Raw genomic sequence first — 63,423 nt, 5'->3', positions numbered from 1 at the left:
CCCGGCTCTGCTCAATCTCCTACCTAGATAACTCACCGCTTCCCCTCTCTGACCACAACATTCTCTCCTTTACACTCACAAATCATCGCTCACCCCAGCACCCTCCTACCTACCATTCAGTCAGAAATCTACAAACCATTAATCCTCATACACTTTCAGACTCCCTACACTCATCATTGTCCCCAATCTCTTCTTTTTCCTGTCCTGATTTGGCTGTACATCACTTCAATGACACTCTTAGAAGCACCCTTGACCAAGTAGCTCCCCTCACCCTCAGAACCTCCAAACACAGAGTGAAACAGCCCTGGCTCACATCGCAAACCCGATTTCTCCAGCGATGCTCTAGGTGTGCTGAACGCTTATGGAGGAAAACACACACACCAGAAGACTTCATACACTTCAAATTTATGTTAAGGACATATAACTCTGCCCTTCACCTCGCCAAACAGACCTACTTCACCACCCTGATCTCACTATCCAACAACCCCAATAAACTTTTTGACACCTTTCACTCCCTCCTCAGGCCAAAAGCACAAGCCCCTATCACAGACATTTGCGCTGATGACATGGCCTCCCACTTTATAGAGAAAATAGACAATATCCGTCAGGAAATCCGCTCCCAATCACCAAGTTCAGTGACTCCCATCCCTCCCTGCATTTCCCCTGACTCACTCTCCACATTCGATCCCATCACAGAAGAAGTCGTCTCCAGGCACCTCTCCTCTTCTGACTACATGCACAACCGACCCCATTCCCTCACATCTCCTCCAGTCGTCACAACTCACCTAACTACAATCTTTAATCTCTCCCTCTCCTCTGGCATTTTCCCCTCCTCCTTCAAACACTCTATCATTACTCCATTACTAAAGAAACCCACCCTCGACCCATCCTGCTAAACAACTACAGACCAGTCTCCCCTTCATCTCTAAACTCTTGGAGCGCCTGATATACTCCCGCCTTACCCGTTACCTCTCCACTCACTCCCTCCTAGACCCTTCACAGTCCAGTTTCCGCCCCCTACATTCGACAGAAACTGCACTCATCAAAGTGACCAATGACCTTCTGACAGCAAAACGTAATGGTGACCACTCTCTGCTCATTCTTCTCGACCTTTCTGCAGCTTTCAACACTGTTGACCACCCTCTCCTACTCTCTAGGCTCCAGTCACTAGGCATTAAGGACACTGCTCTTTCCTGGTTCTCCTCCTATCTTTCTGACCGCTCATTCAGTGTTCTGTTTTCTGGCTCCACTTCATCTCCTCTTCCTCTCACTGTCGGGGTACCTCAGGGCTCAGTCCTTGGCCCCCTTCTCTTCTCTCTCTACACGGCCCCAATTGGACAGACCATCAGCAGATTTGGCTTTCAGTACCATCTTTATGCTGATGACCCACAACTATACACATCATCCCCTGACCTTACTTCCGCTGTACTACAGAACGCCACTGACTGACTGTCTGCAGTCTCCAACATCATGTCTGCTCTCTATCTGAAACTCAGCCTCTCCAAAACTGAACTTCTTCTGCTCCCACCATCTACTAACCTCCCTAAATCTGACATTTCCCTCTCCGTGGGTGGTGGCATCATAATAATACCCCGACAGCAGGCGCGCTGTCTGGGTGTTATGTTTGACTCCGATCTCTCCTTCACCTCCCATATACAATCTCTAGCCCGCTCGTGCCGCTTACACCTAAAGAACATCTCTAGAATCCGCCCTTTTCTCACCATGGAAACAACAAAAACCCCTCACTGTCGCCCTGATCCACTCCCGCCTGGACTACTGTAACGCTCTATTAATTGGCCTCCCCCTCACTCGACTCTCCCCTCTCCAGTCCATCCTTAATGCAGCAGCCAGGGTTGTCCATCTGGCTAATCGTTACTCGGACGCGTCCCCTCTTCGTCAGTCATTACACTGGCTGCCCATTCATTACAGGATACAATTCAAAGTACTTGTTCTCACCCACAAAGCTCTCCACAGTGCGGCACCCCCTTACATCTCCTCCCTCATTTCTGTCTATCGGCCTAACCGACCGTTGCGCTCTGCAAATGACTTTCGACTAACCTCTGCCCTAATCCGTACCTCCCACTCCCGACTCCAAGACTTCACCCGTGCTGCGCCAATCCTCTGGAATGCTCTACCCCAAGATATTAGGACCATCCACAATTTGCATAGTATTAGGCGCTCGCTCAAAACACATTTGTTCAGAGCGGCCTATCACATTCAGTAATCAGTCATTTTATGTTTGTGTGTGTGTAGCCCATTCACTATCTCCATCTAACCCCCACCCCCTGAAGATGGCTGGACCATCATTGTAAATACAAACCTGTGCTTTGTATCTCCCCCACCTCATTGTAGATTGTAAGCTCCCACGAGCAGGGTCATCTTATGTCGCTTTAATTATTGTATTGTTAACGTTGTTACTTATCACTTGTGTTTGAAACTGTTCAACTGTAAAGCGCTGTGGAATATGTTGGCGCTATATAAAGATTATTATTATTAATAGTGGCACATGGAGGGCACTTACTTTCCGTAGTATGGGACTGGTGGTACTCAGAGTGCATGATGGCACATGGGGGGCACTTACTTTCCATAATATGGGGGAACACTGGTGGAGCTCAGTCAGGGTGTATGATGGTGGCACATGGGAGGCCCTTACTTTCTGTAGTATGGGGCACACTGGTAGAGCTCATGCTACATTATACGATGGTGTTACATGGGAGGCACTTTCTGTAGTATGGGACACACTGGTGGTGCTCACAGTGTACGATGGTAGCACATGGGAGGGTGCACTTACCTTCTGTAGTGTGATGCTCAGGGTGTACGATGGCACATGGGGCACTTTCTGTAGTGTGGTGCTTAGGGTGTACAATGGTGGTGCACAGAGTATACAATGGTAGCATATATGGGGGGGCACTTACTTTCTGTAGTATGGGACACAAGGGCGGTACGTTATGTGGCACACGGGCTTAGCTTTAAACAGTGTTTAATTTCACATTTAGTGCGAGGTGGGCCCGGAGCGTGGCTGAATACTGCTGCCCATACGCCGACCCTGGCAGTGCCCACATTCACTTTAGCCTGTAGATCTTTGGCGTGCAGAAACTGTCCAGTCTGGCAATAATCCCCACAGGCACATGGAGACGCTGTGCTCAGATAAGGCACTGACAAGTCTTTTCATTTATAACAGGAACTGGCTGCGTTGCAGAAATCACATGGGGGTCCCAGAAGCGGAGCGACAGGGGTCTGTGCCCAGGAAGCACCAGGAGGCCTCATCACAGTCTTCTCTCGATGTCTCTGTGCTGCCACCGGTTGAAGACGTACCCTTCATACAGAGCGCCACCTGCAAGGAGAAGAGCAACTTAGTCATGTCGTGAAGGCTGCAGGCGGCCGTGTGGGCCACTGACCCCACTACCACCCTGGCCTTACATCTACACTCGATGGAGAACTGATGCTAAGACTGTTATACAGGGAGGTCCTGTGCCCTGTGATGGCGAAGTGGCATCTTGGTGGGTCAGCCATGAGCCGGCCGTGTATCTGCACAATCCCTCAGCAGTAAAGCCAAAGAAACTACCACAAGTGTGTCCGCACATGGTTACAGGGCAGCACGTGTGTGTTTAAATGGTTACGGGGCGGCCAGTGTGTATGTGTGGTTAGGGGGCGACCATCTTTCCTGAGCCGCAGGGAGTTAGAGTATACAGTCATATGTTAAAGTTTGGGCACCCCTATTAATGTTAAAGAAAAAAGGTTATAACAATTTTGTTTTTTGCAACAGCTATTTCAGTTTCATATATCTTAATAACTGATGGACTCAGTTATATTTCTGGATTCAAATGAGGTTTATTGTACTAACAGAAAATGTGCAATATGCATTTAATCAAAATTTGACCGGTGCAAAAGTATGGGCACCTCAACATAAAAGTGACATTAATATTTCGTAGATCCTCCTTTTGCAAAAATAACAGCCTCTAGTCGCTTCCTGTAGCTATTAATGAGTTCCTGGATGAAGGTATTTGTGACCATTCCTGTTTACAAAACAATTCCAGTTAAGTTTGATGGTCGCCGAGCATGGACAGCCCGCTTCAAATCATCCCACAGATGTTCAATGATATTCAGGTCTGGGGACTGGGATGGCCATTCCAGAACATTGTAATTGTTCCTCTGCATGAATGCCTGAGTAGATTTGGAGCGGTGTTTTGGATCATTGTCTTGCTGAAATATCCATCCCCTGCGTAACTTCAACTTCGTCACTGATTCTTGCACATTATTGTCAAGAATCTGCTGATACTGAGTTGAATCCATGCGACCCTCAACTTTAACAAGATTCCCGGTGCCGGCATTGGCCACACAGCCCCAAAGCATGATGGAACCTCCACCAAATTTTACTGTGGGTAGCAAGTGTTTTTCTTGGAATGCTGTGTTTTTTAGCCTCCATGCATAACGCCTTTTTGTATGACCAAACAACTCAATCTTTGTTTCATCAGTCCACAGGACCTTCTTCCAAAATCTAACTGGCCTGTCCAAATGTGCTTTTGCATACCTCAGGCGACTCCGTTTGTGGCGTGCTTGCAGAAACGGCTTCTTTCGCATCACTTTCCCATACAGCTTCTCCTTGTGCAAAGTGCGCTGTGTTGTTGACCTGTGCATAGTGCGCTGTGTTGTTGACCGATGCACAGTGACACCATCTGCAGCAAGATGATGCTGCAGGTCTTTGGAGGTGGTCTGTGGATTGTCCTTGACTGTTCTCACCATTCTTCTTCTCTGCCTTTCTGATATTTTTCTTGGCCTGCCACTTCTTGGCTTAACAAGAACTGTACCTGTGTTCTTCCATTTCCTTACTATGTTCCTCACAGTGGAAACTGACAGGTTAAATCTCTGAGACAACTTTTTGTATCCTTCCCCTGAAAAGCTATGTTGAATAATCTTTGTTTTCAGATCATTTGAGAGTTGTTTTGAGGAGCCCATGATGCCACTCTTCATAGGAGAATCAAATAGGAGAACTACTTGCAAGTGGCCACCTTAAATACCTTTTCTCATGATTTGATACACCTGGCTATGAAGGTCAAAGCTCAATGAGGTTACAAAACCAATTTAGTGCTTCAGGAAGTCAGTAAAAAGTAGTTAGGAGTATTCAAATCAAGAAAATGATAAGGGTGCCCATACTTTTGCACCGATCAAATTTTGTTTAAATGCAGATTGCACATTTTCTGTTAGTACAATAAACCTCATTTGAATCCAGCGTCCATCAGTTATTAGATATATGAAACTGAAATAGCTGTTGCAAAAACCAAAATTGTTATAAAGAAAAAAGGTTAACATTAATAGGGGTGCCCAAATTTTAACATATGACTGTATAAAGAGGGTAGGGAGCATGCTCTGTAGAGGGGGATTGTTACCTGTCTCTGCAGCATCTGGATCATCTCTCCTTGTTTACTGACTGTCTGACCTTCCTAGAAGACAATCAGAATGTCACATTTTCAGGAGGAACAGTGGAGGATTAGTGTAATCACAGACTCACACCAACCTGAAATGTCACCTGCAGCCGCTCCTCCAGCGCCTGAACCTGCACCGCCAGCCGAGCATTGTCTCTGCGCAGACTCTCCTGCTCGCTCATAAAGGTGCTTACGAGTCCCTGCAGTCTCTTCACTTCTTCCTGCAGAGAGCTGCATACACATGTCTGGGCCTCCTGGAAAGAGGTGGTTTATAATGTAGCGACATCACAAAGCACGGCCCACCTCCTCTCATGCCCCACCACCACCATTCTCTCACCCCGCCACCCCACTGCCGTTCTCTCGGCCATGCCGCCTCCGATGCCCCACCGCCGTTCTCTAGACCCATCCTCAGCTGCCTCACCACCGTTTTCTCGACCCAGCCGCGTCCTCCCCTGCCCCACGGACATTCTGTCGGTCCAGCCGCCTCCCTCCCTGCCCCACGGACTTTCTCTCGGTCCAGCAGCGGATGGACGTTCTCTCGGTCCAGCCGCCTCCTCCGCTGCCCCGCGGACGTTCTCTCGGTCCAGCCGCCTCCTCCGCTGCCCCGCGGACGTTCTCTCGGTCCAGCCGCCTCCTCCGCTGCCCCGCGGACGTTCTCTCGGTCCAGCCGCCTCCTCCGCTGCCCCGCGGACGTTCTCTCGGTCCAGCCGCCTCCTCCGCTGCCCCGCGGACGTTCTCTCGGTCCAGCCGCCTCCTCCGCTGCCCAGCGGACGTTCTCTCGGTCCAGCCGCCTCCTCCGCTGCCCAGCGGACGTTCTCTCGGTCCAGCCGCCTCCTCCGCTGCCCAGCGGACGTTCTCTCGGTCCAGCCGCCTCCTCCGCTGCCCAGCGGACGTTCTCTCGGTCCAGCCGCCTCCTCCGCTGCCCAGCGGACGTTCTCTCGGTCCAGCCGCCTCCTCCGCTGCCCAGCGGACGTTCTCTCGGTCCAGCCGCCTCCTCCGCTGCCCAGCGGACGTTCTCTCGGTCCAGCCGCCTCCTCCGCTGCCCCGCGGACGTTCTCTCGGTCCAGCCGCCTCCTCCGCTGCCCCGCGGACGTTCTCTCGGTCCAGCCGCCTCCTCCGCTGCCCCATGGACGTCCTCGGTCCAGCCGTCTCCTCCGCTGCCCCACCGCCCTTCTCTCGGTCCAGCCACCTCCTCCGCTGCCCCACCGCCCTTCTCGCTGCCCAGCCTCCTCCGCCTCACCACCATTTTCTCGGCCCAACCTCCTCCTGGGAAGGAGAGAATGCTAAAGAATTCACTTATTAACCTTACATAAACTAGTTACAAGATGGCGGCTATATCCTGGAACAACACCCTGGAAGGAATCCTTAGAATGTGAAGGGGGATACACCAAGACACTATATATGGAGTGGACCTAACATGGACCAATCACCGACTGACACCATAGTTGTTCAGAAGATTGTGCGACGCCCACTTCCTGTCTGGTACATGATTCTTTGTTCTACTAATAAAATTCAGTTGTGTGCAAGCTCTGGCTGAGAGAGGAGTATATATATTACTGACTCCTTTGTCCGATGTAACTCTTTGGCTATTTATCAGGTCAGGAACAGGCAATCGCTTAGGTCTCATCTTAAGAGTTCACCCCCCACAATGTGCTCCACCAACAATTTCTTGGCCCAGCCTCCTCCGCCCCACCACCAGTCTCTTGGCCCAGCCTCCTCCGCCCCACCACCATTCTCTCGGCCCAGTCTCTAGTACCAGTGTAGCCGACACATCTTCCGGTTTCTTGTGTGGCTCTTCCAGCAGGGGCGCCTGTTCCTGGGATAACTCCATACTGAGAAATGCGGGAGATTCAGGCATGGGGATGAACTCTGCCTCCTCCAGTTCCTGCTCGGGGGAAGGGATAATGAAGACCCGGCCTGAACGTGTGCACTCTGTGAGTATGCAGAAAGTGCCCATGTCTTACCTGTCGCAGCCAGCTGGGGCACGCACTGCTCTCCATGTTTCCGGTGGTATTGAAAGGGCCAGTCTCTGGTTCTGCCTCCATCGTTCCACGGAAACCATCACTAGGTTCGGATGCTATGGACTCGCTGGCACTGTCCCCTTCACCTTCTGCTGAGCCCCGAGAAGAGCAGCTCTGTGCCACTGTGGGGGTAGGAATGAGTACCGGTTGCATCTGCACAGACCTCTCACTTCATTAACCCCTTCCCACACTCACGCGTTCCAATCGAAAGGCCACTGCTGTTCGAGCGAATCGTTTTTGAGTTCAGAACCTTTTCTGTAAAAAAATAATATGATAATAAAAAGAGAGCAAAACACAAACCCTCACAATTAGCACTGGCCCGGCCACCCCACTGCAAAGAGCGCCCCCATGAATAGCACAGGCCCGACCTCCCCACAGCAGAGAACGCCCCCCATGATCAGCACCGGCCAAACTGCCCCACGGCGAAGAGCGCCCTCATGAGCAACACCGGCCCACTGACCCCATCGCAGACAGCAGCCCCAAGACGGAGAGTGGCTGCATGAGCAGCATCGGCGCGACAACCCAGCCACAGAGCAGGACCAGCCCCACCACAGAGAGATCCACTACAAGTAGCAACAGCCCTACAATGGAAAGCATCCCCAAGTGAACCACAGGCCCCCACTGCATAACATCCCTACAAGCAGCACTGGCCAGACCTCCCCACAACTAAGAGCACCTCTACATGCAGCACTGCCTCAATGCAGAGAGCGCCCCCACAAGTGGCACCAGCCCGACCACCCCACAAAGGAGTGAGCCTCCACATTCAGCACTGCCCCACCACAGAGAGCGGCCCCCACAAGCAGCACCAGCCCGACAGCCCTACGATGGAGAACACCCCCACGTGAACCACCAGCCCCACTGCAGAGCACCCCTACAAGCAGCACTGGCCCGACCGCCCCACCACAGAGAGCACTCACCCACAATAAGGATAGTGTGCCAACCACAGCACGAAAGGTCAGTCACATGGTGCAAGGAGCCAAATATTGGACGTGGCCATGAGGTGCAAATGTCAGAGCCTTGAGGACGCTCGTTTGGTGTCATGGCGAGACGGCCATTCCCTCCATTACCCCAGGCAAAGATGTGGTTATCTGACGGAGAAGCAGACGGCTGCAGGTGAGGTCTATCACTTAGCCAGAAGCATACCCCAATCCCTCCTTGTACAGCTCCCCTCCCCCTTGTTCCTCTATTCTGGTGAAAAATGGAAGAGGGAAAGAACCTCCAGCGTGTAATCCAATAAAATCAATTATTTTACCATGACTAAGATCGCAAGAGGTTGAAACGCATTGGTTGTTATGGGGACCCCATCCTTCCTTTCCTTTGTTCATTTGTATTCTTGATACATACATTTTTAATATGTCTTGAATAAAAGAACTGATTTTATTGGACTACACGTTGGAGATTTTTTTTCCTCTTCCATTTTTCATTGTCAACCACACCTCTGATCATGACGGCTCCGTGCGTGCTCAATCAGAGAAACCTGCAGAAGACTGGTGAGCTGACTATTTTCCTTTTCCCCTTTACCTATGCTATTCTATACTGGTGACATCCACACATGTATTACCTCCTTCCCATACTCAGTCCACCCTGCCCTCCATGTACCACAACCCCCCACCTTCCCTCCACATAGTGCACCCCCCACCTATATACCAGATCACACCCCCTCCCAGGACTCTCTCCTTTTTTTCCCCCTTCCCCTTCCAGCTCCATCCCGCCACTTATTTCGATGCCATGTAAAGAAACCCCACCCTTTTCACATCTTTACACCATTTACCGCCCCCCTTACCCCTCCTATCTCAGCACTATCCCTTTATGTACCGCTGCTCCCATCCCTCCATGTACCACCTGAACCCCCCCCATGTCAGTGCCATCCCCACAGTACCATCCCTCCATGTACTACCCCACCCCATCCCTACAGTACCATCCACCATGCCCCCCATGTACTGCGCCCTCACCCCCAGTGCTATCCCTACAGTACCATTCTCCCATGTATTGCCCCCCCAGCGCCATCCCTACAGTACTACCCCCATGTACTGCCCCCACCCCCAGTTAGCCGTACAGTACCACCCACCATCCCCTCATGTACTGCCCCCTCCTACAGCGTCATCCCTACAGTACCACCCACCCCCCCCCCATGTATGCCCCCCCCAGTGTTACCCGAATAGTACCACCCACCATCCCTCCTATGTACTGCCACACGCTCCCAACGCTATCCCTACAGTACCACCAACCCACCCCCCCCATGTACTGACTCCGCTCCACAGCTCTATCCCTACAGTACCACCTCCCCTCATGTACTGCCTCCCCCCTCCCCATCCCTACAGTACCGCCCACCACTCCCCCATGTACCGCCCACCACCAAGCCAGCAGTACTATCCCTACAGTACCACCCATGTACAGCCCAGCACCCCAAGTGTTATCCATACAGTAAAACCCACCATCCTCCCTCCCCTGCGTGCTGTCACTCACCATCGGTGGCTGCAATGGTAAACTCATCCCCACAGGACACTCTTATCACCTGCTTTCCACCGAGAGGTCCACCCAGGAGATTGATGCCCAGATGCTTGCGGTAGTCTCCCACACCCAGCTGCCCACACTTATTAGAGCCAAAGGTCAAGAGACGGCCACGCTCTAAAAGAAAAAAAAAAAACACAGGGCACACATGAAAGCAGAGCTGGCGCAGGGCAGGCAGCTGGCACTGGACTCGCTACTTACCATCTATGGCAGCGGTGTGGGTCTTTCCCGGGGACACGCTGCGCACTTTATAGAAGGAGAGAGGCTTGGCGAGGGTCAGCGACGTGGTGTAAGGGACCTCACGATAAGCCTAAAGGCAAAGCAACTACATCACACAAAGCAGCAGAAAAGCAGCTGTGCACAGTCCCCCAGCGCTCACCCGCTCACCTCGTGATTAATGATGCCTGCCGTGCACTGGTTCAATCCCAGCTTGTTGTGTTCATTCAAGCCACAGGCGAGAACTTTACCAGACTGGGTGAGAAGGAAGCTGCCGTCCGCACCACAGCTGACGCTCACAATGCACAGACCGCGCTGCACCTCCACCTGACAACAGGAGAGGCGGTCACTGACCATCTAACAAAAGAAAGGCCGCACAGGCCGGGTACTCACCCTCTGAGGTGTGGAGACGTCGTCCTCAGAGTCCAGGCCCAGACGTCCTGCACAGAAGACGCACAATTCACAGCCGCATCCAGCACTGTGCAGCAGCGCCGCAGATTGTACCGCCACGTACCGTACTCTCCGCAGCCCCACGAGTACACACACTTGCTGCGAGTCAGAACCATCACGTGATTGTCACCACAAGACACCTGCTCAATGGGCTCATGCAGGAAGAAATCCACCAAGATCGGCTCCAGGACCTCCGAGCCCAAGCTCTGGTCCACTCCGAGGCAGCCATAGTAATCCGAACCAAAGGAGTAGAGCTGACCCTCATCTGCACGGCGGGAAGAAAGGGTTACTAGCTGCAGAGCATTACAGCCTCAACCCACTGGTGACAACTTCCACACTCCATTATACTCCCCAACCCAAAGGTGACACTGGTGGTAGCAAAGGGAGAGCAGAGAGCGGGAAAGTGGAGGAGGCAGAGAAGGAGGAGCAGATAGCGGGAAAGTGGAGGAGGCAGAAAAGGAGGAGCAGAGAGCGGGAAAGTGGAGGAGGCAGAAAAGGAGGAGCAGAGAGCGGGAAAGTGGAGGAGGCAGAAAAGGAGGAGCAGAGAGCAAGAAAGTGGAGGAGGCAGAAAAGGAGGAGCAGAGAGCAAGAAAGTGGAGGAGGCAGAAAAGGAGGAGCAGAGAGCAAGAAAGTGGAGGAGGCAGAAAAGGAGGAGCAGAGAGCAAGAAAGTGGAGGAGGCAGAAAAGGAGGAGCAGAGAGCAAGAAAGTGGAGGAGGCAGAAAAGGAGGAGCAGAGAGCAAGAAAGTGGAGGAGGCAGAAAAGGAGGAGCAGAGGGCAAGAAAGTGGAGGAGGCAGAAAAGGCGGAGCAGAGAGCAAGAAAGTGGAGGAGGCAGAAAAGGCGGAGCAGAGAGCAAGAAAGTGGAGGAGGCAGAAAAGGCGGAGCAGAGAGCAAGAAAGTGGAGGAAGCAGAAAAGGAGGAGCAGAGAGCAAGAAAGTGGAGGAGGCAGAAAAGGAGGAGCAGAGAGCAAGAAAGTGGAGGAGGCAGAGAAGGAGGAGCAGAGAGCAAGAAAGTGGAGGAGGCAGAAAAGGAGGAGCAGAGAGCAAGAAAGTGGAGGAGGCAGAAAAGGAGGAGCAGAGAGCAAGAAAGTGGAGGAGGCAGAAAAGGAGGAGCAGAGAGCAAGAAAGTGGAGGAGGCAGAAAAGGAGGAGCAGAGAGCAAGAAAGTGGAGGAGGCAGAAAAGGAGGAGCAGAGAGCAAGAAAGTGGAGGAGGCAGAAAAGGAGGAGCAGAGAGCAAGAAAGTGGAGGAGGCAGAAAAGGAGGAGCAGAGGGCAAGAAAGTGGAGGAGGCAGAAAAGGCGGAGCAGAGAGCAAGAAAGTGGAGGAGGCAGAAAAGGCGGAGCAGAGAGCAAGAAAGTGGAGGAAGCAGAAAAGGAGGAGCAGAGAGCAAGAAAGTGGAGGAGGCAGAAAAGGAGGAGCAGAGAGCAAGAAAGTGGAGGAGGCAGAGAAGGAGGAGCAGAGAGCAGGAAAGTGGAGGAGGCAGAGAAGGAGGAGCAGAGAGCAAAAAAGTGGAGGAGGCAGACAAAGAGAAGCAGAGAGCAAGAAAGTGGAGGAGGCAGACAAGAAGGAGCAACGAGCAACAAAGTGGAGGAGGCAGAAAAGGAGGAGCAAAGAGCAAGAAAGTGGAGGAGGCAGAGAAGGAGGAGCAGAGAGCAAAACAGTGGAGGAGGCAGAAAAGGAGGAGCAGAGAGCAAGAAAGTGGAGGAGGCAGAGAAGGAGGAGCAGAGAGCAAAAAAGTGGAGGAGGCAGAGAAGGAGGAGCAGAGAGCAAAAAAGTGGAGGAGGCAGACAAGGAGAAGCAGAGAGCAAGAAAGTGGAGGAGGCAGAGAAGGAGGAGCAGAGAGCAGGAAAGAGGAGGAAGCAGAGAAGGAGGAACAGAGAGCACAAAAGTGGAAGAAGGAGGAGCAGAAAGCAAGAAAGTGGAGGAGGCAGAGAAGGAGGAGCAGAGCGCAGGAAAGTGGAGGAAGCAGAGAAGGGGACAGAAAGCAGGAAAAAGGAGTAAGCAGAGAAAAAGACCAACAAAAGAGAAAGCAGAGAAGGGGGAGCAGAGAAGTGAGCAGAGAGCAAGAAAGAAGAGGAAGAAGATAAGGGGGAGCAGAAAGCGGGAAAGACAAAACACAGACTGGGGAGCAGGGAGCGGGGAAACAAGAGAAAGCAGAGAAGGGAGCAGAGAGCAGGAAAGAGGAGGAAGCAGAGGGGGGGGCAGAGAGGAGATATGAGAAGAGAGGAAGGAGTAGAAAGGAAGGCGGCTTCTGCACCCACCATCACCTGGGGTCGCCACAGCTGATTCATCCCATGTCGTCTCTGAAACCACCCACATTCAGTTATACTTCCCATCCAACTGGTGACACACCACCCACCCTCCGCTATACTCCCCAACCCACTGGTGACACTAGTGGTAGCGAAGGGGGAGCAGAGAGCGGGAAAGAGGAGGAAGCTGAAAAGGGGGAGCAAAGAGGAAGACAGAACAGGAAGCAGAGAATGGAGGATAGAGAGCAGGAAAGAGGAGGAAGCAGAGAAGGAGGAGTAGAGGGCAAGAAAGGGGGAAGCAGAGAGCGGAAAAGAGGAAGAAGCAGAGAGCAGAAAAGAGGAAGCAGAGAAGGGGGAGCAAAGAGTAAGAAAGAGGAGGAAGCAGAGAAGGGGGAGCAGAGAGCAGGAAAGAGGAGCAAGCAGAGAAGGGGGAGCAGAGAGGAAGACAGAACAGGAAGCAGAGAATGGAGGTTAGAGAGCAGGAAAGAGGAAGAGAAGGAGGGGTAGAGGGCAAGAAAAGAGGAAGCGGAAAAGAGGAAAAGCAGAGAGCAGGAAAGAGGAGGAAGCAGAGAAGGGGGAGCAGAGAGCAGGAAAGCGGAGGAAGCAGTGAAGGGGGAGCAGAGGAAGCAGAGAGCAGGAAAGCGGAGGACAGCAAAGAGGGAGTAGAGAGCAGGAAACAGTAGGAAGTAGAAAAGGGAAGCAGAGAGCAGTAAAGAGTTAAGATCAGAGGGGGGGGGGGGCAGAGAGGAGGAAAGACAAGAGAGGAAGAAGTAGAAAGGGAGGCGGCTTCTGCACCCACCATCACCTGGGGCTGCCACAGCGGATTCATCCCATGTCTTCTCTGAAACAGGGTTGTGCCTGGTGTTTGCACATCCCTCCAGGTTCAGCAGACCCCTGTTAAGTCAGCCCTCACAGTATCCACGTTACGTCTTTCTGCACTAGGGAGAGCCCGGTCTATTTTTTCTTCTCTCTATCCCACTCTCCTGTCTCCCATAGGCCGGCTCTTCCGAGGTCAAGATTTCTGGATTGGGAGCTGGCTGAAGCCCATCAGTCTAGTGTAGTGATCTGTCCATACAGAACATGCCCCATATACTAAAATTAAATGATAGTTCCTTCTACTCATTCTCCTCCTCCCCCAGCAGTGACTTAACCATCACTCACACACAGTGAGGATGATGTCTGAAGTGCTGTGGAAATTACTGGTTTTATATCAGCAAGTAAAATAAGTACATCCCACTCACCGGTGATGCACATGGTGAAATCCCCGCCGCAGCTGACTTGTTGCACAGATTTGCCCTGCAGCTTCTCAACATGCTTTGGCTGTCGGTACGAGGCGCGGTCTCCGTGCCCCAGTTGTCCGTGCAGTTTAGATCCTCCTTGCATATTCTGGAATGAGGAGATTGTGTGTCAGCTACGAGCAGATGAGGCGGCTTTTACTATTCATGGCTAGTGGCACTCACCACCCAGGTGTACAGCTCCTTCTCCACTGTCACCACTGCAAAGTGAGCATCTCCGGCACACACCTGCCGAGCACGGCACCCTCCCTTAAACACGTCCAGCTTCTGAGGAGTGGACTTTCCACCTCCCCACACGTAGACTTCACTACTTCGAGATGTGACCACTGCAACAGGGGCCTCAGTGACAGTGCCAGGCCTTCAAAGAGAGGGGAGACGATAAATTCCAGAAGTCAGATGTGAACGGCGCCGTGCACCATCCAAATCCTCACCTCGGTCTCTTGTTTGACTTGTTGAGGAGAGAAACTCGTTCTTCCATATCCCTGTATGGGGAAAAAAATAGAAATCTCATCACATCACCCATGCAACCCCTGCCCTAACCCACCCGTAAGTGCCCTGCTCCAAGTACCGACGACGACGACTCAGCAACGGCCGCTCCAAGATCTCATCCGCACTTGGCCTCAGCTCCGGGTCCTAAAACAGAAGTCCAGAAAACAGGAGGTAGACGATGACACTAAAACTCAGGGATATGCAGACACAGCTGCACTACATCTATCAGCTCATGAGTACATGCTCTCCTTCTGCAGACACAGCCGCAGTACATCTATCGGTTCCTGGGAGAACACACTCACCTGCTGCAGACACCGCCGCACTACATCTATCAGCTCCTGGGAGTACACGCTCACCTGCTGCAGACACAGCCGTGCTACATCTATCAGCTCTTGGAGGTACAAGCTCACCTGCAGTTCCTGGAAGTACATGCTCACTTGCTGCAGATACAGCCGCACTACAACTACCAGATCCTGTGAGTACACACTCACCTGCTGCAGACACAGCCGCATTACATTATCAGCTCCAGGGAGTACACACTCACCTGCTGCAGACACAGCTGCATTACATCCATCAGCTCCTGTGAGTACACACTCACCTACTGCAGACACAGCGGCATTACATCTATCAGCTCCGGGGAGTACACGCTCACCTGCTGCAAACACATCCGCACTACAACACTCACCTGCTGCAGAAACAGCCACACTACATCTATCAGCTCCAGAGTACACCCTCACTTTCTGCAGACACAACCGCACTACATCAGCTCCTGGGAGTATACACTGACCTGCTGCAGACACAGCCGCACTACATCTATCAGCTCCTGGGAGTACACGCTGTTATCCAGCTCCACGGCCCAGTTTCCCTGCACGATCTTCACACACAGGTTGAGTGGGTTCTGTGGGCAGAGAAGTGAGACAGCAGCTTTAACAGAGACAGGCCAGGATACGGGACAGGAGAGACAGACACTCACCGTGGCATCAAACGTGCGCGTCAGTGTCAGCAGCTCATACAGCACACAGCCCACTGCCCAGATGTCAGACTTGAAGCTGTACTTCACTCCTTGGCACAGCTCTGGAGACATGTAGTAGAGGGTGCCAACACACTGCAAGCAGAGCACAGACAGGAGGGTCACCGGGCGCAGAGTCCTCCACACCCATGCCTGGCATACAGCCGCCACTCACCGTCTCTGCCATCGAGAACTCTGAGTTCAGCTGCTTGGCCAGTCCATAGTCCCCTAACTTTATCAGATTAGCTTTAGTGAGGAAGATGTTCAATGTCTTAATGTCTCTGCAGGAGAAAGGGATGCCCATTAGCTCCGCCCTCTCCACAGGGAGGCCCAATAGCTCTGTCCTCCCCACAGGGAGGCCCAATAGCTCCGCCCTCCCCACAGGGAGGCCCATTAACTCCGCCCTCCCCACAGGGAGGCCCACTAGCTCCGCCCTCCCCACAGGGAGGCCCACTAGCTCCGCCCTCCCCACAGGGAGGCCCACTAGCTCCGCCCTCCCCACAGGGAGGCCCATTAGCCTCGTCCTCACCACAGGGAGGCCCAATAGCTTCACCCTCCCCACAGGGAGATTGCCCCATCAGCTTCATTCTCCCCACATGGGAACATACCTTATTAGCTCCCTCCCAACATCTCCATAGAAGATGCTTGCTCTGCTATTTCCCCAATATCTCCATAGCAACCAGGTCTCGGATACCCCCTCCCCTTCATAAGCTCCACTCAGCGAGTGCTCACCGATGCAGGATCCCGGCTCGATGGATGCAGCTGACTGCTGAGACGATTTGGAACAAATACCAGACAACCATCTGTGGAGAGGCGGAACGTCACAACACACCTATGGCACAAGTAATCCCTTCCGCACAGAGCTCCGCACACTTATTAATCCCCGCAGAGCCCCGCCCATTTTATTCCTCACCCCCGCAGAGCCCCACAAACTTACTAATTCACAACCCCTAGAGTCCCACACACTTAATAATCCTCACCCCTGCAAAGCTCCACACAATTACTAATCCCCACCCGCGCAGAACCCCACACACTTAATAATCCCCACCCCCCTACAATTACTAATCCCCACCTCCACAGAGCCTCACAAACTTACTAATTACCCAGAGCCCCACAAACTTACTAACTCACAACCCCTGCAGAGTCCCATACGCTTAATAATCTTCACCCCCGCAGAGCCCCGCACACTTTATTCCCCACCCCCCCGCAGAGCCCCACAAACTTACTAATTCACAACCCCTGCAGAGCTCCACACACTTAATAATCCCTACCCCCTTACAATTACTAATACCCCCCCCGCAGAGCCATGCACAGTTACTAATCCCCACCTCCACAGAGCCTCACAAACTTACTAACAACCCCTGCAGAGTCCCACACACTTAATAATCTTCACCCCCAGAGAGCCCCGCACACTTAATTCCTGCAGAGCCCCGCCCATTTTATTCCTCACCCCCTGCAGAGCCCCACAAACTTACTAATTTCCTCACTCCTGTACAATTACTAATACCCCACGCAGAGCCCCAAACACTTACTAATCCCCTCCACTCCCGTAGAGCCATGCACACTTACTAATCCCCACCTCCACAGAGCCTCACAAACTTACTAATTACACCCCCCCCCCTGCAGAGCCCTGGACACTTACTAATCCCCACCCCCCCGCAGAGCCCTGGACACTTACTAATCCCCACCCCATAGAGCCTGACACACTTTCTAATCTCCTCACTCCCGTAGAGCCATGTACATTTACTAAATCCCATCCCAGCAGAGCCCCAGACACTTATTAATCCCCAGTTCTGTAGAGCCCCGCACACTTACTAATCCCCACCCCTGCAGAGCCATGCACATTTACTAATCCCCACCCTCGCAGAAGCACGGACACTTACTAATCCCCACCCCCACAGAGCCTGGGACAACTACTAATCCCTACCCCCGTAGAGCCTGGGACAATTCCTAACCCCCACCCCCTGTAAAATCTTGGGTAACACACGCAGGTGGCGCACGTGGTTCGTGGTCCCACTGTGCCATAAACCAGACCTACTCTGGAACGGCGTAACTAAGCAGCTACCTTGGTGTTCACTGGAGCCTATAGTGGTGAGGTCAGGCTTGTGTGGCAGGTAGCTGCCAGGTAGCACTGCAGGGTGGTGTACAGCAATAGCAGTTGACCCCAAGAGTATAAGCCTTTAATCCAAACTCCTGGACAAGGTAGGACAGGACGGCCACAGGGACGGGTTCAGCCTGTGCCCAAGGACAGGTTTAGATCCACTGGTCTGAGGAAACAGTTCAGGTACCGCCACCGCAGTTTCAGGGTACGGAGACCACCAAACAAGGACTAACTGTACTAAACTAACAAGACACATGCTATGGGAACAAGATCAGCAGACTAAGGACGGATCACCTGTCAACAGTTTCACAACTCTAACAAACCAATAGTGGTTGCACAGACACCTTTCAATTGGGGAATATGCCTATCATACAAGATGCTACATTCGCTAAATGCCTCCCAGCTGTTAGCTGGGGGCAATTACCATGTGCTGCCCTTTTGAGAACAGGGGAGCATGCGGCATGCACAGCAGCAGGAAACGCCGGAGGCCGAACCATGGACCGGGACAGTGAGTAAGCCGGCGTCTATGCATGGAGGGAAACCAGGGCACCGAAAAGAGCGCTACATTCCGCACACTTATTAATTCCCACCCCTGCAAAGTCACGCACGCTTATTAATCCCCTGCAGAGTCCCGCAAACTTATCAATCCCCCCTCCCAAACCTATTAATCTCCACCACTGCAGAGCCTGGGCCACTTATTAATCCCATCCAATGTAGAGTCATGCACTCTTACCAATCCCCACCCCCTCAGAGCCGGGACTCTTACCAATCCCCACCCCCTCAGAGCCGGGACTCTTACCAATCCCCACCCCCGCAAAGCCGGGACTCTTACCAATCCCCACCCCCGCAAAGCCGGGACTCTTACCAATCCCCACCCCCGCAAAGCCGGGACTCTTACCAATCCCCACCCCCGCAAAGCCGGGACTCTTACCAATCCCCACCCCCGCAAAGCCGGGACTCTTACCAATCCCCACCCCCGCAAAGCCGGGACTCTTACCAATCCCCACCCCCGCAAAGCCGGGACTCTTACCAATCCCCACCCCCGCAAAGCCGGGACTCTTACCAATCCCCACCCCCGCAAAGCCGGGACTCTTACCAATCCCCACCCCCGCAAAGCCGGGACTCTTACCAATCCCCACCCCCGCAAAGCCGGGACTCTTACCAATCCCCACCCCCGCAAAGCCGGGACTCTTACCAATCCCCACCCCTGCAAAGCCGGGACTCTTACCAATCCCCACCCCCGCAAAGCCGGGACTCTTACCAATCCCCACCCCCGCAAAGCCGGGACTCTTACCAATCCCCACCCCCGCAAAGCCGGGACTCTTACCAATCCCCACCCCCGCAAAGCCGGGACTCTTACCAATCCCCACCCCCGCAAAGCCGGGACTCTTACCAATCCCCACCCCCGCAAAGCCGGGACTCTTACCAATCCCCACCCCCGCAAAGCCGGGACTCTTACCAATCCCCACCCCCGCAAAGCCGGGACTCTTACCAATCCCCACCCCCGCAAAGCCGGGACTCTTACCAATCCCCACCCCCGCAAAGCCGGGACTCTTACCAATCCCCACCCCCGCAAAGCCGGGACTCTTACCAATCCCCACCCCCGCAAAGCCGGGACTCTTACCAATCCCCACCCCCGCAAAGCCGGGACTCTTACCAATCCCCACCCCCGCAAAGCCGGGACTCTTACCAATCCCCACCCCCGCAAAGCCGGGACTCTTACCAATCCCCACCCCCGCAAAGCCGGGACTCTTACCAATCCCCACCCCCGCAAAGCCGGGACTCTTACCAATCCCCACCCCCGCAAAGCCGGGACTCTTACCAATCCCCACCCCCGCAAAGCCGGGACTCTTATCAATCCCCACTCCCGCAAAGCCTGACACAGGAGCCCCTCATTATAATCAATCATCACTCCCACCGAATGCAGCACAATTAACCCCAAATCGGCCCACGTAGTTATTTTACCACCACCATGGAGTTATCAGGCAGAATGGACAATTATTAAACACTCCCCTGCAGAGCCCTAGATGTTATTCCCTCCTCCACGGAGCACGGCAGCTATTAACCCCTGCCCTCTTAGGAGCCCCAGAGTTATTAATCCTTTGGTGCAGAGCATTCTCACCTCCTCCTGAAACAGCTCCTCCTTCTGTCGAACAATCTTGTCAAACAAATTGCCACCTGTGGAGATGAAGCCAATGTCAGAGCAGCGGTGTGGCCCTTGAGAGGGACAGGATGGCGGAAAGCACAGCTCACCGTTACAGTACTCCAGCTCGATCAGAAGCGTGTTACTGTCCAGGAAGTGGTTGTAATAAGCGATAATGTTATCGTGCTGCAGAAGCGACAGGATGACAATCTCATTCAGAGCATCGCGGCGCTCCTTCTCCGACAACCGCGTGAGACCAACCTCCTTCCACACCACCAGGGAGTCATCCTGAGAGAGGAAAGGAGGACCAGAGTCAGAGGACCAGGTAGGGGGAGAGATGGGGGGTTTCAGCCAGCGACTGGGGGAGGGATTATCAGCTTTAGACCTTTTAACACCCCACCTACCACAGTAATAAGCTCCTCTCCCTAGTTATCAGTTCCCCCTCCCCTATTATCAATTCCCCCTCTGTTATCAGTCCTCCCTCCACTATTATCAGTTTCCCCTTCTCCCCTCAATTATCAGTTCCCCCTCTGTTATCAGTAACCTCTCTTCTGTTTATCAGTCCCCCCCTCCTCTGGTTATCATTCCCCTCCCCCTCTGTTATCAGTCCCCCATCCCCCTCTATTATCAGTCCCCCCCTCCTCTATTATCAGTTCTCACTCCCATATTATCAGTTCTCCCTCCCATATTATCAGTCCCCCCCTCCTCTGGTTATCATTCCCCTCCCCCTCTATTATCAGTTCTCCCTCCTTTCCCTCCCATATTATCAGTCCCCCCCTCCTCCGGTTATCATTCCCCTCCTCGCGCTCTGGCTCCTCCTCTTCCGGTCACAGACCTCGGTTCTCCGGTACAAGGTGGCCTCGCCGTAGGCCCCGTGTCCCAGCACGCGGATGGGGATGTAGTGCAGCTCCTCCTGCTCCGCCCCGCAGCTCCGCACCGAGTCTCCATAGTCGGAGTTGATAGAGTCACAGTGACGGTCGTACCGGCTGAGGGCGGACATGGCGGAATCAGCGGCCTCCGCCAGCCGCCATAGTGCTGACCCCTGACCCGGAACTGTAGCGCAGGCTGCCGGAAACAGCAGGCACGTGACTGCACAGTCGGCGCCACGCCTGAGCAAGTGAGCCAGTCATTCGGAGTCGTGATGTAGTAATGGGAGGAGAGGAGCTGTAGTGATGAGGGGGGAAGGAGGAGCTGTATTGGCAGTGGCGATGAGGAGAGGAGTAATAGTGATAATGAGGGGAGGAGCAGGGTGCTGTAGTGATAGTGGGGGATGAGGAGAGGAGCTGTATTGGCAGTGGCGATGAGGAGAGGAGTAATAGTGATAATGAGGGGAGGAGCAGGGTGCTGTAGTGATGAGGGGGGAAGGAGGAGCTGTATTGGCAGTGGCGATGAGGAGAGGAGTAATAGTGATAATGAGGGGAGGAGCAGGGTGCTGTAGTGATAGTGGGGGATGAGGAGAGGAGCTGTATTGGCAGTGGCGATGAGGAGAGGAGTAATAGTGATAATGAGGGGAGGAGCAGGGTGCTGTAGTGATAGTGGGGGATGAGGAGAGGAGCTGTATTGGCAGTGGCGATGAGGAGAGGAGTAATAGTGATAATGAGGGGAGGAGCAGGGTGCTGTAGTGATAGTGGGGGATGAGGAGAGGAGCTGTATTGGCAGTGGGGATGAGGAGTAATAGTGATAATGAGGGGAGGAGCAGGGTGCTGTAGTGATAGTGGGGGATGAGGAGAGGAGCTGTAGTGGGGGTGGAATGGTTAGCTTTCTCCTTCGCAGCCGCACAGCTCAAGTCACGTGGCTGATCACACACTGACTGGCCAGTGACATTCCTTCTGCCTATCACCTTTTAATGTGTTCCGTGCCCATGGTAACACTTCCTGGCAGCGGGACCCCCCGTGCTGTGTATCCCGGATATCCACAGTGTGTCTAGGGTGCGGGATATCCGGGATACGCAGCACGGGGGTCCCGCTGCCAGGAAGTGTTACCATGGGCACGGAACACATTAAAAGGTGATAGGCAGAACTTACACACGGGCTGTTGGGCGTGGTTACAAGACACTGCACAGCCCCGCCTCCATCCCTCAAACCGTGTGCAATTACTGTAACAGGTCACGTATTACGTCAGGCGCACGGGCTCGTCCTTATATGGAGCCGGAAACGTGACGTTGCGCGCAGACTCTGTTATACATGTAACCATAGAAACAAGCCGATCAGTGACGTCAGCAAGGTGTCAACTCAGCGTTAAACGTAGACCGCGGCTATATATAGCGTGTGTATAGAGTAGATATAGAGAGAATGTATATTGAGAGAGTATAGAGTGTGTATATATAGAGATTGTATAGATAGTAAATATATAGGGAGTATATGGAAAGATAGAGTGTACAGAGAAAGTATATAGATAGTATATAAAAAGAGAGTGTATATAGAGATTATAGAGAGCTAGTATACAGTATATATAATGCATAGAGAGAGTATGTAGCGTGTAGCATGTGTATATATAGGGAGTGTGTGTATATGTAGGTAGTGTTAGTGTGTGTGAATATAAAGCGTATTTCTATGTCTCCATTGTGGTCTGGAGAGACTATATATATATACACACAGAGTGAATATATAGATTGTGCATGATAGTGCATCAGTATGGAAGAGATATACAGTGTATATATAATTATAGAGCATATATAGATTATGCGCACAAGCAATAGAGTGTATATACATAGATACACATACAGTTGAAATCAGACGTTTCCATCCACTCTATAAACACACATCTGCATGTTTTTCTCAATATCTGACAGAATAAACCTTTCCCGTTTTAGGAAAACCAAAATTAATATTTGCCAAATGCCAGAATAGTGAGAGGGAGAGAATGTTTTAAGGCATTTTTATTACTTACTGCAAAGTCAAACGTTTACATACACTAAGGCTGTGTGCACACGGTGCGGGTTCTGCTGACAAAGTACAGTACAATGAAACCCTATGGGGTTTCAAAAACGCTGTGCTGACGGTGCGGTTTTTTCCGCGCGGTTTACAAACCGCAGCATGTCAATTGTTTGTGCGGATTCATACCTCTACCATAGTAGAGGTGTGAAACCGCAGGGCAAAACCGCAGACCAAAACGCAGGTCACTTTACCTGCGTTTCCGCGCAGAAAAAAACGCAGCGGAATCCACAACGTGTGCACATAGCCTAATATTACTATGCCTCTAAACAACGCTGGACTGCCCATATGATGATGTTATGTGTTTTTGAAACTGCCGGTAGTTTTTTTTTGGCTACATCAAAGTTAGAGACACACCTGTGGATGTATTTTAAAGGACACCTGAAACACACTGCTTCTTTGTGTAGCAGAATGGGAACATTTCAAGAAATCAGCCAAGATATCAGGAAGAGAATTAAGTCTGGCTCATCCTTGGGTACAATTTCAAGATACCTGTAGGTGCCTCGTTCATCTGTACAAACAATTATACGCAAGTACTATCAAGATGGGAAGGTCCAGCCATCATACCGCTCAGGAAGGAGACAGGTTTTGTGTCCCAGAGATGAACGTGCTTTGGTCCAACATGTGCCTATCAACTTAAGGCCAAAAGCAAAAGACCTTGTGAAGATGATGGCAGAAGCTGGTAAGATTGTGTAATTATCCACAGTGAAACAAGTACTATATCAACATGGGCTTTATGGCCTCTCTGCTAGGAAGAAGCCAAAAGAAACTTAAAAAGCCAGATTCATTGCAAATGCACACAGGAAAAAAAAACACCTTAATTTTTGGAGACATGTCCTGTGGTTTGATGAAGCTAAAATTTAACTTTTTGGACATAATGACCTTTGTTACATTTGGAGGAAAAAGGGAGAAGCTTGGAAGCCTAAGAACACCATCCCAACTGTGAAACAGAGGTGACAGCATCATGTTGTGGGGTTTTGCTGCAGAAGGGACTGGTGTGCTTCACAAAATAGATGGCATCATGAGAAAAGAAGATTATGTGGTAGTACTGAAGCAACATCTCAAGATATCAGTCAGGAAGTTAAAGTTTGGGTGGAAACGGGTCTTCCAAATGGACAATGACCTGAAGCATACTGCCAAAATGGTAACAAAGTGGCTTCAAGATAACAAAGTCAATGTTTTGGAGCGGCCATCACAAAGCCCTGATCTCAATCCTATTGAAAATTTATGGGCAAAGCTGAAAAGGCCAGAGCGAGCAAGGCGACATACAAACATGGATCAATTACACCAGTTGTCAGGAGGAAGCTTGTGGAAAGAAATCCCAAACATCTGACCCAAGTCATTCAGTTTAAAGGGCCATGGTACCAAATACTAATTAAATGTATGGAAACTTCGACTTTAATAAAAATGCCCTAAAACACTCAAATTTGGCAAATATTAATAATTATGGTAATCCTCCTAACTGATCTAAAACAGGAAAGGTTTATTCTGATTTCAAATCAGATCTTGAGAAAAACATGCAGATGTGTCTTTATATAGTGGATGGAAACTTCTGGTTTCAATTGTAGTTATTGTGCTTCGTTAAAGAGGGTATATGTTAATATATAGAGTTATTAGAGGAAAGTGTGAATGTAGAGTATTTCCACATCATGGTCTGGACAGAGTATAATTATACACACCCCTCTGTCGGGGTAAATAATCACGCAAACAAATTCAGCAAATGCAGTTTAATGTTCTGGACAAAAAGCAAACGAATGCTTGAGGAGACAATCCTCTGTCCACAGGAGTAGAAAAGAAAAATATAAATATTCCCAAAAATAAATTAACTAAAAGTCTAAAGAAAATAATGTTTTCATGGAAAACTTGGAAAGACAGTGAGACGGAGTTACAGTCAAGTCAACGGAAGATACGACACGTTCACCATGTGTCCGGCTTCAGGGTATACATCATCCGCTAGGATCCATATTATGGAGGCAGCTTGTAGCCAGCCAGCACCATCACAAGACACTGAACCAGCAGCTCAGCAGTTCTAAGTCAAAAGACATCAACACATCACTGGCACAGCAGTGAGAACATATCATGCTACATAACAGGAGGACACGGCAGCGCCATGTCAGGAAGAGGCATCGGTCGGAGTTGGAAGCAGCGTGGGGAGAGCTCCAGTCCATGGCGGACAGCACACACTAGTGCTGACCGTGTGCGCAACTATCCAATGTGACAGCCCCAGCCTCAGGAGTTGAGTGGACAAGACATGCACAGGTATAGCAGCAAGTGTCACCACACGGGAGGCAGACCCACTTCTGTTATTGCCTGTGGGCACAGCCTTAGATCGCTGCCCTCCACCATGCCAAGCATAGAGTCCAGGACAAGGGCTACAATGCAAGTAAAGTGGGCGAGTTCAGGGAGTCTGAGGACTGCTCGTTGCTGCTGCTTCCTCTGCGGTGGGCTGCTCCACAGTTCGGGAAAGTGCCAGACTCTGGGTAGGTGAAGACAAATGAGGTGGTGTAGGTGGTGCACGTCGGTGTGCAGGTAACAACCGGAGTGCACAGCGGCTCCATCTCAGCTGACAGCGTGCTGTACAGAGGCTCCCAGTCAGCAGTGTACAGGGTACTGGACAGGTCCACGTCCGGCACAGAACGGGCAGCGTCAGTTACTCCGGCAACAGGAGAGCTGAAGAGGAAGTCATCCAAGGGCTCAGATTTTAGGTCTAGCGGGACCTGCAGCTGGGTAGTCTCCTTCTCTGGAACGGAAGACTGTGAAATGTCTACTGGAAAGAGGGGCTCAGCCGTAGCTTCAGAGCTGGAAGTGCAGGTGACATCGGAGAGGAGGCCCAGGTCCAGGGAGGAGGTCAGGTCCTGGAACGCCCCCTCCAGGTCATGTGGAATCTTGCAGGCTGGTTTATGTGCCGCCAGGATAAACTCCAGCTTTTCCTTCTCCTTCAGTAGATTAGCGATCTCAGCCTGCAGCGCAGATTTCTGATCCTCCAGATCGTCCGTCTCCTGCAGAACATGAAGGGGATGATTAGACCTCAGGGATCGGCAACGGACTGACAGCACGAGGCAGTGACAGGAATATTGGGGGGGGGAGGAATACTTACAGCCTGGAGGGTGTCTGTCAGCTCACGGCGACGATTACGGCATTTAGCTGCTGCCATTTTGTTCCTTTCCCGACGGACTTTTCTCTTCTCCTCTTCCTCAGGAGAAAGCTGCAAGATAACACACACAGGTCAGCAGCTGACAAGCAGCCCCTAGAGCATCCGCCAGTGTTCCCCCTCCCCCAGAGCATCCACCAGCAGCCCCCACAACTGTACAGGTGCAATGACAAGACATTACCTGCTCCAGCTTTCCCCTCCTTCCATGGCTTTGGCCTCGTCCAGATGATCCTTTAATTACTCCAGTGTGGCTGAAAGCTGGGGAGACCCCATACGGGTGTGCCCTGGACTGTGAGGGGGCCACAGAGGAGATGAGGGTGGGCTGCACCAACCACTGCAGGTCTGGAGAGGTGGAGATGGCTGTGACCGTGGGGACAAAACTGCTGCTGGACTCCGTACTGAACTCCTGCAGGGGAAGAAAGGGCAGTGAGATATAGGACTACTACTCCCTCCATACACCTGCACCCCAACTACTACTCCCCCCATACACACCACCGCTGAAAAGTATAGAGAGCAGTGGGACACAGGACTGCTATCCCCCCCCCCCCCATGCACTGAGACACAGGACTGCTATCCCCCCCCCCCATGCACTGAGACACAGGACTGCTATCCCCCCCCCCCCCATGCACTGAGACACAGGACTGCTATCCCCCCCCCCCCCATGCACTGAGACACAGGACTGCTATCCCCCCCCCCCCCCATGCACTGAGACACAGGACTGCTATCCCCCCCCCCCCATGCACTGAGACACAGGACTGCTATCCCCCCCCCCCCCATGCACTGAGACACAGGACTGCTATCCCCCCCCCCCCATGCACTGAGACACAGGACTGCTATCCCCCCCCCCCATGCACTGAGACACAGGACTGCTATCCCCCCCATGCACTGAGACACAGGACTGCTATCCCCCCCCCCCCCCATGCACTGAGACACAGGACTGCTATCCCCCCCCCCCCATGCACTGAGACACAGGACTGCTATCCCCCCCCCCCCCATGCACTGAGACACAGGACTACTACTCCCCTATTCCTGGAGGGGAGGAAGGAAAGAGAGCGAGGAGCGGCACGAGCACCGATCATCCCCCAGCACGGCTCCCTGTCCCCGGAGCAGGATATAAATAGCTGTGACGTCACGGGTGACGCAGGAGCCGCTCCGGAGTCTCCTGAATGAACCCAGGATTTATCAATGGACGGCGGCCACAATGGAGGGCGACACCTGGGACCCCACAGCGCGGACACCCTGCAATCCTCGGACACTTACCGTTGGGGTTAGCGGGGAGCCGAGGCTGGAGAAAGAAGCAGCCGGTGACGGGTAGTAGGTCAGGCTGTCTCCGGTCGGAGAGGCGCTGCTGCAGCGAGAAGAGGCCGCCTCGTAGTCGGGGTTGCTGTGGATTCCGTGGTACATGGCTCCGGATAGTTCTCTCTCCGAACACCTATCTGTCTGCTCTCCTGAGCTGTCACTACAGCCACTCGCTGCTGACAGCCTTATATACCAGCGGCGCCAGGCACTATGAATGGGTGACGTCACCGGAGCAATCCACTCACATTCGCGAGCCATCTCCTGCACCGTGTGACCCGCCACTCGCCAGCGTGAAGCTACACGCACTCAACCTCCAGCCGCCTGCCCGCACTGAACTCACTGTCTCTGCCTTCCTTTAACTGTGAGGGTCAATAAAGTCCTCCGGACCCCCCTGGATTCCCCTCAGTGGACTTGTCCAAAATCGAGAATCCACTGACGCAGATACCCTTAAAAGGATAACATCCTGTTTTAAGGGCGGGGCTGCCGGGAAGAGCCCTGAGAGAAGCAGCCAATGTGGGAGGAGCCCGGACAAACAGACACAAACAAGAGCGCAGCGCCATGGACACAGCACAGCGTGCAACTACACACCCTATATATACATATATATAACACCATATAGATAAACTTTATATATTATATATACACACCTCACATATAGATGCATACCATATATATATATGAACAACGACAAAGCAAAGTCCAGCAATAACTAACGTGAGCAATCCAGGATGCTGTTAAAAATTTTTTTCTTTTTATTCATAAATCCATTAAAATGCAATGGTCCAAGCAGTTCAAAACAGCAATAACGCAGGAAAGTCGTGCAGATAGGACTACGCGTTTCAGCGGTAGATTCTGGACCGTGAAGAAGGCGGGTTCTACCGCTGAAACGCGTAGTCCTATCTGCACGACTTTCCTGCGTTATTGCTGTTTTGAACTGCTTGGACCATTGCATTTTAATGGATTTATGAATAAAAAAGAAAAAAAATTTTAACAGCATCCTGGATTGCTCACGTTATTGCTGGACTTTGCTTTGTCGTTGTTCACATTTGTATGGATGGACTCCTACATCCAGATCCGGGCACAACGGAGTTAACCAGGTCAGCTGAGGTTCCAGGTGGTTCACAGGAGTGAGCTGGTCTACATTGTTGGATTTATATAAATATATATATACTCATTATATATAAATATACTCCACATATATACACACACACCATATATATATATATATACACACTATATATATACACACACCATATATATATACACACACCATATATATATATACACACACCATATATATATACACACACACACACTATAAATATATACACACACCATATATATATATATATACTCATTATATATAAATATACTCCACATATATACACACACACCATATATATATATATATATATATATATACACACTATATATATACACACACCATATATATATACACACACCATATATACACACACACACACACTATAAATATATACACACACCATATATATATACAGTATATATACACACACACTATAAATATATACACACACCATATATATATGCACACACACCGGGTCCGGTGCCTTCCATCTGCTTGCGACGCCGCCCTCTTGCTTGCTTCATCGCTCCCCAGCATCGCTTTCCTGCGCGGGCGTACTTATCTGCCCTGTTGTGGGCAGAGCAAATTCCTGCAGTGCGCAGGGCCTCTCTGACCTTTCCCGGCGCATGTGCACTGCAGTACTTTGCTCTGCCTTCAACAGGGCAGAGATGGGGGTTGTGCTCACAGCCCAACACCGTGCAGCCCTCCAAAGAAATGCCACCCCACACCAACTGACCCACTGCCAAACCGGTCATGCTGAAGGATGTTGCAGGCAGCAGATTGCTCTCCACGGCGTCTCCAGACTCTGTCACGTCTGTCACGTGATCAGTGTGAACCTGCTTTCATCTGTGAAGAGCTCAGGGCGCCAGTGGAGAATTTCCCAGTCCTGGGAAACGCCAAGCGTCCTGCACGGATTTGGGCTGTGATCACAACCCTTATCTGTGGACGTCGGGCCCTCAGACCATCCTCATGGAGTCGGTTTCTAACCGTTTGTGCAGACACATGCACATTTGTGGCCGGCTGGAGGTCATTTTGCAGGGCTCTGGCAGTGCTCCTCCTGTTCCTCCTTGCACAAAGGTGGAGGTAGCGGTCCTGCGGCTGGGTTGTTGCCCTCCTAAGGCCCCCTCCACGTCTCCTGGTGTACAGGCCTGTCTCCTGGTAGCGCCTCCAGCCTCTGGACACTACGCTGAAAGTCACAGCAAACCTTCTTGCCACTGCTCGCATTGATGTGCCACCCTGGATGAGCTGCACTACCTGAGCCACTTGTGTGGGTTGTAGAGTCCATCTCATGCTACCACGAGTGTGAAAGCACAACCAACATTCAAAAGTGACCAAAACATCAGCCAGAAAGCATTGGTACTGAAATGTGGTCTGTGGTCCCCACCTGCAGAACCACTCCTTTATTGAGTGTCTCTTGATAATTGCCAATAATTTCCTTCTATTGTCTATTCCACTTGCACAACAGCATGTGAAATTGATTGTCAGTGTTGCTTCCTAAGTGGACAGTTTGAGTTCACAGAAGTTTGATTTACTTGGAGCTTTATTCTGTTGTTTAAGTGTTCCCTTTATTTTTTTGAGCAGTGTACATATACACACACCATATATATCTAATATATAAAGCTCAATGTGTGTATGTGTGTGTATGTGTGTATGTATGTCCGGGATTGGCATCCGCACCGTCGCAGCTACAGCCACAAAATTTGGCACAGTCACACGTCTATACCCTGAGAGTGTCCTAGGCTATATTGTGAGGCAAAATTTTAACCCCGCGCGTTCCAATTCACCAAACAATTTTGCCATATCTACATACTGGGGGAAAAGTGTGTGCGCATCAAGCCCCGCCCCTCATTATGATGTCATAATGCCCCTATCTACATAATGGGGAAACAGTGTGTGCGTATCAAGCTCCGCCCCTCATTATGATGTCACAATGGTTACCATGGCGACGCTGATGTCATCAAGCCCCGCCACTCATTATGATGTCATAATGGTTGACTATGGGATGGCGGATGTGTGATGGGTATATGGGCACTGGACTGTGGGATGGAGGATATGTATAACGGATATATGGGCACGGGCCTATGGGATCGTGGATATGTATGACGGGTATATGGGCACGGGACTATGGGATGGAGGATGTGTGATGGGTATATGGGCACTGGACTATGGTATGGAGTATATGGGCACGGGACTATGGGATGGAGAATATGTATGACGGGTATATGGGCACGGGACTATGGGATGGAGGATGTGTGATGGGTATATGGGCACTGGACTATGGTATGGGGGATATGTATGACGAGTATATGGGCACGGGACTATGGTATGGAGAATATGTATGACGGGTATATGGGCACGGGACTATGGGATGGAGGATGTGTGATGGGTATATGGGCAGTGGACTATGGGATGGAGGATATGTATGATGGGTATATGGGCACTGGACTATGGTATGGAGGATATGTATGACGAGTATATGGGCACGGGACTATGGTATGGAGAATATGTATGTCGGGTATATGGGCACGGGACTATGGGATGGAGGATGTGTGATGGGTATATGGGCACTGGACTATGGGATGGAGGATATGTATGACGGGTATCTACATAATGGGGAAAAAGTGTGTGTGCGTCAAGCCCCGCCCCTCATTATGATGTCATAATGCCCCTATCTACATAATGGGAAAAAAGTGTGTGCGTATCAAGCCCCGCCCCTCATTATGATGTCATAATGGTTGCCATGGCAGCGCTGATTCATCATAGGTTGCAAGCCCCGACACTCATTATGATGTCATAATGGTTGACTATGGAATGGAGGATGTGTGATGGGTATATGGGCACTGGACTATGGAATGGAGGATATGCATGACGGGTATATGGGCATGGGACTATGAGATGGCGGATATGTATGATGGGCATATGGGCACTCTACTATGGGATGGAGGATGTGTGATGGGTATATGGGCACTCTACTATGGGATGGAGGATATGTATGATGGGTATATATGGGCACGGGACTATGGGATGGAGGATGTGTGATGGGTATATGGGCACGGGACTATGGGATGGAGGATGTGTATGATGGGTATATGGGCATGGGAGGATGTGTGATGGGTATATGGGCACTCAACTATGGGATGGAGGATAATATGTATGATGGGTATATGGGCACGGGCCTATGGGATGGTGGATATGTATGATGGGTATATGGTTACGGGACTATGGGATGGAGGATGTGTGATGGGTATATGGACACTGGACTATGGGATGAGGATATGTATGATGGGTATATGGGCACGGGACTATGGGATGGAGGATGTGTGATGGGTATATGGGCACTCGACTATGGGATGGAGGATATGTATGATGGGTATATATGGGCACGGGACTATGGGATGGAGGATGTGTATGATGGGTATATGGGCACTCTACTATGGGATGGAGGATATGTATGATGGGTATATATGGGCACGGGACTATGGGATGGAGGATGTGTATGATGGGTATATGGGCACGGGACTATGGGATGGTGGATATGTATGATGGGTATATGGGCATGGGACTATGAGATGAAGGATGTGTGATGGGTATATGGGCACTCGACTATGGGATGGCGAATATGTATGATGGTTATATGGGCATGGGACTATGGGATGGAGGATAATTATAATTTTCTATAACTAACCACAGTTAGTTACTATGCCCGGGCAGCGCCGGGCTCTTCAGCTAGTCTAATATATAAAGCTCAAATTGTGTATGTATGTATGTATGAGTGTATGTGTGTGTGTATGTCCGGGATAGGCATCCGCACCGTCGCAGCTACAGCCACAAAATTTGGCACAGTCACACGTCTGGACCCCGAGAGTGTCCTAAGCTATGTTGTGAGGCGAAATTTTAACCCCGCGTGTTCCAATTCACCAAACAATTTTGCCCCTATCTACATACTGGGGAAAAAGTGTGTGCGCATCAAGCCCCGCCCCTCATTATGATGTCACAATGCCCCTATCTACATAATGGGGAAACAGTGTGTGCGTATCAAGCCCCGCCCCTCATTATGATGTCACAATGGTTACCATGGCGACGCTGATGTCATCAATCCCCGCCACTCATTATGATGTCATAATGGTTGACTATGGGATGGAGGATGTGTGATGGGTATATGGGCACTGGACTGTGGGATGGAGGATATGTATGACGGATATATGGGCATGGGCCTATGGGATCGTGGATATGTATGACGGGTATATGGGCACGGGACTATGGGATGGAGTTTGTGTGATGGGTATATGGGCACTGGACTATGGTATGGAGGATATGTATGACGAGTATATGGGCACGGGACTATGGGATGAGGATATGTATGATGGGTATATGGGCACGGGACTATGGGATGGAGGATGTGTGATGGGTATATGGGCACTCGACTATGGGATGGAGGATATGTATGATGGGTATATGGGCACGGGACTATGAGATGAAGGATGTGTGATGGGTATATGGGCACTCGACTATGGGATGGCGAATATGTATGATGGGTATATGGGCATAGGACTATGGGATGGAGGATATGTATGATGGGTATATGGGCACGGGCCTATGGGATGGTGGATATGTATGATGGGTATATGGGCACGGGACTATGGGATGGAGGATAATTATAATTTGTTATAACTAACCACAGTTAGTTACTATGCCCGGGCAGCGCCGGGCTCTTCAGCTAGTATATATATAAATCAACAAAATATTGATAAAGACGGGTCACCCTTCGAAACGTCGCCACCTGAGGATCAGTAAAGTTTCCACTTTTTTCACATTTAATTTGGAGTGCTGCCTACTTTTCTTGATTTTATATATATATATATATATATACACACATACAAATATACACCCATTATATTTATACACCACATAAATATATACCCCATATACTGTGTATATATATATATATATATATATATATATATATATATACACAGTATATATACATACCCCACATATACAGCTCTGGCAAAAATTAAGAGACCACTGCAAAATTTTCAGTTTGTCTGATTTTTCTCTATATATTTTTGAGTAAAATGTAAATTGCTCTTTTATTCTATAAACTACTGACAACATGTCTTCAAATTTCCAAGCACTAAATTTTGTATTTATTTTCAGAAAATGAGAAATGGTCAAAATAACAAAAAATGCAGTGCTTGCAGACCTCAAATAATGCTAAGAAAACAAGTTCATAATCATTTAGAAACAACAATACTAATGTTTTAACTCAGGAAGAGTTCAGAAATCAATATTTTGTGGAATAACCATGATGTTTAATCACAGCTTCCATGTGTCTTGGCATGCTTTCCATCAGTCTTTCACACTGCTTTTGGGTGACCTTATGCCACTCCTGGTACAAAAATGTAAGCAGTTCTTCTTTGTTTGATAGCTTGTGACTATCCATCTTCCGCTTGATTTCATTCCAGAGGTTTTCAATGGGGTTCAGGTCTGGAGATTGGGCTGGTCATGACAGGGATTTGATGTGGTGGTCCTTCATCCACACACTGATTGACCTAGCTGTGTGGCATGGTGCATTGTCCTGCTGGAAAAAACAGTCCTCAGAGTTGGGGAACATTGCCTGAGCAGAAGGAATCAACTGTTTTTCCAGGATAAACTTGTATGTGGCTTGATTCATACGTCCTTCGCAAAGATTAACCTGCCCAATTCCAGCCTTGCTGAAGCATCCCCAGGTCATCACCAATCCTCCATCAAATTTCACAGTGGGTGCAAGACACTGTGGCTTGTACGCCTCTCCAGGTCTTCATCTAACCATTAGATGAACAGGCGTTGGGCAAAGCTGAAAATTAGACTCATCAGAGAAGATTACCTTACTCCAGTCCTCTATGGTCCAATACTTATGGTCTTTGGCAAACTTCAGCCTGGCTCTCCTTTGCTTCTCATTGATGAAAGGCTTTTTTTTACATGCCTTGAGTCCTGCATCTAGGAGCCTGTTACAAACTGTTCTTGCCGTGCACTTCACCCCAGCTGCCATTTGCCATTCATTTTATAGGTCACCTGATGTCACCCTGTGGTTGCTGAGTGACATTCGAATGAGATGACGGTCGAGGACGAAAACGACTCCCACAGTTGATTTCATCACACCAAGCTGCTTGCCTATTGCAGATTCAGTCTTCTCACCCTGATGCAGCTCTGGTGCCCTTCGACAGCTCTTTGGTCTTCACCTTAGTGGAGTTTGGAGTGTGACTGAGGTTGTGGACAGGTGTCTCTTATACTGATAACAAGTTCAAACAGGTGCTATTATGTTAGCATCACGCCGGATTCCCGGTGTGTCAGTTCACTCACCACCGCTGCAGTTGGTACCTCTCTATTTCATGCTCCGCATACTCCCAGCAGCACTTCCAGCTGGGCCTCTGGCCATGTTCTAAGGGTGCACCCTCTTAAAGGGCCAGTGCATGCACTTGCTATTTCCTCCCCAGCCACTGGTTTGGATATTGCTTCCTCTCCACTGGGGAGGTGCCTGAACAACCTTCCTGTTTCAGTCTATGTTGTGTATGGTTGCAGTCCAGTGCAAACACTGCCTTTTGTACACTAAGAACAAATCCTGCCTAATATACTCCAAGTCCAAATCCTGCCTGCTGTACTCTAAGTGCAAACCCTGCTTGCTGTACTCTGAAGCAAATCCTGCCGACTGCACTCTGAAACTAATCCTGCCTGTTGCACTTTGAAGCAAATCTCGCTTACTGCACTCTGAAGCAAAGCGAATCCTGCCTGCTGGACTCTGAAGAAAATCCTGCTAGCTGCACTCTAAAGCAAAACTTGCTTGCTGCACTCTGACACAAACTCTGTCAGCTGCACTCTGATACAAGCTCTGCCTGCTGCTCCATCCAGTCTGAACGTCGGGTCATCTGTTGGCGACCGTTGGTCTGCCCTGGAGTGGCACCTGGCATTCATCGGGAGCAACGCCTAACCTCACCATCAGAGGCTCTAGTGACTAGTCAGACGATTGTTTAGTTACGCCCCTCCAGGCTCTCTGCAGTTCATGGCACAGTGGTTCCACAAACCACGACCGTGACAGTTTGCTCAGGCCATGGATCCCGCTGGACCCCAGACCGTGCCCGTAAGGACCATGTACCAGGAGCTTTGCCGACAGAAGAACACACAGGAAGAGCTGTCCACACAGTTGCAGTCCTTAACCACCCCTCCAGAGTTCCAACATCTTGAAAAAGCCGTGTCTCCTCCAGAGACTTCCCAGATAATTTGCTTAGTTCAAGATCTTTGCTCTGACTTGCAGCCCCACCACGTTTTGACTGCAATCCGAACCTCTGCCGCGGGTTCATCAATCAATACCGGCTACATTTTTAACTTCTTCCGCACTACTTCCTGCTGGACCGAGCAAAGGTGGCGTTTCTAATGTCGCACTTTGGTCTAGGCGAGGCTCTGGCGTGGTTGAAACCACTGTGGAAGAGAGAGGTTCCGATCATCTCCGATTTTCCTGCATTCTTGGAAGCTTTTCGCAAAGTGTTCGATGAACCCAGGCGAACTACCTCTGCAGCTTCCACTTTGGTCCGTTTACGTCAGACTAATTTTTCTGTGGGGCAATATGCAGTATGCTTTCGCACTCTGGTGTCCGAACTCGGATGGAATAAGGAAGCTTTGCTGGCGACATTCTGGGAGGGGCTGTCCGGAGATATTAAGGATGAGCTAGCCGGTCAAGACCTACCAACCACTCTCGACTACCTGATTTCTCTCGCCATCCGTATAGACCTTCGCTTTTGTAATCGTGCTAGTGAGGTGGCACGTGAAAGAAAACCGCAGCGCCTGGCTCCATTTTTTTCAAGGACCAGAAACGCTCCGGCATCTTTTGGCGGTAGGAGAGGTCTCTCTAAATGGAAAAGACATCTCTCAACCCGATTCGTAGTCTGCGTTCACACGTTGTGTTTTTTTGCGTTTTCGCTGTTTTTTAACGCGCGATTTTGCCGTGAAGATGCAAAAAAACAGCATACCATGCAATCCTATGGGATTCCGCAATGCTGTGCTAATGCTGCGGATTTTTCCACGGCGGAATCGCATCGCGGAAAAATATGCAGCATGCTCATTATTTTGCGGAATCGTGGCGATCCCGCACCCATAGGAATGCATTGTTCCACTTACTTCCCGCATGTGGCTGTGCCCATCATACGAAAAGTAAGCAGAACATTTGCGGATGGTACCCACGGTCCGGAGGAGAGGAGACTGTCCTCCAAGCTGTGGGTACCATATCCCTGTAAAAAAAATAGAATAAAAAATGGTGTTATATTCACCTTCCGGTGTCCCGCGCAGCCTTCCAGGGCCTCAGCGATGCTTCCGTTCCCAGTAATGCCTTGCGAGACCTTTGATGACATCACGGTCTCGCGATAATGTAGCGGTCCCTATTCCTCGCGAGACCGCTACATTATCGCCAGACCGCGACGTCATCAAAGGTCTCGCAAGGCATTACTGGGAACGGAAGCATCGCTGAGGCCCGGGAAGGCTGCGCAGGACACCGGAAGATGAATATAACACCATTTTTTATTTTTTTATTATTTTTAACATATCTTTTACTATTGATGCCGCATACGCAGCCTCATTAGTAAAAAGTTGGTCACACTCGTCAAACACTATGTTTGACGAGTGTGACCAACCTGTCAATCAGTTCTCCACGTGATGCTACACATCACTTGAAAAACGCTAGCATTCTGCAAGCTAATTACGCTTGCAAATCACTACTTTTTCTGCAGGAAAATCGCGGGAATTTAAATGCGATTTTCCCGCGGAATGGAATTCTGGAATTCCCGCAGTAACTTCCGCAAGAGTTCCGCTACGTGTGCACATATCCTTACTGTGACTGTGACAATCGGTGAATCCTGGTTTGCTGAGTCAGCATATTTGGATTCCGGGGCAACTAGAAATTTCATCCTTCAGGCTGTAGTGGATCGGTTCCAAATCCCAGTTCATCCACTCCAGAACCCCCTAGCAATAACATCTGTCAATGGGAGAACTCTTCGGGAGACAGTTCGTTTCACTACTGAGCCATTTGAGGTCCATATTAGGTGCTTCTGTTGTAATAGCATGTATGCAGGATGCAGTGACGAGACGCGAGACAGAAATGACTTTAAACGTTAACTTTTATAGATAAATGCCGTTAGGGCTATTGTTACGCAACCAACAGAATAACAGTAGTTGTCCTCGAAGGGAGCCAATACACATAAACAAGGATTGGGAGAACACGACTAATCCGGCAAAGACCGGTCACTATATGGCCGCGGAATGGCCGACTACGGGTCCTTAGTCACTACGTATCACTTATCCGTCCTGACGTCCCTCGGCGTTCTCCACGGTGTGTCTGCGTCGCAACCACTGGGCCCAGCCGCTGAAAATCTGGCGTAGTCTTCGGGCGTTCCGACGCCCAGGAGGAGCAGGGGCACAGCAGGCCCGCGGAGTTTTCTGTGGCGGGATGTCCCCCAGCGGAGGCAGCGGGATACCGCCTGGGAGTGGGAGAGTGGAGGCCGCAACTCCCTGACAGGGACTGGCAGTGTCGGTGATAAGTGGTGGTTGATAAGCCACAGGCGCAGTCTGAGGCCGCACTGGAGGATCCGCAGCGGGCACAGGCCCAGTCTCTACCGCGGACTGGAGCGGGGCGGTGGCAGCTGCTGGTGGCAAAGGAGGAGTCACCGCCGTGGTCAGGAATGAAGCGGCGGTGGCTGCGGGCAGCAGCGAGGAGGCCGCAGCCGCAAGCTGGAGTGACGCGGCGTCGGCCGTGGACGGCTGCGAGTAGGCCGCAGCCGAGAGCTGGAGTGAGGCAGCAGTCTTCTTTTGTCAGTAAGCTCGGCGCCGTCTCCCTGCGGTCCACCGAGTCTCCCTCCTGTTGCTGTCCTCCTCTCTCGAAGCTGCTCGTGGCTCTCACTCTCTGGGCCTCCCCAAGTCTCCACCTCCTTCTCCCTTGTTCTGCTGACTCACACAGCCTGGCCCTCTCCACCCCTCTTCTCTGGACTCCTCCCCCAACTGCCCTGTCAGTCTCAGCAGTCCATCCCCTAGCTCTGCTCCCTGGAAACAGATACCCCAGGAACCTGGAAGAGGAGAGAGGAACTTGTCCGCGTGGTCTCACAGTCTACAAAGATATAAATATACACACCCCACATATATACACACCCCACACACAAAACCAAGTGAGCCAATCTATCAGAATATATATATATACAGGAGCCTCTAACAAAATTAGAATATCATCAAAAAGTTAATTTATTTCAGTTCTTTAATAAATTAATAAAAAATGAAACTCATATTATATAGAGTCATTACAAACAGAGTGATCTATTTCTAGTGTTTATTTCTGTTAATGTTGATGATTATGGCTTACAGCCAATGAAAACCCAAAAGTCATTATCTCAGTAAATTATAATACTTTATAACACCAGCTTGAAAAAATGATTTTAAAATCTGAAATGTTGGCCTACTGAAATATATGTTCAGTAAATGCACTCAATAGTTGGTCGGGGATTCTTTAGCATCAACTACTGCATCAATGTGGCGTGGCATGGATGCTATCAGCCTGTGGCACTGCTGAGGCGTTATGGAAGCCCAGGTTGCTTTGATAACAGCCTTCAGCTCGTCTGCATTGTTGGGTGTGGTGTCTTTCATCTTTTTCTATACCCTATAGATTCTGGAGTTAAGGTCAGGCGAGTTTGCTCTGTGAGGTATTGTAAAGAGGAAGATGAGAGACACCAGACCCAACAATGCAGACGAGCTGAAGGCTGCTATGAAAGCAACATGGGCTTCTATAACACCTCAGCAGTGCCAACAGGCTGATCGCCTCCATGCCACGCCGCATTGATGCAGTAATTGATGCAAAAAGAGCCCTGACCAAGTATTGAGTGCATTTACTGAATATACATTTCAGTAGGCCAACATTTTGGATTTTAAAATCATTTTTCAAGCTGGTGTTATAAAGTATTCTAATTTACTAAGATAATGATGTTTGAGTTTTCATTGGCTGTAAGCCATAATCATCAACATTAACAGAAATAAACACTTGAAATACAGCACTCCATTTGTAATGACTCTATATAATATGAGTTTCACTTGAAATAAATTAACTGTTTGATGATATTCTAATTTTGTGAGATGCACCTGTATGTGTATGAAGAAAATTGAAGATATAATTTCATGCCAATCGATTGTATCATATGAGGCATGGAATTATAAAACCTCCCTCCAGCCTGCAGCTAGCAGCAGGGGGGCCAGCCTCAAAGGCTGTGAGTGACAATTCTCACACCTTGAGTAGCTCAGAGCAGACTGGCAATAAAGAGTCATGCTGAAACTGCCAAAGAACATTCTACAAACATGATTCCATAAGGAATTATTACGATACTATACAAACTAGCAGAACATCATGTATATTTTGGAGATCCCCAGAACATGGAGAATACCTGCCTGGGCCTAGACCCGTTCTAGCACCCAGTGGTATGGAGATACATAGAACATCTAGTAGAAGCTAGGTAGCAGAGCTTCTTTGGTCCCTACACATATCAGGGACCTGACTGGATCCGATTGCGCCAGAATCACCGCCCTAGGACAGTTCAGAAAGGAGTTATGATCACGATGGCAACATATAACACGTGTGCACACTGGGAGTGTGTGCTACGGCTTCTTGGCATAGGACACGTCAGCGGTTGAACTTGTGCCTGTGTGTGGGGGGGGGAGTCTGGACCCTCGCGCAGGCCATGGTGTGAGCGTTCCTGGGCATAAGTGTTTTCCACTTCGAAACGCGTTGGGATTAAATGGGAATAAAAGATTGATCTTTCAATATAACCGGATTGTGTATTATGTCAAGCAGCGCATGAAAGTCCAGAAAACTAAGTTCCATTAGAGGTATCATTGGATTTTTGGAACTCTCAGATTTATCTAACACGTTGACATGAAACAAGAGGGCAGATGGACTAAATGTGGTTCAAAGGGCATGGAGCAGTTTCAGAAAACATTTGTACGATGAGAGCATAGACCTGATTGGTTGATATTGGTGACATTTCTCCACTGCACCACTGTATTACACAGGTTGCAGCTTTATGTATATGAAGCATCCTTCTTTTTTGGGGGCGATTTGGGTGAGAGTTGTGGATGTGGTAGTGCCTGTCTCTCTGCTGGTTCTTGGGTTATTTTTGTCTTTCCTGGATGGTCTCAGCCATGTGCTCTGATTGCTCCACTTTCATCCCCCCTCAGCTATGAGGCAGCAGGGAAGGAAAACCCTCCTCCCAAATGAGGCCAGGCAGGGATTCCAGTCAGGAGAGGGATTCCCTGCAGTGACATCATGGGAGGACAAGCATTCCTCTGCAGCCAACTTCACTCCAGTGCTGGGATGGAGCTCATGTTCTGGGAATATCTGCAGCCAGAGAAGTAAAGGCAACTCAGCACAGGAGCAAGAGGCACATACCAGTCACCTGGACGGGTTCTGGCCTTTTGGACTCGCTAACTGGTCCCTGGCTACTCTCATCCATGTGTATATAGTGACACACATATCAGTAGTGCAGTATCCGCTCTCCAGTTTATGGTGCCCGTGATTTGGCAGCAGGAATCAGCTGACAGGTTACCTTTAAGATTATTTTTTACTAGATGGTAGCCCGATTCTAACGCATCGGGTATTCTAGAATATGTATGTAGTTTATTTATGAAGATTTAAAGGGAGTCTGTCACCCCATTTTTGAATCATAAGCTGGGGCCACCGCCATCAGGGGCTTATCTACAGCATTCTATCTACAGCATTCTGTAATGCTGTAGATAAGCCCCCGATGAAACCTGAAAGATAAGAAAAAAGAGATTATACTTACCCTGGCGTTCGGTCCGGTCCGATGGGTGTCTCCATCCCTTCCGGAGCCTACCATCTTCATACAAAGTTGTCCTCCTCTTTGCGTCTCCCTCCTCTCCTGCGCAGGCGTACTTTCTCTGCCCTATTGAGGGCAGAGCAGAGTACTGCAGTGCGCAGGCGCCGGAGCTCTCGGACCTTTCGGACCTTTCAAGGGGCCTGCGCACTGCAGTACTTTACTCTACCCTCAACAGGGCAGATAAAGTACGCGTGCGCAGGAGCCGAGGGAGAAGCAAGAAGGAGGACGTCATCGTATGAAGATGGGAGGCACTGGACCGGACCGCGACACCCACCGCACCCGACTCCGCCCCCCGGTGAGTATAATCTAATGTGTTTTTTTTAATCTTTCAGGTTTCATCGGGGGCTTATCTACAGCATTACAGAATGCTGTAGATAAGCCCCTGATGGCAGTGGCCCCAGCTTATGGGGCAAAAATGGGGTGACAGATTCCCTTTAAGATCTGTGGCAACCGTCGGGAGATCAGCGGCTAGCCGCGTAGTTCGAATTCCGCACCAATTCGCAGCCGGACTGCGCCTGTTGCTGATTGGTTGCGCCCGGCCAGCTGCGACCAATCAGCAACGCGGGATTTCCGTTAGAAACAGAGAGACAGACAGGATTAGACGATTATATAGATTATTTTTAAAACCAGAATTAGGCTGAATTAACATTGCCACGTTTCGCAGTGTCAGAAGGCTTCATCATGTACGGACGGGCTGTGAGTCTCCTGCCCTGACCTCAACAGCCTCACATGTGCCTATGAAGCGGGAGTTTGTGGAAGGAGACCCGCGTCCAATCCATACAACGTAAGCACTCCTCGCACTGCGAAACATGGCAATGTGAATCCTGCATTAATCCCACCACTGATCCAACACAGGGTGCCACATGCAGACCCTGCAGCCAAAATGCAGAAAGGGGCCTGAGGAGAAAAAGCAGGCCCAACAGGCACCGGGCCGGTATTACAGGCACCGGACCGGTATTACAGGCACCATGTCCCTCTGAGTGACTGGACATTCATGCAGCACTTTCCAAGTTTAAGGACATCGGTATCAGGAGATTTTCTTGCAACAGCCGTGTGGAAAAAACTGTTTCTCAAGTCTATGGTAACTCATATTAAATCTGACCGATTGTCAGGCAGCGTCTTTAAAGGGAACCTGTCACCTGTTTTGGCCGCTATAAGATCGGGCCGCCGCCTTTCAGGGCTTATCTACAGCAGTTTATAATGCTGTAGATAAGACCTGAAAGAAAAGAAAAATAATTTTTATTATACTCACCCGGGGGAACGGTCCGATGGGTGTCGCAGGTCCGGGTCCGGTGCCTTCCATCTTCCTGCGACGCTGCCCTCCTGCTTGCTTCATCGCTCCCCGGCATCGCTTTCCTGCGCAGGCGTACTTATCTGCCCTGTTGTGGGCAGAGCAAATTCCTGCAGTGCGCAGGCGCTGGGCCTCTCTGACCTTTCCCGGCACCTGCGCACTGCAGTACTTTGCTCTGCCCTCAACAGGGCAGAGATGGGGGTTATGCTCACAGTCCAACACAGTGCGGCTCTCCAAAGAAATGCCACCCCACACCATTACTGACCCACTGCCAAACAAGTCATGCTGAAGGATGTTGCAGGCAGCAGATCGCTCTCCATGGCATCTCCAGACTCTGCCACGTCTGTCACATGTGCTCAGTGACATGTGCTCAGTCTGCTTTCATCTGTGAAGAGCACAGGGCTCCAGTGGCGAATTTGCCAATCCTGGTGTTCTGTGGCAAATGCCAAGCGTCCTGCACGGTTTTGGGCTGTGAGCACAACCCCCCATTTGTGGACGTCGGGCCCTCAGACCATCCTCATGGAGTCGGTTTCTAACCATTTGTGCAGACACATGCACATTTGTGGCCTGCTGGAGGTCATTTTGCAGGGCTCTGGCAGTGCTCCTCCTGTTCCTCCTTGCACAAAGGTGGAGGTAGCGGTCCTGCGGCTGGGTTGTTGCCCTCCAACGGCCCCCTCCACATCTCCTGGTGTACTGGCCTATCTCCTGGTAGCACCTCCAGCCTCTGGACACTACGCTGACAGACACAGCAAACCTTCTTGCCACAGCTGTCATTGATGTGCCATCCTGGATGAGCTGCACTACCTGAGCCACTTGTGTGGGTTGTAGAGTCTGTCTCATGCTACCACGAGTGTGAAAGCACAACCAACATTCAAAAGTGACCAAAACATCAGCCAGAAAGCATTGGTACTGAGATGTGGTCCCCACCTGCAGAACCACTCCTTTATTGAGGGTGTCTTGATAATTGCCAATAATTTCCATCTGTTGTCTATTACATTTGCACAACAGCATGTGAAATTGATTGTCATTCAGTGTTGCTTCCTAAGTGGACAGTTTGATTTCACAGAAGTTTGATTTACTTGGAGATATATTCTGTTGTTTAAGTGTTCCCTTTATTTTTTTTAGATATATATATATTATATATATATATATATATATATATATATACACACAGTGGGTACAGAAGGTATACAGACCCCTTTACATTTTTAATTATTTGGTGAATGTTGGTGTACAGACATTTTCAGGTATCTCCAAAGATTCTCAATGGGGTTTAGGTCAGGGCTCTGGCTGGGCCAGTTAAGAATGGTCACAGAGTTGTTCTGAAGCCACTCTTTTGTTATTTTAGCTATGTGCTTAGGGTCACTGTCTTGGAAGGCGAAACTTTGTCCAAGTCTGAGGTCCAGAGCACTCTGGAAGAGGTTTTCATCCAGGATATCTCTGGACTTGGCCGCATTCATGTTTCCTTCAATTGCAACCAGTCGTCCTGTCCCTACAGCTGAAAAACAAACCCACAGCATGATGCTGCCACCACGTTTTACTGTTGGGATTATAATGGGCAGGTGATAGGCAGTGCCTAGTTTTCTCCACACATACCGCTTAGAATTATCACCAAAAAGTTCTATAATCATCTCATCAGACCAGCGAATCTTATTTCTCATAGTCTGGGAGTCATTCATGTGTTTTTTAGCAAACTCTACGCGGGCTTTCATATGTCTGGCACTGAAGAGAGGCTTCCGTTGGGCCACTCTGCCATAAAGGCCCGACTAGTGGAGGGCTGCAGGGATAGCTGACTTTGTGGATCTTTCTCCCATCTCCCTACTGCCTCTGTGGAGCTCAGCCTCAGTGATCTTGGGGTTCTTCTTTACCTCTCTCACCAAGGGTCTTCTCCCATGATTGCTCAGTTTGGCTGGACAGCAAGGTCTAGGAAGACTTCCGGTGGTCCCAAACTTCTTCCATTTAAGGATTATGGAGGCCACTGTGCTCTTAGGTACCTTGAGGATAGCAGAAATTCTTTTGTAACATTGACCAGATCTGTACCTTGCCACAATTCTGTCTCTGAGCTCCTTGGCCAGTTCCTTTGACCTCATGATCCTCATTTGGTCTGACATGCACTGTGAGCTCTTATATAGACAGATGTGTGCCTTTTACAAACCAAGTCCTATCAGTTGGACTCCAATGAAGGAGTAGAACCATCTCATGGAGGATCGCAAGGAAATGGACAGCATGTGACTTAACTAAGAATGTCGGAGGAAACGGACTGAATACTTATGACCAAGTGATATTTCAGTTTGCTTTTTTAATAAATTTGCAAAAATTTCTACATTTCTGTTTTTTTAAGTTATCAAATGGCTGCAATGAAACAAAGTGTGAAAAATTGAAAGGGGTCTGAATACTTTCCATACCCACTGTATATACTGTATACGCATCTCACTGTCAGTATGAGGTGTATATATATATACAGTTGTGGCCAAAAGTATTGACACCCCTGCAATTCTGTCAGATAATACTCAGTTTCTTCCTGAAAATGATTGCAAACACAAATTCTTTGGTATTATTATCTTCATTTAATTTGTCTTAAATGAAAAAAACACAAAAAGAATTGTCCTAAAGCCAAATTGGATATAATTCCACACCAAACATAATAAAGAGGGTGGACAAAAGTATTGGCACTGTTCTAAAAATCATGTGATGCTTCTCTAATTTGTGTAATTAACAGCACCTGTAACTTACCTGTGGCACCTAACAGGTGTTGGCAATAACTAAATCACACTTGCAGCCAGTTGACATGGATTAAAGTTGACTCAGCCTCTGTCCTGTGTCCTTGTGTGTACCACATTGAGCATGGAGAAAAGAAAGAAGACCAAAGAACTGTCTGAGGACTTGAGAAACCAAATTGTGAGGAAGCATGAGCAATCTCAAGGCTACAAGTCCATCTCCAAAGACCTGAATGTTCCTGTGTCTACCGTGCGCATTGTCATCAAGAAGTTTAAAACCCATGCACTGTGGCTAACCTCCCTAGATGTGGACGGAAAAGAAAAATTGACAAGACATTTCAACGCAAGATTGTGCGGATGTTGGAGAAAGAACCTCGACTAACATCCAAACAAGTTCAAGCTGCCCTGCAGTCCTAGGGTACAACAGTGTCAACCTGTACTATCCGTTGGCGTCTGAATGAAAAGGGACTGTATGGCAGGAGACCCAGGAAGACCCCACTTCTTACCCCGAGACATAAAAAGCCAGGCTGAAGTTTGCCAAAACTTACCTGAAAAAGCCTAAAACGTTTTGGAAGAATGTTCTCTGGTCAGATGAGACAAAAGTAGAGCTTTTTGGGCAAAGGCATCAACATAGAGTTTACAGGAGAAAAAAAGAGGCATTCAAAGAATAGAACACGGTCCCTACAGTCAAACATGGTGGAGGCTCCCTGATGTTTTGGGGTTGCTTTGCTGCCTCTGGCACTGGACTGCTTGACCGTGTGCATGGCATTATGAAGTCTGAAGACTACCAACAAATTTTGCAGCATAATGTAGGGCCCAGTGTGAGAAAGCTGGGTCTCCCTCAGAGGTCATGGGTCTTCCAGCAGGACAATGACCCAAAACACACTTCAAAAAGCACTAGAAAATGGTTTGAGAGAAAGCACTGGAGACTTCTAAGGTGGCCAGCAATGAGTCCAGACCTGAATCCCATAGAACACCTGTGGAGAGATCTAAAAATGGCAGTTTGGAGAAGGCACCCTTCAAATATCAGGGACCTGGAGCAGTTTGCCAAAGAAGAATGGTCTAAAATTCCAGCAGAGCATTGTAAGAAACTCATTGATGGTTACCGGAAGCGGTTGGTCGCAGTTATTTTGGCTAAAGGTTGTGCAACCAAGTATTAGGCTGAGAGTGCCAATACTTTTGTCTGGCCCATTTTTGGAGTTTTGTGTGAAATGATCAATGTTTTGCTGTTTGCTTCATTCTCTTTTGTGTTTTTTCATGTAAGACAAATTAAATGAAGATAATAATACCAAAGAATTTGTGTTTGCAATCATTTTCAGGAAGAATCTGAGTATTATCTGACAGAATTGCAGGGGTGTCAATACTTTTGGCCACAACTGTATATATACACTGTATACACCTCTCATTGTCAATATATGAGGTGTATATATACACTGTATACAACTCTCACTTAGTAACATTGTAACACAGTTCGTAAGGCCGAAAAAAGACATTAGTCCATCCAGTTCAGCCTATAAAATTCTGTCAGAATAAATCCCCAGATCTACGTCCTTCTAAAGAACCTAATAACTGTAAGATACAATATTGTTACGCTCCAGGAAGACATCCAGGCCTCTCTTGAACCCTTCGATTGAGTTCGCCATCACCACCTCCTCAGGCAGGGAATTCCAGATTCTCACTGCCCTAACAGTAAAGAATCCGCTTCTATGTTGGTGGAAAAACCTTTTCTCTTCCAGACGCAGAGAATGCCTCCTTGTGACCGTCACCTTCCTTGCTATAAACAGATCCTCGGAGAGATATTTGTATTGTCCCCTTATATACTTATACATGGTTATTAGATCGCCCCTCAGTCGTCTTTTTCTAGACTAAATAATCCTAATTTTGCTAATTTCTCTGGGTATTGTAGTTCCCCCATCCCCTTTATTAATTTGGTTGCCCTCCTTTGTACTCGCTCTAGTTCCATTATATCCTTCCTGAGCACCGGTGCCCAAAACTGTACACAGTACTCCATGTGCGGTCTAACCAGAGATTTGTACAGCGGCAGTATAATGCTCTCATCATGTGTATCCAGACCTCTTTCAATGCACCCCATGATCCTGTTTGCCTTGGCAGTCACTGCCTGGCACTGGCTGCTCCAGGTTCGTTTATCATTAACTAGGATCCCCAAGTCCTTCTCCATGTCAGATTTACCCAGTGGTTTCCCGTTAAGTGTGTAATGGTGATATTGATTCCTTCTTCCCATGTGTATAACCTTACATTTATCATTGTTAAATTGCATCTGCCACCTTTCGGCCCAATTTCCCAACTTATCCAGATCCATCTGTAGCAGAATACTATCTTCTCTTGTATTGACTGCTTTACATAGTTTTGTATCATCTGCAAATATCGATATTTTACTGTGCAAACCTTCTTCCAGATCGTTAATAAATGTGTTGAAGAGAATAGGTCCCAACACCGACCCCTGCGGTACCCCACTGGTCACAGCGACCCAGTTAGAGAATATACCATTTATAACCACCACTTGTCAGTCTATGAGATATATATATATATACACTGTATACACCTTTCACTATCAGTATATGAAGTATGTATACATATACACTGTATACACCTCTATCAGTATATGAGATATATATATACACACACACACACTGTATACACCCTACACCTCTCACTATCAGTATATGAGGTGTATATATACACTGTATACACCTCTCACTGTCAATATGAGGTATATATATATACACTGTATACACCTCTCACTGTCAGTATGTGAAGAATATATATACACTGTATACACCTCTATCAGTACATGAGGTATATATACACACTGCATACACCTCTCACTATTAGTATATGAGGTGTGTATATATAGTAAGGTAGCGCTTGTTATTCATGTTGGGGACACTGCCTGGCAGCCGATTAACCAGGTCCAGCACGGGTTTTTCAACATAAACAGTCCATGTGGTTTATTAATCAGCATAAACCATATACTGCAACAGGCTTATATCCAGCAACAGAAACTTCATGATAGAGCTCCGCTCTCTCAAACCTGTGGTCACACAGGTTGTGCAATGTCCAGCAATCAGGCTCTATAGCCTCAGTTATTTCCCCCTGTCTGGGGAAACCTCTTAGTTGCTTCTCACTCCGGGCATCCATTCCCTCCTGGGAACTATCACACACACGCAGGCCATTAAACACAGGCCTCCCCGGGTCAGCGGCCTCCGCACGTGCTCTTCAGGAAGGCAGCACCTCTTCCAGCATGTCGGCCGAGACCTTTCCACACGGACCAATCAGAGCCAGGCACTCTGTCTCATGTGACCTACCCTGGTCACCTTATATGGTCCATAGCTATGCCCACTGGTGAGATACGGATCACATGGCTAAGACCTCATCGCAGGTCCTAGTTCAGACACCCAGCCATACACACATATACCGTATATACTCGTGTATAAGCCGAGATTTTCAGCCCATTTTTTGGGGCTGAAAGTCCCCCTCTCGGCTTATACACGGGTCATATACCTGGGGGTCGGCGGGGCAGGGGGAGCGGGGGTGTCAGAGATCATACCTGTCCTGCCGCGGTCTCTGCAGCCTCGCTTCTCCACTGTCTCCCTTCCTGTCTTCAGCGGTCACATGGTACAGCTCAATACACTCATGAATATGCGCATATTCATGAGTGTAATGAGCGGTACCACGTGACCTCTGAAGACAGGAAGGGAGACAGTGGAGAAGCGAGGCTGCAGAGACCGTGGCAGGATGGGTGAGTATAGCGATATTCACTTGTCCCCCGGTCCATCACTGTTCACCGCTGTCTCTGCTGCATCCTGTTTCAGTGACGTTTAGGCAGCAGGGGACGCGGTGATGAGGTTAGTGCGCGCCGCCCCTCTGCTGGCTGAACAATCACTGACACAAGAAGCGGCAGACAGCGGCGATGGACCCAGGAGAGGTGAGTATGGCATTTTTTTGTTTGTAGGATATGGGGGCATATTCTATGGAGCAGCATAGTCTATGGAGCAGCATTTGGGGCATATTTTATGGGGCAGCATATGGGGGCATATTCTATGGGGCAGCATATGGGGGGCATAGTCTATGGGGCAGTATATGGGGGGCATATGTTGGCATAATCTATGGAGCAGCATATGGGGGCATATTCTATGGAGCAGCATATAGGGGCATAAACTATGGAGAAGCATACGGGGGCATAATCTATAGAGCAGCATATGGGGGAATATTCTATGGAGCAGCATATGGGGGCATAGTCTATGGGGCAGCATATGGGGGCATAGTCTATGGGACAGCATATGGGGGCATAGTCTATGGGACAGCATATGGGGGCATAGTCTATGGAGCAGCATATGGGGGCATAGTCTATGGAGCAGCATATGGGGCATATTATATGGGGCAGCATATGGGGGCATAGTCTATGGGGCAGCATATGGGGGCATAGTCTATGGAGCAGCATATGGGGGCATAGTCTATGGGGCAGCATATGGGGGGCCTAAACTATGGTGAAGCATATGGGGGCATAATCTATGGAGCAGCATATGGGGGCATATTCTATGTAGCAGCATATGGGGGCATAAACTATGCAGCAGCATATGGGGACATAGTCTATGGATTCCACCCTCGGCTTATACATGAGTCAATAAGTTTTCCCAGTTTTTTGTGGCAAAATTAGGGGGGTCGGCTTATACACGGGTCGGCTTATACACGAGTGTATACGGTACATGCTTACTATGGGCGTCTTAGACACACGCCCCTGGGTGGGTTTGTAGGTGACTGGTTCCACCCGTCTCACCAGCCACCTGGAAGCTCTCCCTGATACACTGTAACAAAAACCTCAGCAGTACCTCTGCTGATTAACACACATTCAAGCTTCCATCCCAGGGCCACCCACCCTGGGATACATAACGGTCATTTACCACTCTGGCATTCATCCTACCTCCATTACCACAATGGATATGCCTGTGTGCATGACCCATACAGCGCCCCCTAGCTGTCATCGCGGTCACTGCACCACATACCTCCCCCCTCTGTTCAAACTTGTGGGGTTGAACACTTGACATCACCCAGGGGTCTCGAGACCGGGCACCCATGTCACCTTGCCCTACCAGTCGTCTGTGAGCGTCAGCTACCAAGACATAGCCCCATCTCTGCGAGCAATACATTATAGGACTTGGTCCTTTCCTGTTTCAGGGTTAAACTTGTAGGCCTCCTCCACCCCCAGCGGTTCTTATGTCGGCGCTGAGCTTTGGGCCTTAAGTCACCGTCCAATTGTGTTACTAGACCCTGCTTTGTCTCCACATTTCTGCTGTGCGGTCCGTCACCCGACTTTTCTCTCACTAGCCGGCTTCCCCGGTGGGTACAGTCAGAATTCTCACAGTCGCGTCAACTGTGTGGCCTGAGTCTGACCCATTTAGCATGTCACAGGAGCTAAGGTCTCTCAGTCTCGTACTGGCAGTTGAACTGCCACTTGCAGATTTTTGATGTCCTTGCCTTGCTAACAGTCTTCGGCTACCTGCCATTTCACTATTTAGAGGAACCCTTTGGGTCTTTACACCTTGGGTTGAAGGCGGCCGCCACCTGATGTTCCGCACCTCTTTATTAATCTGCAGTCGGTCCAGTCTCAACTGCTCCACCTCTTGCAGGTACTTCACTCGATACTCCAGGAGCATCCGAAAGTTCCTAAGGCTTTCCATGGAGCCAACAATGATTGGAACCAAGCCACCTTCACCAGATACCTGGACTTCACCATCAGAAGGGATCCTCACTCTCGCCACACCGGAGATATCCACAAGGTTTTGCATCACCTTACCGAGCCTTCCAACGACTCTCTCCACCAGATATTTGGATACCGGAATTACATATTCCCCCAAGCCCAGCCGATTCTTAGCTTCCCTTGCCAGCTCTAGACGTCGACCAGCTTTCACATTACTCCGCATGAACATCTGTTTAGCATGGAGACATTGCAGATGCATATCTGTCAGGACAGCTACCCGCTTTGCTGTGTCTTCCCTGGTGGATAGTACCACCAACTGCCAAGTCTCAGGTGCCCAGTGCACCATACACGCTTGGACCGCCTTTTTAAAAGCCTCATGCACACCTTCACCGGTACAGGCTTCTTGCATGTCTGCGGGTACCTCGATCACGCACTTAATGATTGTGGGCTCGCTCTCTTGCAAGACAGATGGCTCCCGGTTTACAGTTGTCCCAACCGGCTGACTGTCTTCTTCAGCTCTTAGCTCAAAATCTTCATGAGATTTACCCTATTCGAGACCCTTTGCCAAGATGGGTACTGGTAGTGTGTATTTAGTCCTGCCAATAAAGCTCCTTTGATTTTGAATATATGCCCCTGTATACACTCTTACATACCCCCCCTGTATACACTGATGGTATATACACCCCCGAATACACTGATGGTATACACACACCCCGTATACACTGATGGTATATATACCCCTGTATACACTGATGTTACATACACCCCCCCGTATACACTGATGGTATATACACCCCCCGTATACACTGATGGTATATACACCCCCCGTATACACTGATGGTATATACACCCCCGTATACACTGGTAGTCTATAGTTCCATCCTGGATCTGCCCACAGCCCCTACCCAACATCCCTACAGTCCCTATCCCTATTTCCTTTTGTACACTTGCTTTGGCAAAACTAATGTGTATTTAGTGCTGCCAATAAAGCTTCTTTGATTTTGAATATATACCCCTGTATACACTGATGTTACATACACCCCCCGTATACACTGATGGTATATACACCCCCCGTATACACTGATGGTATATACACCCCCCGTATACACTGATGGTATACACCCCCCGTATACACTGATGGTATATACACCCCCGTATACACTGATGGTATATACACCCCCGTATACACTGATGGTATATACACCCCCAGTATACACTGATGATATATACAACCCCCGTATACACTGATGGTATATACACACCCCGTATACACTGATGGTATATACACCCCCCATATACACTGATGTATATACACCCCCCGTATACACTGATGGTATATACACCCCCCATATACACTGATGGTATATACACACCCCGTATACACTGATGGTATATACACCCCCGTATACACTGACGGTCTATAGCCCCCATCCACCTTTCCCACAGCCCCTACCCAACATCCCTACAGTCCCTATCCCCATTCCCTTTTGTACACTTGCTTTGGCAAAAGTCCTGCCAATAAAGCTTCTTTGAATCTTGTATATGAGGTATATATACATATACACGCTATACACCTCACTATCAGTATATGTGTGTGTGTGTGTATATATATATATACACAATATACACCTCTCACTGTCAGTATATGAGGTGTATATACATACATATACTGTATATATATAATATACACACACTGTATACTCCTCTCACCATCTCTTGTAGTGACTGACTACAAGCATCACGACAAACATTTGCGGCTGGTGTTGGTTGCTATGGAAAGAGGCGGGCGTTCTATCAGCCAATGGCTGCACTGTTGCCAGGGGCAGATGTTCCTGCTCTTGTTATTATAGCAACAGGGAAATATTTAGTAGTCAGGGGATAACTCCGGGCAGGGACTGACGTCATCTCACGTCTCCGTGGGAACGGGCTTATCGCACGTCATCAGCGTGCAACAGACCACATGATAAAAACCCCGCCCAGAAGGTAAAGAGGTAGCTCCTCCCCCCAGAGCCGGATTGAAGACCTGTGTGATTCTCCTCCGGCAGTGGGATAGTTAATCCTGATCCATTCCTGAGTCTCACACCCCCCTTCAGATAGCATCGCCCGGGACAGGATTAGATACAGCATCACCCAGGACAGAATTAGCTACAGCATTGCCCGGGACAGGATTAGATACAGCATCACCAGAGACAGAATTAGATACAGCATCGCCCGGGACAGGATTAGATACAACATCGCCGGGACAGGATTAGATACAGCATTGCCCGGGACAGGATTAGATACAGCATCACCCGGGACAGGATTATATACAGCATCGCCGGGATAGGATTAGATACAGCATTGCCCGGAACAGGATTAGATACAGCATCGGCCAGGACATGATTAGATACAGCATCGGCCAGGACATGATTAGATACAGCATCGCTGGGACAGGATTAGATACAGCATTGCCCGGGACAGGATTAGAAACAGCATAGCCCGTGGAAGGATTAGATGCAGCATCGGCCAGGACAGGATTAGATACAGCATTGGCCAGGACAGGATTAGATACAGCATTGGCTAGGACAGGATTAGATACAGCATCGGCCAGGACAGGATTAGATACAGCATCGGCCAAGACAGGATTAGATACATCATCAGCCAAGACAGGATTAGACACAGCATCTCCTGGGACAGGATTAGATACAGCATTGGCCAAGACAGGATTAGACAGCATCTCCTGGGACAGGATTAGATACAGCATCGCCCAGGACAGGATTATATACAGCATCGCCCGGGACAGAATTGGATACAGCATCGCCCGGGACAGGATTATATACAGCATCGCCCAGGACAGGATTAGATACAGCATCACCGGGTCAGGATTAGATACAGCATCACTTGGGACAGGATTAGATACAGCATTACCTGGGAAAGGATTAGATACAGCATTGCCCGGGACAGGATAAGATGCGGCATAGCCTGGGACAGGATTAGATACAGCATCACCAGGGACAGGATTAGATACAGCATCACCTGAGACAGGATTAAATATGGCATTGCCTGGGACAGGATTAGATGCAGCATCACCAGAGACAGGATTAGATACAGCATCTCCTGGGACAGGATTAGGTAACGGCATCACCCGGGACAGGATTAAATATGGCATCGCCTGGGACAGGATTACATGCAGCATCTCCTGGGACAGGATTAGATACAGGATCTCCCTGGACAGGATTTGATGTGGCATCACCTGAGATAGGACTAGATACGGCATTGCCTGAGACAGGATTAGATACAGCATCATCCAAGACATGATTAGATACAGCATCTCCTGGGACAGGATTAGATACGGCATCTCCTGGGACAGGATTAGATACAGCATCACCCGGGACAGGATTAGATACAGCATCACCCGGGACAGGTTTTGATGTGGCATCTCCTGGGACAGGATTAGATATGGCATCTCCAGGGACAGGATTAAATACCGCATCGCCTGGGACAGGATTAGATACAGCATTGCCCGGGACAGGGTTTGATGTGGCATCTCCTGGGACAGGATTAGATATGGTATCTCCAGGGTCAGGATTAAATACCGCATCGCTTGGGACAGGATTAGGTACAGCATCTCCCGGGACAGGATTAGATACGGCATTGTCTGAGATAGGATTAGATACAGCATCACCTGGGACAGGAAAAGATGTGGCATCGACCGGGACAGGATTGGATACAACATCGCCCGGGACAGGATCAGATACGGCATCCCCTGGACAGGATTAGATGCGACATCATCAGATACAGGATTAGATGCATCATCATCTGGGATAATATTAGATATGGCATCGCCCGGGACAGAATTAGATACCACATCACCCAAGATAGGATTGGATACCACATCGCCCGGGGCAGGATCAGATATGGCATCGCCCAGGACAGGATTAGATGCAGCATCACCTGGGACAGGATTAAATACAGCATCACCGGGGGGCAGGATTAGATGAAGCATCGCCTCTGACATGATTAGAAGCAGCATTACTTGGGACAGGATTAGATACGGCATCACCCGGGACAGGATTAGATACAGCATCATCCAGGACAGGATTGGATACGGCATCACCCAGGACAGGATTAGATGTGTCATCGATCAAGAGAGAATTAGATACGGCATTGCCCTGGATAGGATTGGATACCACATCGCCCGGGACAGTATTAGATACGGTATCACCCAGTAAAGGAATAGACACAGCATCACCCGGGAGAGGATTAGATACATTACAGGATTAGATACGGCATCACCCGGAAGGGGATTACATACAGCATCACCCTAGATAGGATTAGACACGGTATCGGCCAGGATAGGATTAGATACTGCATCACCCGAGACAAGATTAGGTACAGCATCGCCCGGACAGGATTAGATACGGCATCGCCCAGGACAAGATTTGATACCACTTCACCCCAGACAGGATTAGATACAGCATCACCCAGGAGAAGATTAGATACAGCATCAACCAAGACAAGATTAGATACAGCATCGCTGGAGATAGGATTCGATACCTCATCGTCCGGAAGATGACTAGATACGGCATTACCTGAGAGAGGATTACATACAATGTCGCCGTGGAGAGGATTAGATATGGCATCACCTGAGAGGATTAGATGTGGCATCACCCGTGAAAGGATTAGATACGATGTTGCTCTTGAGAGGATTAGATAAGGGATCAACTGGGAGATGATTAGATACAGCAGCATTCTTGACCGAGACAGGATTAGATATGGCATTGCCCGGGGCAGGATTAGACGCAGCATCGCCTTGGAGAGGATTAGATACAGCATTGCCCAAAACAGGATTAGATACGACATAAACCGGGAGAGGATTCGATACGGCATCATCTGGGGTCAGCATTTGATACATCGCCTGGGAGAGGATTAGATACATCATCACCTGGGGAGGATTTGATACAGCATCATTTGGGACAGGTTTAGATATGGCATTGCCTGGTGCAAGATTAGGGCTTAAAGCTTGGGAAGGGGGTAATACCCATGGAGCTTCCCAGGCTTTTAATATCAGCTCACAGCTGTATATTTAGCCTTTACTGGCTATTAAAATGGGGGCCCTCCCAAAAAATGAGGTAGGTTCCCCCTATAGTTAATAACCAGCAAAGGCTAGGCAGACAGTTGTGGGCTGATATTGTGGAGCTCCATGGGTATTACTCCCTTCCCAGGCTCTAAACATCAGCCCACAAAAACCTCAGCTCTCAGCTGCCCCAGAAATGTTGCATCTCTAAGATGTGCTAATTCTGGCACTTAGCCTTGGTGCGGTTGCAAGTAGGGTGATAGTTGGGGAGTTGATGAGTTGATGTCACCTTTGTATTGGCAGGTGTGTCAGGTGACATCAAGCCCAGAGGTTAGTAATTGAGAGGAGTCTATAAGATGCCCTTATTACTAACCCCATGGTCATATTGTATAAAAACACACACACAAGAATTAAGTCCTTTAATTGAAAGAATGACACAGACTCCTTTAATCAATCTTAATTAAACCATACTTACGACATCACCCATTCCAGTGAAGCCAATGTCTCCTGAAGAGAAATTATATAATAAACAATATTCCTCACCTGTCCGCTGAGAAGATAATCTATTTGTCCAGCGACGGGTCTAGCTCTGCTACATCTAGATGGCAGGCTGCATGGTTGCATGATGCGACTATACAGGCTGCTATTCAGCAGAGACATTGAGCAGTGTCTCCTACCGCTACTCAGTGTCTTTAAGTTTGGTTAACTCCTATAACCTGTCTGACATTACCACAAGCGTGGGAAAGTTCTCACACTCGCAGTGCCGTCAGAAAGGTCCTGTGAGTTCACAGCCAATGTACTCACTTCACCTAACTTGATGTCACCTTTACATTGTCAGGTGACAACAAGCCCAGAGGTTAGTAATGGAGAGGAGTCTATAAGACGCCCCCATTACTGACCCCATAGTCATATTGTATAAAAACACACACCCAGAATAAAGTCCTTTAATTGAAAGAATGACACTGGCTCCTTTAATCAATCTTAATTAAACCATACTTACAACATCACCCATTCCAGTGAAGCCAATGTCTCCTGAAGAGAAATCTAATATATACTTACCTTGTAATGTCTTCAGAGCCAGTTTTAGGCAAAGTGGGGCCCTAGGCAAAGTTTAAAATGGGGCCCCAAATGCTAACATATTGCACATCACAGAAGCATTTCGATTGTATTTACATGCGCTGAGTTCAGGCTGCTAAATGAGTGTGATCGACAATGAGGAAGTCGTTCAACACCTCTTTCCACCGTCTGAGAAAGAATGATGAGAACAGAACGATCACTATTGGATCACTAAGGGTGTGTGCACATGTTGCGGTTTTTGCTGCGGATCCACTGCGGACCCGCAGCAGTTTCCACGTGGTTTACAGTACCATGTAAACCTATGGAAAACCAAATCCGCCGTGCACATGCTGCGGAAAATTCCACGCAGATTTGCTGCGGTTTATTTTCTGCAGCATATTACTTCTTTTTTGCGGAACCTCAGCTGCAGTGTACGTTCCGGGACATACAAATGGGCTGTTGTCCCAGGGCAGTGTAGATGTGGAGACACTTAGATGGTGCAGTGTTTGGCGCAGGGGATGTAGCAGTGCCAGGCGGACGGACGCAGGAAGGAATGGAGGACACCAGGGCATGTAGTTCCAAAGCTTTACTTACAGTCAGTAGTGCCCGCTTCTGTGCCGTGTCCCCCGGGTCAGAGACTCAGTCAACCTCCAGGCAAGATGTAATGCTCGCTTTCCACGCTCCGCCAACTTATGTGCCTTTTCTGAACGTCTCCTCTATAGCGCCTTTAAGTGTGAAGATCTCCTAGTACTATGTTACACTGGAGTTCCTCCTGACAGATGTTCCCAAGAACTCTACTTGCACGGCAGACAGCTGTAGCCTGCTTCGGGGACTCTCTACTCCTAAGTCCTGGCTCTCTATCCATGCTGCTGTTGTGCCCTCAAGTCTTAGGCCTGGTTCACACATCAGTTTTTGTCCATCAGTCAAAATCTGCCGTTTTGCAAAAAAAACGGATCCGTCATTTTTTTGGGCGGATCCATTTTTTTTCCCATTGAGTTGCATTACCGGCGGATCTTGACGGACGGCCATCCGTTGGATCCGGTTTTTTACGGATCCGCCAAAATGTTGACGTCCGCCGACATGCCCGAACGGAGCATGTAACGTTTTTTCGGGCGGCAGGATCTGCACTTCTCACTGCGCATGGCTGAAAGACTTCACTCAGCCGGAAATTTAACCCTAAACTCTGTTCTGGCGGCTGGAAAATATCTCTCTCTCTCTCCCTCCCTTTCTCTCTCTCTCCTTACCCAGGCAGCGGTTCCTTTAAAATTCTTCTTTTCACGGATCCGTTAAAATAACGGTCCGGTGACAAACGTTGTGGTCAGTTCAGGAACGGATCCGTTGTCCGCCATTTTAGCGGATTTTGACTGAACACAAAAACTGATGTGTATAAGCATCTGCTCCCAACCATCGGCTTTCCCTCTGCTGGATAAGAAAATTGCGCAGGAGCCCATGCCATTTTTTTCATAAAAATAATCTTTTAATAATTAAATACATGTACAGTAAGCTACACACACAGTGCTGATTGTATATGTCACTGACATCTATATATCTATTCTATATGTATATGCTTTGTATACATCAGACAGCATCACACAGGATAGGATAAGATACAGGAGAGCAGATGGATTCATACGGGATAAGATTAGATACATCAGATGGCATCACACAGGATAGGATAAGATACAGGAGAGCAGATGGATTCATACGGGATAAGATTAGATACATCAGATGGCATCACACAGGATAGGATTAGATACAGCACATAAGAAAGCATCATACAGGATAGGATTAGTTGCAGCAGACAACATCACTCGATACAGAAATAGATACAGCAGACCAGACAGTACTACATGGGAAAGGATTAGATACAGCAGAGCAGAAAGTATCATACAGGATAGGATTAGATGCAGCAGACAGCATCACACAACCCAGAAATAGATACAGCAGAGCAGACAGCATCATATTAGATAGGATTAGATACAGCAGACGACATCACACAGAATAGGATTAGACACGCAGCGCAGACGACATTACACAGGATAGGATTAGATACACCAGAGCAGACAGCATCATATTAGATAGGATTAGATACAGCAGACGACATCACACAGAATAGGATTAGGCACGCAGCGCAGACGACATTACACAGGATAGGATTAGATACAGCAGAGCAGACAGCATCACATGGGATAGGATTAGATACAGCAGACATCACATGGGATAGGATTAGATACAAGAGAGCAGACTACATCACACGGGATAGGATTAGATACAGCAGACGACATCACATGGGATAGGATTAGATACAGCAGACAGCATTACATGGAATAAGATTAGAGACGTGTATATACTAGGCACACAGCTGGCTGCGGAGGGGTCAGGTCAGATCTATTGTGTGAGACGGGAATAGTCGCTGCTGTCAGACTGCGCTAAATATAGAGACAATAATGACGGCAGCAAAAGGTCTCCTTGCACCCGGAGCCCTCAATTTCCACCCTCCCCATACAACACAGAGCCACCTGGAACCTGTCAGCGCCCGCTCTGTACCACCTAAGGCTGCCCAGTATGTGTGAGCGCCCACTCTCTACCACCAATGACTGCCCAGTATGTGAGAGCGTCCACTCCGTTACACCTCCAGTGGGTACGGAAAGTATTCAAACCCCTTTAAACTTTTCACTCTTTGTTTCATTGCAGCCATTTGGTATATTCAAAAAAAGTTCATTTTTTCTCACTAATGTACACTCTGCACCCCATCTTGACTGAAAAAAAACTGAAATGTGGAAATTTTTGCAAATTTATTGAAAAAGAAAAACTGAAATATCACATGGATAACTATTCAGACCCTTTGCTCAGTATTGAGCAGAAGCACCCTTTTGAGCTAGTACAGCCATGAGTCTTCTTGGGAATGATGCAACAAGTTTTTCACACCTGGATTTGGAGCTCCTCTGCCATTCTTCCTTGCAGATCCTCTCCAGTTCCATCAGGTTGGATGGTGAACGTTGGTGGACAGCCATTTTCAGTTCTCTCCAGAAATTCTCAATTGGGTTTATGTCAGGGCTCTGGCTGGGCCAGTCAAGAATGGTCACAGAGTTGTTCTGAAGCCACTTATTTGTTATTTTAGCTGTGTGCATTGTCTTGTTGGGAGGTGAACTTTCGGCCAAGTCTGAGGTCCTGAGCACTCTGGAAGAGGTTTTCATCCAGGATATCTCTGTACTTGGCCGCATTAATGTTTCCTACAATTGTAACCAGTCGTCCTGTCCCTGCAACTGAAAAACACCCCCATAGCATGATGCTGCCACCACCATGTTTCACTGTTGGGATGGTATTGGGTAGTTGATGAGCAGTGCCTGGTTTTCTCCACACATACAGCTTAGAATTATCACCAAAAAGTTCTATCTTCGGCTCATCAGACCAGAGAATCTTATTTCATGTGTTTTTTAGCAAACTCTATGTGGGCCTTCATATGTCTGGCACTGAGGAGAGGTTTCTGTCGGGCCACTCTTCAATAAAGGCCCGACTGGTGGAGGGCTGCTTTGATAGTTGACTTTGTGGAACTTTCTCCCATCTCCCTACTGCATCTGTGGAGCTCAGCCACAGTGATCTTGGGGTTCTTCTTTACCTCTCTCTCCAAGGCTCTTCTCCCATGATTGCTCACTTTGGCTGGACGGCCAGATCTAGGAAGACTTTTGGTGGTCCCAAACGTCTTCCATTTAAGGATTATGGAGGCCACTGTGCTCTTAGGAACCTTGAGTACTGCAGAAATTCTTTTCTAACCTTGGCCAGATCTGTGCCTTGCCACAATTCTGTTTCTGAGCTCCTTGGCCAGTTTCTTTGACCTCATGATTCTCATTTGGTCTGACATGCACTGTGAGCTGTGAGGTCTTATATAGACAGGTGTGTGCCTTTACAAATCAAGCCCTATCAGTTTAATTAAACACAGCTGGACTCCAATGAAGGAGTAGAACCACCTCAAGGAGGATCACAAGGAATGGACAGCATGTGACTTAAATATGAGTGTCTGAGCAAAGGGTCTGAATACTTATGACCATGTCATATTTCAGTTTTTCTTTTTTAATACATTTGCAAAAATTTTGACAATTTCTGTTTTTTTCAGTCAAGATGGGGTGCAGAGTGTACAGTAATGAGAAAAAAATAAACTTTTTGAATTTACAAAATGGCTGCAATGAAACAAAGAGTGAAAAATTAAAGGGGTTGGAATACTTTCTGTACCCACTGTATAACCGCCCAGTATGTGTGAGCACCTGCTCTGTACCACCCAGGGCTGCTCGGTATGAGTGAGCACCCGCTCTGTACCACGCATGACCGCTCAGTATGTGTGAGCGCCCACTCTGTACCATCCAAGGCTGCCCGGTAATAGTGAGCACTTGCTCTGTACCACCCAGGGCTGCCCAGTATATGTTAACACCTGCTCTGTACCACCCAGGGTTGCCCGATATGCAGGGCCAGCATTAGCAGCTGGCAGACCAGGCAGCTGCCTAGGGCCCCGGCTCCCCTAGAGGCCGCCAGCCAGTTGCCTGCTGCCAGCACCGTCGCCCCTCCCCTGCTAGTGCCGACGCATTCAACTATACGAGCGTTTATGACGCCGGGACAGTTCAAAGCAATGATGGACGAGTGTCAGCTGACTCTCCCTCTCCCATCTGTCAGGATCCTGTCAGCGCCGGCGTGCAGCCTCCGCTGAGCAGGGACTCACCCGCACTGTAGGGGGGCCCGGGGTCAGGTACAGCCGGAAAGTACAGATACACAAGACCTGTGGATGCTGAAGTTTAGCAAGCAGTCACAGGACCTACGGTCATGTGACTGCAAGGGGGCGGGGCTTAGCATCCTGCTTTCAGAGATGGCAGGACACTATACAGAAATACTCAGAGTCAGGCAAAACGGAGGTCATACACAGAGATATCAGTAAAGCACCAGGGATGAGACAGAACGGATAGTCAGGGCCAAGCAGAAGTCAAAACTAAACAGACATAGAAGGTACCATGCAGAATCTAAAGCAATATCCAGAGAACGGACCGAGTCGTACACAGAGAATCAAGCAACCAGAACACAGCACAAATACACTCAGGGGTCACCACACAATGCCAAGGGCGAAAGTATGACTGACGGGGATGTGAGCATCCTAAGGCTATAAGAAGCCTCTCCCAGAACCAGGGAGAGGCCACAATCATAGCCCCAGGTGTGCAGGTAAGCCTGCACCGGGATCACAACCTTTAACCCCAGAAATGTCAGTCATCAGCACTGGTTCCAGACATTAACTCCACGTGTGCGAGTTAAACCCACACTGAGATCATGACAGTACCCCCCTCTCAACGGGGGGCCTCTGGACCCCCAGGCTTGCCCTGGTACTTAGCATGGAAAGCCTGCACCAGGCGATCAGCATGCATCAACCGGGCCGGTACCCAGGACCTGTCTTCCGGTCCATACCCCTTCCAATGAACCAGGTACTGTACCGACCGCCGTACCAACCTGGAATCTACGATATGACCAACCTCGTACTCCACCTGACCCTCGACCAAAACAGGAGGAGCAGCGGACTCGGAGTCTCCCCGCACTGCTTCAAAAGGTTTCAGTAGAGATTTGTGGAAGACGTTAGGGATCTTGAAAGAGGGTGGAAGGCACAGCCTATACGCCACTGGATTGATTTTTTTCCACAATCTTGTATGGTCCAATGAATTTGGGCCCCAACTTGGCTGAAGGAACCTTCAACTTAATGTTTCGCGTGGAGAGCCAAACCTTGTCTCCAACCTGAAACGTGGGCCCTGGTGTTCGTTTCCTGTCAACGAAAAACGTATTCCTGCCCTGAGACCTAGATATACTCCGCTGAACTTCTGCCCACGTATTCTGTAATCGCTGAACAGAGCCCTCAGCCCCGGGACACCCCGAGTCCAGACGAGAAAACTCACCAAAATGAGGACTGAACCCATAATTGATCAAAAAAGGAGTCATACCCGTGGATTGACCCACCCGACCATTGAAGGCAAATTCAGCCAACGGCAGTGCATCGCACCAGTCATTCTGTCTAGCAGAGGTTAGATACCTGAGGATCTGTTCCTGGGACTGGTTAGTGCGCTCCATCTGACCATTGCTCTCAGGATGGTATGCAGACGAAAAGGACAGAGACATCCCTAATTTTTTGCAGAAAGCACGCCAAAACTTAGCCACAAACTGCACACCACGATCAGACACCATATTCAGGGGTACCCCATGCAACCGGATCACATGCTGCACAAACAACCTGGACAACGTCTCAGCTGACGGTAGTGCGGACAGGGGTACAAAAT

At 49.3% G+C, this 63,423-nt stretch overlaps 2 protein-coding genes across 5 annotated transcripts; both read right to left on the bottom strand.

The window, feature by feature from the left end:
* Nucleotides 1–2,963: 2,963 nt before the first annotated feature.
* On the bottom strand, nt 2,964–21,681 carry NEK9 (NIMA related kinase 9). 4 transcript variants are annotated; one of them, XM_073587621.1, is made up of 23 exons: nt 20,740–21,680; nt 20,015–20,192; nt 19,884–19,939; nt 16,393–16,463; nt 15,836–15,941; nt 15,625–15,756; nt 15,439–15,549; nt 14,731–14,795; nt 14,594–14,644; nt 14,328–14,520; nt 14,109–14,253; nt 10,686–10,886; nt 10,565–10,611; nt 10,343–10,498; nt 10,157–10,265; nt 9,911–10,072; nt 8,362–8,532; nt 7,640–7,699; nt 7,388–7,566; nt 7,180–7,308; nt 5,528–5,677; nt 5,388–5,441; nt 2,964–3,334 (listed from the first exon to the last, which is right to left on the bottom strand). In XM_073587621.1, exons 1-23 carry the CDS (start codon nt 20,902–20,904, stop codon nt 3,203–3,205), a joined length of 2,823 nt encoding a protein of 940 aa, XP_073443722.1. In that variant the 5' UTR covers nt 20,905–21,680; the 3' UTR covers nt 2,964–3,202. The 4 variants fall into 4 exon arrangements, with proteins under 4 accessions (XP_073443722.1, XP_073443721.1, XP_073443730.1 ...); XM_073587620.1 differs by having other exon boundaries at nt 5,516–5,677; nt 20,740–21,678; XM_073587629.1 differs by lacking the exon at nt 20,740–21,680 and adding an exon at nt 20,309–20,419 and having other exon boundaries at nt 5,516–5,677.
* A 2,868-nt stretch (nt 21,682–24,549) lies between these two features.
* Nucleotides 24,550–27,671, bottom strand: FOS (Fos proto-oncogene, AP-1 transcription factor subunit). Its single transcript, XM_073587619.1, has 4 exons — nt 27,249–27,671; nt 26,170–26,394; nt 25,935–26,042; nt 24,550–25,836 (listed from the first exon to the last, which is right to left on the bottom strand). The coding sequence occupies exons 1-4, from the start codon at nt 27,543–27,545 to the stop codon at nt 25,210–25,212; spliced, it is 1,257 nt and encodes a 418-aa protein (XP_073443720.1). The 5' UTR covers nt 27,546–27,671; the 3' UTR covers nt 24,550–25,209.
* Nucleotides 27,672–63,423: the final 35,752 nt, after the last annotated feature.

The sequence above is a fragment of the Dendrobates tinctorius genome, unplaced genomic scaffold (genome assembly GCF_039654945.1).
Source record: "Dendrobates tinctorius isolate UK_male_01 unplaced genomic scaffold, ASM3965494v1 ptg000010l, whole genome shotgun sequence".
NCBI lineage: Eukaryota > Metazoa > Chordata > Amphibia > Anura > Dendrobatidae > Dendrobates > Dendrobates tinctorius.
Note: the sequence above shows the minus strand (reverse complement) of the source record. Positions and strands in the feature narration are given on the sequence as shown.

Coding starts and splice junctions, on each gene's coding strand:
- NEK9 (XM_073587620.1), bottom strand. CDS start 20,904: ATGTCCGCCCTCAGCCGGTACGACCGTCACTGTGACTCTATCAACTCC. Junction 8,533..9,910: donor TACCATTGCAGCCACCGATG/GTGAGTGACAGC, acceptor CTTCTCCGTCAG/ATAACCACATCTTTGCCTGG. Junction 7,700..8,361: donor GCACACTATCCTTATTGTGG/GTGAGTGCTCTC, acceptor ATTTTTTTACAG/AAAAGGTTCTGAACTCAAAA.
- FOS (XM_073587619.1), bottom strand. CDS start 27,545: ATGGCTCGCGAATGTGAGTGGATTGCTCCGGTGACGTCACCCATTCAT. Junction 26,043..26,169: donor GGAGGGGAAAGCTGGAGCAG/GTAATGTCTTGT, acceptor GTTATCTTGCAG/CTTTCTCCTGAGGAAGAGGA. Junction 25,837..25,934: donor TGACAGACACCCTCCAGGCT/GTAAGTATTCCT, acceptor CATGTTCTGCAG/GAGACGGACGATCTGGAGGA.